Source organism: Hemitrygon akajei, chromosome 2, assembly GCF_048418815.1.
Source record: "Hemitrygon akajei chromosome 2, sHemAka1.3, whole genome shotgun sequence".
NCBI lineage: Eukaryota > Metazoa > Chordata > Chondrichthyes > Myliobatiformes > Dasyatidae > Hemitrygon > Hemitrygon akajei.
Genome location: NC_133125.1, coordinates 180,141,307 through 180,213,395, shown reverse-complemented (window position 1 = coordinate 180,213,395; position 72,089 = coordinate 180,141,307). Strand labels below are relative to the sequence as shown.

The window sequence follows — 72,089 nt, the reverse complement described above, 5'->3', positions numbered from 1 at the left end:
CTCCCCGGTCAGTGTGGACGGTCACCCGGATCCCAGCTGACGGCTGTCCGGTGTAGCACAGAGGGAAGTTAGTGCTGCCATGCTGTCCTTGAGAGGAAATGTCGGATGGTGAACCCTGCCCCCTCCCTCGTGTGGATCTCTGGGGTTTCACAGCCATTGGTTATCAGTTTCAATATTGATATTGTTTATGATTATGATTGTCACATCACAGGAAGCAGCATCTCCCCTATGGTCTCTTGTCGATACTCTCACTGTCTCAGTCAAACAGCCGGTATAATCAAAGACCCACCCAATCCGGACAGTCTCCCTTCTCCCCTCCCCATCAGGCAGAAAATACAAAAGCCTGAAAGCATGTACCACAGGCTCAGAGACAGCTTCTATCACACTGTTATAGACTATTGAACAGACCTCTTGTACAATAATATGGACTCTTGGTGCACAATCGACCTCGTTATGATCTTGCACTTTATTGTTGACCTGCACTGCACTTTCTGTGTAGCTGTTACACTTTATTCTGCATTGTTACTGTTTTACCGTGATCTACCTCAATGCACTGTGTCATGATCTGATCTGTATGAACACTCTGCAAGACAAGCTTTTCACTGTATCTCTGTACTTGTGACAATAATACACCAAAACCAGTAATAGATCAATACAAATCACGGGGAACTGAGGGGGAATTTCTTCACTCAGATGGTGGTGAGAGTGTGGAATGAGCTGCCAGTGGAAGTTTAGAGAAGTGTGTCATCTGGTCTGAGATGGGGAATATGTTTACTGCTCTCTGCCCTACCTGTACCCATGCTCGTCTGAACAAGCCTCCCTCCCTTTGACATCAAGGATCTCATACCACCTGGGCCATGGTATCTGCTCACAGCTACCACTGGGCAGGAGGTGCAGGAGACTGAAGTCCCAGATTGTGGTGCAATGGTAGAGTTGTCCCTGTACCATGCCTTACCTGAGAATTCTTGCTCTCATAGTTTGTCTGCTTGTCGCCTGAAGGTTACTTGAAGTGCTTGGACAAAAGTACAGCTGACCTGGTGGTTCTGTTCACCTCCTACATCGAGATGCTGTCCTCCTGCAAGACAGCAATGGTGCTGGTGGACAAGGACTGTCCAACTGGCTGTGCCGTCGCCATCGCCTCGGACCGCTGCTCTGTCCACCTGATGCTGAAGGTAAGCTGATCTCAACACCACCTCCCTGACACAGTTCATCCACAGATGTTGCCTGACCCCACTGAAAGTTCCTCCAGTATCTTGTAAAGAGGACCTGACAGGTTGCAGGGACGTCAACATTCCCGAACCTGGAGATGCTGCCCATCTCAATTCCCATTTTGGAGATAATATTCCACCGCCCAGGACATGGCATGGTTCTTGTTGGCCGTGTCTTTGTGGGTTCATGATATGGTTTTTGGAATGTCTGTTTTTACTCCGTTTCTTTGTCACCAGCACCACAAAGCTTCTCTCCTTGTTGTTACCAGTGTTGGATCAGGGGATGATATTGTCCAGATGGTTCAATGGAAGTCAGGAATGAATCACAAATCTTGTGGTTACATCCATTTTATTAGATATTCATAACAAAGAATTAAGTTGATTGGCTGGTTAAATAAGTTTGTTGCATTGGCCTTTGTTAGTTGGTGGATTGAGTTCAAGAGCCGCAAGGTAATATTGCAGCTCTATAAAACTGTGGTGAGACAATAGACAATAGGTGCAGGAGTAGGCCATTCAGCCCTTCTAGCCAGCACCACCATTCACTGTGATCATGGCTGATCATACACAATCAGTACCCCGTTCCTGCCCTCTCCCCATATCCCTTGACCCCGCTATCTATAAGAGCTCTATCTAACTCTCTCTTGAATGCATCCAGAGACTTGGCCTCCACTGCCTTCTGGGGCAGAGCATTCCACATATCCACCACTCTCTGGGTGAAAAAGTTTTTCTGCATCTCAGTTCTAAATGGCCTACCCCTTATTCTTAAACTGTGGCCTCTAGTCCTGGACTCACCCATCAGCGGGAACATGCTTCCTGCCTCCAGCGTTTCCAATCCCTTAATAATCTTATATGTCTCAATCAGATCCCCTCTCATCCTTCTAAATTCCAGTGTATACAAGCCCAGTCGCTCCAATCTTTCAACATATGACAGTCGCCATTCCGGGAATTAACCTTGTGAACCTACACTGCACTCCCTCAATAGCAAGAATGTCCTTCCTCAAATTTGGAGACCAAAACTGCACACAATACTCCAGGTGGGGTACAGGGTACAGGGCCCTGTACAGCTGCAGAAGGACCTCTTTACTCCTATACTCAATTCCTCTTGTTATAAAGGCCAGCATGCCATTAGCTTTCTTCACTGCCTGCTGTACCTGCATGCTTGCTTTCATTGACTGATGTACAAGAACACCTAGATCTCGTTGTGCTTCCCCTTTTCCTAACTTGACTCCATTTAGATAGTAATTTGCCTTCCTGTTCTTGCCACCAAAGTGGATAACCTCACATTTATCCACATTAAACTGCAACTGCCATACATTTGTCCACTCACCCAACCTGTCCAAGTCACCCTGCATTCTCATAACATCCTCCTGACATTTCACACTACCACCCAGCTTTGTGTCATCAGCAAATTTGCTAATGTTACTTTTAATCCCTTCATCTAAATCATTAACGTACATTGTAAACAGCTGCGGTCCCAGCACCGAACCTTGCGGTACCCCACTGGTCACAGCCTGCCATTCCGAAAGGGACCCGTTAATTGCTACTCTTTGTTTCCTGTCAGCCAGCCAATTTTCAACCCATGACAGTACTCTGCCCCCAATACCATGTGCCCTAATTTTGCCCACTAATCTCCTATGTGGGACTTTATCAAAAGCTTTCTGGAAGTCCAGGTACACTACATCCACTGGCTCTCCCTTGTCCATTTTCATAGTCACATCCTCAAAAAACTCCATAAGATTAGTCAAGCATGATTTTCCCTTCATAAATCCATGCTGACTTGGACTGATCCTTCTACTGCTATCCAAATGTGTCATAATTTCATCTTTTATAATTGACTCCAGCACCTTTCCCACCACTGACGTCAGGCTAACCGGTCTATAATTCCCTGTTTTCTCTCTCCCTCCTTTCTTGAAAAGTGGGACAACATTAGCCATCCTCCAGTCAGCAGGAACTGTTCCTGAATCTATAGAACATTGGAAAATGATTACCAATGTGTCCACGATTTCTAGAGCCACCTCTTTAAGTACCCTGGGATGCAGACCATCAGGTCCCGGGGACTTATCAGCCTTCAAACTCAACAGTCTATCCAACACCATTTCTTGCCTAATATAAATTTCCTTCAGTTCTTCCTTTACCCTAGTTCCTTTGACCACTATTACATCTGGGAGATTGTTTGTGTCTTCCCTGGTGAAGACAGATCCAAAGTACTTGTTCAACTCATCTGCCATTTCCTTGTTCCCCATAATAAATTAACCCGTTTCTGTCTTCAATGGTCCAACTTTGGTCTTAACTATTTTTTTTTTGCTATTCACATACCTAAAGAAGCTTTTACTATCCCCCTTTATATTCTTGGCTAGTTTACCTTTGTACCTCATTTTTTCTTGGTGTTTTGCCTTTTTTGTTATCTTCTGTTGCTCTTTAAAAGCTTCCCAGTCCTCTGGTTTCCCACTCATCTTTGCTATGTTATACTTCTTCTCTTTTATTTTTATACTGCCCTTTACTCCCCTTGTCAGCCACGGCCACCCTTTACTCCCCTTAGGATCTTTCTTCCTCTTTGGAATGAACCGATCCTGCACCTTCTGCATTATTCCCAGAAATACCTGCCATTGTTGTTCCACTGTCTTCCCTGCCAGGGTATTGTTCCATTGAACTTTGGCCAGCTCCTCCCTCATAGCTCCATAGTTCCCTTTGTTCAACTGTAATACTGAAACATCTGATTTTCCCTTCTCCTTCTCAAATTGTAGTTTAAAACATATCATATTATGGTCACTACCTCCTAATGGTTCCTTTACCTCGAGGTCCCTGATCAAATCCGGTTCATTGCACAACACTAAATCTAGAATTGCCTTCTCCCTGGTAGGCTCCAGTACAAGCTGTTCTAAGAATCCATCTCGGAGGCACTCCACAAACTCCCTTCCTTGGGGTCCAGTACCATTCTGATTCTCCCAGTCTACTTGCAAGTTGAAATCCCCCATGACAACTGTATCATTACCTTTGCGACATGCCAATTTTAACTCTTCATTCAACTTACACCCTACATCCAGACTGTTGTTTGGGGGCCTGTAGATAACTCCCATTAGGGTCTTTCTACCCTTAGAATTTCTCAGTTCTATCCATACTGACTCTACATCCCCTGATTCTATGTCCCCCCTCGCAAGGGACTGAATATCATTCCTCACCAACAGGGCCACCCCACCCCCTCTGCCAGTCAGTCTGTCCTTTAGATAAGATGTATATCCTTGAATATTCATTTCCCAGGCCCTGTCCGCTTGAAGCCATGTCTCAGTTATTCCCACAACATCGTACTTGCCAATTTCCAACTGAGCCTCAAGCTCATCTACTTTATTCCTTATACTTCGTGCATTCATATATAATACTTTTAATTTGTTACTCCCCTCACCTTTCATATCAATTCCCATTTCACTTGGCCATACTGTATGATCTCTTCTTGAGCTTTCTACTCCATTGATTCTGTTGTCCTTTTTAACTTTTCTTATTTTCACTTTCCCTTTAACTCCATCCTTATATTTCCAGTTCATCCCCTCCCCCTCCCCCTCCCCCCACTACTTAGTTTAAACACATCCGTGTTGCAGTAGCAAACCTGTCTGCCAGAATGCTGGTCCCCCGCCTATTAAGGTGCAACCCGTCCCTTTTGTACAATTCATCCCTACCCCAAAACAGATCCCAGTGGTCCAAGAATGTAAATCCTTGCTTCCTGCACCAGTTCCTCAGCCACACAATCAGATACATTATCTCTCTGTTCCTGCCCTCTCCAGCACGAGGAACTGGAAGCAAACTGGAGATAACCACCCTGGAAGTCCTGCTTTTCAGCCTTCTTCCGAGTTCTCTGAAGTCCCGCTGCAGAATGTCCTTCCTCTTCTTCCCGATGTCATTTGTGCCGACATGCACTACCACTTCTGGCTGTTCACCTTCATCCTTGAGGATTCCCTGCAATCGGTCCATGATGTCCTGGATCCTAGCACCAGGGAGGCAAGATACCATCCTTAAATCTTGCCTGTTGCCGCAGAAACCTCTTTCCGTACCTCTCACTATGGAGTCCCCTACTACCACGGCTCTTCCTGATGTCTGACTCCTCGGCTCTGCTTCTGCACCAATTTTCGGCTCGCAGACTTTTTCGCCTCTCAGCCTGGCAGTATCTTCTGTCCTGACAGCTTCCAAGAGGGTGAACCTGTTTACGAGAGGTACATCCCCTGGGGTCTCCTGTATTTCAAGCATCCTTTCCGTCCTCATCATCGCCCCCTTTTTCTCTTCCAGTATCCTCGGTGTAACAACCTCACTGTAGGTCATATCCAGAAAACTCTGGTTTTCGCGGATGAACCTGAGGTCATCCAGTTCTTTCTTCAGTGCTGCAACATGCTCCTTCAGAAGCTGAATCTGGACACATTTTCCACAGCTGTAGCAGCCGGGGGCACCATCAGTGTCCCTGACCTCCCACATCGTGCACGTAGCACACTGAATCAGCTTAGCGGTCATGTCTTCTCCCTCTGCAATTGTGCCTGACTTAGTCTCCTCCCTCAGCCTCCTCGCCGAAGACTCTCGAGCCAAAGAGTAGCACTTCTCACACCAGGCACTTCCCTCAACCAGGCCGCTGTCGGACCACTCTTAAAAAAAATATTGTGGTCATTTCTGGTCACCTGAATATAGGAAGAATGACAAAGATTTAGAGAGGGTGCAGAAGAGATTTATGGGAATGCTGCTAAGGTTAGAGAGTGTGTCTAATGAGGATGGATTAAGTGAGCTAGGGGCTTTGCTTTTATGAGTCGAGGTGGATGAGAGGATTCCTGCGGGTTAGATTGATACTAAAATAATTTTAAAAAATTGGATCGAAAGGGCAGGCAGATATACAGAGGCATTGGAGTGGCTCTGTTGATAAAAAAATGAAATTGAATACTTAGTGATGAAATAAGATCGAAAGATATACAATCATTGTGGGTAGATTTATGAAACTGCAAGGGAAGTTATATAGTGAGATATAAATTGAAATGGCAGATAGGAAAGGCATGTAAGAACAGGGCAATGTTATGATAGTCATGGGGGATTTCAATATGCAGGAAGGTTGGAAAAATCAGGTTGCTGATGGATGCCAAGAGAGGAATTTGCAGAATGCCTCTGAGATGGGTTTTTAGAGCAGCTTGAGGTTGAGAACAGTAGGGGTAAGACAATTCTGGATTGGGTGTTGTGTAATGAACCAGATTTGATTAGGGAGGTTAAAGTAAAGGAAACCTTGAGAGGCAGTGAACGTGATAGAATTCACCCAGCAGTTTGAAAGGGTTAAGTATGAGGAGTGTTTCATTGCTCTGGGCTTGTACTCATTGCAACTCAGAAGAATGAGGGGGGATCTCATTGAAACCTATCCAATATTGAAAAGGCCAGGATAGGGGGGATGAACTGAATGGCCTAATTCTGCTCCTATGTCTTATGGTATAAAATGTCAGCACCCTCACCCCAACCTCACACACCTCACCGGGTACAGGGTTCCTCTGTCCTCACCTACTATGATACCAGTCTCCACGTCCAGTACAGAAGTGCTCCGTAAATTCTGCCATCTCCAACAGGATCCCACCAGGTACATCTTTCCCTCTCCCCCACTTTCTGTTTTCCACAGGGATCACCCCATTCATGACTCACTTGTCCATTCGTCCCTCCCCACTGATATCCTTCCTGACAGTTATCCTTGCAACTGAACAACTGCTACACCTGTCCCTACACCGCCTCCCTCACTACCATTCAGGGCCCCACACAGTCCTTCCAGGTGAGGCGACACTTCATCTGAGTGTCTGTTGGGGTCATCTAACGTATCTGGTGCTTGTGGTGTGGCCTCCTGTGTATCATTGTGACCCGACATGGATTGAGAGACCACTTTGCTGAGCAGCGCTGCTCCATCCGCCAGAAAAAGCAGGATCTCCCAGTGGCCACCCATTTTAATTCCACTTCCCATTCCCATTCCGTCATGTCTGTCGATGATCTCCTCTACTGCTGCAATGAGGCCACACTCAATCTGAAGGAGCAACACCTTATATTCCACCTGGGTAGCCTCCAACCTGATGGCATGAAAACTGGTCTCTCAAACTTCCAGTAATGCCCTTCTCCCCCTACACCACACCTCTCCTTCACCATTCCTCATTCGTGTTTCCCTCTCTCACCTTATCTCATTATGTTCCTATCAGCTCCCTCTGGTGCTCCTCCCCTTCCCTTTCTTCCACGGCCTTCTATCCTCTCCGTTCAGATTCCCCCTTCTCCAGCCTTTATCTCTTTCACCAATTGACTTACCGGCTCTTTACTTCACCCCTCCCCCCTTCCCGTTTTCACCTATCACTACTTCCTTATTTCTCCCACCGCTCCCCCCACCTTCTCCCTCTGACCTCATCCTTTTCTCTCCAGTCCTGATGAAGGGTCTCGATTCGAAACGTCGACTGCTGACTCTTTTCCACAGATGCTGCCTGGCAAATTAAAATAATAATTCATATCAGCAGAACCAACTGAAAGCAATTCAGTTTATAGTATCACTTGGAAGCAGATTGAAAACACAAAACATGGATGTTTCTCCTTCCTTGCCCCAGAAGACACGTCATTGAACCACACAAAGTGCGAGATAGTTCCTCTAGGACAGGGGTTCCCAACCTGGGGTTTACAACCCCTCAGTTACTGGTAGGGATACGTGGCATAAACCTCTGCTCTAGCATTTTGTGAACATACACAAAGTAGTAGAGGAATTCAGCAGGTCAGTAGGTATCCATGGAGGTGCAGTTGTCAAAAGGAAAAATGTAAATAATACTGAAAGAGTACAGAAAAAATTACAAAGGATGTTGATGTTGTGTTTGGAGTGAGCAGTGGAGTGAGAGGTAGCAGAGTGATAGGGCTTTGGCTCAATGGGCTGAGGCGGTAACGGGACAAGGTGAGATAGGTTTACCTTTGTTAATTGCGGAAAGGAAGTCGTATGTGTGTGAGGCCTGATTTCTGTGCTCGGTGTCAGGTATGTGAGGTCCTGGAGTCTCCCAGCCTCCCGGATGGCTACATCTGCACCCGGTGTGTCGAGCTGCAGCTCCTAAGGGACCGTGTTAGGGAACTGGAGATGCAGCTCGATAACCTTCATCCGGTCAGGGAGAGCGAGGAGGTGATAGAGAAGAGTTATAGGCAGGTGGTCACACCGGGGCCATGGGAGACAGACAAGTGGGTCACTGTCAGGAGGGGGAAGGGGAAGAGGCAGGTACTAGAGAGTACCCCTGTGGCTGTACCCCTTGACAATAAGTACTCCTGTTTGAGTACTGTTGGGGGGGACAGCCTACCTGGGGGAAGCAACGGTGGCCGTGCTCTGGCACAGAGCCTGGCCTTGTGGCTCAGAAGGGTAGGGAAAGGAAGAGGAAGGCAGTAGTAATAGGGGACTCTACAGTTAGGAGTCAGATAGGCGATTCTGTGGACGCAGGAAAGAAACTTGGATGGAAGTTTGCCTCCCAGGTGCCAGAGTCCGGAATGATTCAGATCGCATCCAAGATATCCTGCGGTGGGAGGGAAAACAGCTAGAGGTTGTGGTACATGTTGGTACCAATGACATAGGCAGGAAAAGGGAAGAGGTCCTGAAAAAAGACTACAGGGAGTTAGGAAGGAAGTTGAGAAGCAGGACTGCAAAGGTAGTAATCTCGGAATTACCGCCTGTGGCACGCAACAGTGAGAATAGGAATAGAATGAGGTGGAGGATGAATGAGTGGCTGAGGGAATGGAGCAGGGGGCAGGGATTCAGATTTCTGGATAATTGGGACCTCTTTTTGGGCAGCTGTGACCTGTACAAAAAGGACGGGTTGCACTTGAATCCCAGGGGACCAATATCTTGGTAGGGAGATTTGCTAAGGCTACTGGGGAGAGTTTAAACTAGAATTGTTGGGGGGTGGAAACCAAACTGAAGTGATGGAGGAAGAGGCGGTTGGCTCACAAATAGAGAAGGCTTGGAGACAGTGTGTGAGGGAGGATAGGCCGGTGATAGAGAAGGGACGCGCTCAGACGGACGGTTTGAGATGCGTCTATTTTAACGCAAGGAATATTGTGAACGAAGTGGATGAGCTTAGAGCTTGGATCAGTACTTGGAGATATGATGTGGTGGCCATTACAGAGACTTGGATGGCTCAGGGACAGGATTGGTTACTTTAAATGCGGGGTTTTAGATGTTTCAGAAAGGACAGGGAGGGAGGCAAATGAGGTGGGGGTGTGGCTCTGTTGATCAGAGATAGTGTCACGGCTGCTGAAAAGGTGGACGCCATGGAGGGATTGTCTACTGAGTCTCTGTGAGTGGAGGTTAGGAACAGGAAGGGGTCAATAACTTTACTGGGTGTTTTTTTTTAATAGGCCTCCCAATAGTAGCAGGGATATTGAGGAGCAGATAGGGAAACAGATCCTGGAAAGGTGTAATAATAACAGAGTTGTCGTGATGGGAGATTTTATTTTCCCAAATATCGATTGGCATCAAACTAGAGCAAGGGGTTTAGATGGGGTGGAGTTTGTTCGGTTGTTCAGGAAGATTTGACACAATATGTAGATAATCCTACAAGAGGAGAGGCTGTACTTGAATTGGTATTGGGAAATGAACCTGGTCAGGTGTCAGATCTCTCAGTGGGAGAGCATTTTGGAGATAGTGATCATAATTCTATCTCCTTTACAATAGCATTGGAGAGAGATAAGAACAGACAAGTTAGAGAATCATTTAATTGTAGTAAAGGGAATTACGAGACTATGAGGCAGGAAACTGGAAGCTTAAATTGGGAGCAGATGTTTTCAGGGAAAAGTCGACTGTTGACTCTTTTCCACAGATGTTGCCCATCTCCCTGAATGACGGGTTTTAAGACGCCATTAACTCGCCTTTGCCCCTTCTCCAATCAGTAGAACCGGTTCCGCCAGGCATAGTACATAAGCCACATGTGAATGCCCGGATCTAGACTTGTTTGTCAGAGCTTATTGAAGATATAGACCATTGAGGGCATTTAATAGTTTGTGGGAGCTTAAACTCACCGCTCCCACCCCCCGGCTAAGACAAGCTGAAGGAACCGATAATCAGGTTTATTTTCTCTGTAATATATTATGTGAAGTGTGTTGTTTTGCAACAGGAGTACAATGCAAAGACATAAAATCACAATGAATTATAAAACAAATGGTGCAGTAAAAGGAATAATGAGGTAATCAACGGGAATCAGGGGAAACCCCTCCGGAGGCTGGAACAATCCCTGGCACAAAGAAAGTGATTGTGGTGTTTGGAAGCCAATCATCTCAGCCACAGAACATCTCTGCGGGAACTCCTCAGGGCAGTGTCCTAGACCCAAACATCCCCAGCTGCTTCATCAATGACCCTTTCATTCCCTATTCACGGGTAGGAAGTGACCAAGCAGAACATCAAGAAGTTCATTGTCCCCAAAGGGGCTTAGACAGCAAGGCAGGGTCAGAGACAACTGAGGAAACTGCGGTGTAACACCTCATGCGCCCAGCAGGCGGCGCTGCCACCTCCAAGAGCAATGTTGTCATCTGTCTGGGAGGGGATCCTCACTCTTCGTCACTAGGAGGAATCTCAATAGGATTTACGAGACACACCCGAGACTGATTGAGAGGTGATTAATGCTGGTGGCTGCTTCTGCCAGTTGCTCAGTCTTTATACTCTCTCTCTTTGTCAGAATCAACCGCTGGAGTTATTCGTTCTCTGTGGATTTACTGACCTGCGGCTGTACTGTGTAAAGTCTGGCCTGGGATCTCACCTGTGGAAACGCCCCAGTGTTCTGTGGAACGACGTCTGTTGTTCTCCTGAAGGCTTGGTCCTTGTGAGACAGCTTATCTCAAATCTTTTTGTTATATTCTATGGGAACTCTTAAACTGCCCGTCTGGTTGGACTCTGAACAAGTGAATGTGGGAAGACGGTTGTGCTGAGCGCCTCTGACTGTTGAAGTAACATTTGAAGACATTTGACCAACACTGTCGCTGTCTCTGTCTGCAATTGTACTGAGACCCTCCTACACCCGTTACAGAGTTGCAGCAACGACTGCAGTGAACGCGGTGGATTGAGGGAGGAGTACGAGGGGTGTAAAGGCGGCAACCCAGCACTTCATCACCGAATCCTCCGTGATCAGCTTCCATTCTCGGGTCCGCTCCATGGAACTGGATGAGACCTGCTCACATTTCTTAGAACAAATGTCTCCCGGGGGGATGGGGGGGGGGGGGAGTTCTGTGATTCACAGCCTTATGGAAGAGGAAATACTAGGTAGCATCCTCACAGACAGACCTACTGAGGATCTGTTGGTTCTTCTATAACGGTCTGTATGACCGAAAGGCCACAGAGTGTGCAGCCTCCCGAACGTATTATCATCTATCACGCAGGGGTTAGACAACAACAAGCGGGAGAGGCTGGACCAGCCACTGACACTGGAAAAGATCCATCCGGCTGAGTTGTGCTCGGCTCTGTTGGACTGGATGGGCCCAGACCTGCTGATGTGTACAATGCTATGCTGCTGGCTGGCAGAATGTTGGAATCCATAAGGAAAGGCATCATATCGTCATCTACAAGCAGAATGGGAAAGGGATGACATCAAGTATTGGATACATTTTGCTCTTTAATTTAGACTACAAAAACGTGCCCCATGACATCGCCAACAGAGTCAAGTCTGTTCCGGGACGGGTGATCCACCCAGACCAAACCTGTGCTGTACCCGGCAGGAAGATCTTTGACAGATTCGTGCTGCTGAGGGACACTATCACCTCCATCCAGGACTGGAGGATGGGGGGTGGTGATGGGGAAGGTGGAGGCCTACCTGGTCAGCTTGGAAGAGGGAAAGCCTTTGACAGGACATCACACACATACTTGATGGATGAAGTCTCCAAAATGGGATTTGGGGAGGGAGTCATCAATGGATCCAACTGCTCTACACAGATATCAGTAGTGCAGTCAATTCAATGGATGGGAGGCAGCTAGCTTTCCCATCAAGTCTGGAGTCAGGCAAGGTAGCTCACTCTCCCCTGTCTTGTCTGTGTGCTTCAGAGAACACTTTGCAGAATCCACCAGGAAGGAAAAGAGCACAAGAGGACTGACACTGCCGGGTAGTGGAGTGACCCAAATGAACCCCTCCCTGTGCATGAACCATCTTCTGCTCAGATCTGAGGTCAGTTCACAGATCGATCAGCATCCTCGCCTAGTTTGAGTTGGTATCGGGGCCTGGGTTAACTGCACGAAGAACGCGGCCCTGCTCTTCGGTAACTGGCTCAACCGATCCAGTGTCCTCTTCACCATCAGGTCCGATTATGTGAAGATGCTGGAGACCTGGTTTGGATGGGTCGAGGTTTGTAACAAGATTTGGCTGGAGCGGACTGAGATGATAAAACATAAACTGAGACTTTGAGGTTGGCGTTCTATGTGGATAACTGAAAACAACCTGGTCATCGGGTGTGAGGTGCTCTCAGGGCTGCTGTACCTGGTGCAGGTGTGACCCACGTCCCGCTCCTCCAGCTTGGGAATCACCCGAACCGTCTTCAGGTTAATCTGGTGATCCAAGATGGAGCGGGTCAGATGGAGTACAGCGCACAAGTTCCTGGACAACGGGAGCGAAAACGTCCCAATGTCGTCCTCACTCTGGTAATCACCTTTGTGCATGGCTGCACCAGGCTGTGTGTGGAAACTAAATACGTGCTCACCAAGTACCACTACTTATCGAGGTTCCGTTTGTCACCGATTTTCCGAAAAATGGGTCTGGCGCATTGCCGCACATTGCCCTGTCAGCTGGACAGTGCCACATACCTGTTCTCCATTGAAAAATTAGTCCACACCAACACCTTTGACCACAAGGCCATTAGGCAGTGGTCAGCACGGAACTTCCCACAGACACTGCAGGAGGAGGACTCAATGGACGTGTTGGGGTGATTTCCCTAACAGACTGTTCAAACCTTCTGGCAGAACTCCTCATCGCAGGCCTCACCAATCGGCCTAACCAACAGGGACCAAGAGGCTGAGAGGGTCAGATCATTTCTACCTGCCCAGAACATTATCATCACAACCCGCTGCCCGCGGGATGACTGTAGCGGGGAAGAGACAGTAACCCCACTCTCTGCGGACTGTGGGTTTGTAAAAAGGGTCTGGCGGAACATGAAAGGCCCCGTGTCGCTGCGTGACGAGGACTCTCTGATCTGCGGCTGTTCCCGGGGACACACACGGAGACAAACATCAAGCGCTGCTGACAGATCATCAGCTCGGCGGAAGACGCTCTTTGGTCATCCGGAAACTTGTTGGTATCCCAGCACATCGAGATTTCCGAGGAAGGATTCTGACAACAGGCACATTCCAGGCTGCGGGAGTACGTGCCGAGGGTCGCAGTGAAGCTCGGTGCGGCCATCGCGAGGGCTCGGTGGGGAAGGACCACGTTGTAGGGTTCTTCTCCTACTGGAGAGGGAGGGGTCGGGTTGGGGGAAGCCCCTCAATGATTGTAGTATTTAATATAAAACCGCAAAGTGTCACATGAATGGCAACAGTTCCAGAACAGTCTGGGAAGCATTGACCATGTCTGTACGGAATGGAAAGGCATGGAGTGGTTATCCTTGTAAATGATTTTATTACGAATAAATTATCTTCTGTTAATAACAAAAATAAGCGGGAGACCGGGCCCCACAACACTCAGCTCCCACCCATCATGGAAGGAGCCGATGCTGTAGAAGCCGCCTGTTGAACAGTGTGAGGCTGGGCGGCAATTGGGGAAGCCGGCTCTCTGGAGATGAAGGGGTTCACAGGACAGGCCGAGGGAAACGATTTCCACGCCTGGGCTTGAGTTCACGGCTGAAGTCAGGAAACTTTACATGAAGAGCAATAAAAATCAGGCCCTCAAGGATAAACTGAATGTTTTCCACCCTGTGATGTATAATGTCCAGTCCTGTGCTTTCTCCTGCAGCCACATCTCGGTCATCGCCCCCGGCATCTGTCTCCTCGCAACACAATATTCTCTCAACACCCCCAGTTTCATGGTTTATGTAATAGTTGCTGTAAGTTTATACTGAACCACTGTTTTACACCCTAGTCTGACTCTCCTTGGTCCTCCAGCAAAAAAGTAACAGGTGGGAATCAGCGGGTCGGGCGGGATCTCCGGAGGGAAATCAACAGCCAACGTTTCGTGTCGAGATCCTTCATCTGAAACTTTGATGGTCTATCTCGCTTTTCAGGAATTGTCCCTTTCAGTCCTGTCTTGCAACGAACCAGCATCTTCTCTCTGTTTCTTTTATATTCTGAACTGTTTACTGTGTTTCTGATCCCACCCTGATGTAAAACTGGCCGCGATTCTTTCACCTTGAACACTTGCAGCGATATGACGTTCGCTCAACACACACAGAATGCTGGAGGATCTCAGCAGCCCGGGGAGCATCTATGGGAAAGAGTACAGTGGACATTTCGGGCCGAAACCCTTCAGCAGGACCGTTCATCACTGAGACTCGGCGCCTCTAGCGGGCGGTCCCGGTACTGCAGGGATTCAGCAGCTCCCCGAAAGTGAAAGCATTCTGAGTCAGGAAGTACCGGGACTGAACATGGCTTCCCAACGGCAGGTCGAGAGTTTAACCGAGGAGGCAATTTGTCCCATCTGCCTGGATTTCTTCACCGAACCTGTCATTCTGGAGTGTGGACACAACTTCTGTCGCTCCTGTATCACACAGTGTTGGGAAAGGCAGGAGAGAAACTCCTGTCCGGAATGTAGAGAGGAGATTGCAGACCGCACCCTCAGGGTCAGTCGGGCCTTGGCAAATCTGTCTGAGAAAGCTCGAAAACTAAACCTGAATCCGAAAGAGAAGGAGAGTAAACTTTACTGCGAGGAACATGAGGAAGAGCTGAAGCTGTTTTGTGAGACGGACAAGACACTGATCTGCCTGATCTGTGCGACTGCGCGGGTACACAAGTCTCACAACTTCATGCCGGTTAAAGAAGCCGTTCAAGTCTACAAGGTAAAAACAAACCACTTTCGCTCGTCTGTTTCTGTTGTGCCATGTATTGTGTCCAATCTATTCACTCTTTAATTCCCAGGATCGGGTTAAATCTTCCTTCGACTCTCTCACAAAAAACAAAGCGGACTTCGAGGAAATCGAGCAGCAACAGAAGGAGAAGATTTCCGGAGTTCGGGTGAGGATTCCTGAGCTGAATTTCTGATATTGTTGTGTAGATTTGTTCCCTTTAGTGCAGGATAGCTGAGTATCGCAGATCCAGTGACTTGGGCTCAATCTGACATCTGGTGCTGTCTGTGTGGAGTTTGCATGTTCTCCCTGTGATCACGACAGTTTCAGATACATCTCACAGACATGTTCTTTGAATGGTTAATTGGTTCCTGTAATTAACCCTATTTACTACTTCAAACATGGCACCGGTAAACGGCAGCAACTTTCTGCGGACTCCTGACAGTACTTATAAATATATTTTTTCTAAGTGTACTCTCACTGCAAAATGTAGTCTGCAATTTCCTTTTAAGTAACATACTTTTCAAATGTTTTAATTAATTTGTAATTTTTCTATCTTCTGATGCACTCCGTGTCAAACATGCAGTTCTGGCATGTTTAAGTGGACGAAGGTTCATGGTCATGGCCAAAAGAGAGGGAGGAGGGGAGCATTTCAAGCCAGGCCGAAACACAGAGTCATAGAGGCTGAGAGTCATTGAGAAGTACAGCACAGGAACAGGTCATTTTGCCCATCTACTCCATGATGAGTCTATTTATGCTGTCTACTCCCATTGACCTGTACCTGGACCATAACCCTACATATCCCTACTATCTATGTATCTGTCCAAACTCTCTTAAACATTGAATCAAGCTCGCATGGAACCCTTGTGCTGGCAGCTCATTCCACACTCTCACAACCCTCTGACTGATTAAGTTCCCTTCATTATCCCCTTAAACTTCTCACCTTTCACCCTTAAACCATGACCTCTGGTTGTATTCCCACCCAACCTCAGTGAAAAAAGCCTCCTTGCATTTACCCTACCTATACCTCTCATAATTTAATTACTTCTATCAAATCCCCTCCGAATCTTCTCCATTCTGAAGAATACAGTCCTAACCTGTTCAATATTTCCTGAGAACTCAGGGTCTCCAGACCCTGCAGCATCCTTGTAAACTTTCTCTGTACTCTTTCAGCCTTGTTGACATCTTTCCTGTAGATAGGTGACCGAAACTACACACAATACTCCAAATTAGGCCTCAGCAATGTCTTGTACAACTTCAACATAACATCCCATCTCCAGTACTCGGATCATTGATTTATGAAGGTGAATGTGACAAAAGCTTTCGTTGGACCTTATCTACCTGGGACACCATTACAATTAATCATGGGGTTGTATTCCCAGATCCCTTTGTTCTACCACACTCCTCAGTGACCTACATTCACCATGTAGGACCTACCCTGGCTGGTCCAACTGAAGTGCAAAACCTTGTATTTGTCTGAATTAGATTCCATCTGCCATTTTTTCAACCCATTTCCCAGCTGACGCAGGTCCCTCTGCAAGCCATGATAGTTGTCCGCACTGTCCACTACACTCCCAGACTTGGGGTCATCTGCAAATTTGCTGATTCAGTTAACCACATTATCATCCAAATCATTGATATAAAAGACAAACAACCAAAGACCCAGCACCAATCCCTGTGGCACACCACAGGTCACAGGCCTCCAGTCAGAGAAGCAACACTCTACTACCACGCTCTGGCTTCTCTCACAAAGCCAATGTTTAATCCAATTTCATCGAGAATGCCGAGTGACTGAATCTTCTTGATTAACCTCCCATGCGTGACCTTGTCAAATGCCTTTGTAAAATCCATGTTGACAGCATACACTGCCTCACCTTCAACCATTTCCCTGGTCAGCTCCTAGAAAAACTCCATAAGTTTGGTTGGCCATGACCTACCACGCACAAAGCCATGCTGACTGTCCTTTATTAGTCCATGTCAATCCAAACACCTGTATCTGGTTCCATAGAAAAGTTCCAGTGGCTTTTCCACAACTGACGTCAGACTTACCAGCCTATAATTTCCTGGTTTCTGTCAGAGCCATTTATAAATAGTGGGACAACATTGCCTATCCCCTAATCATTAGGTACCTCTGCAATCGCTAAGTATGTTTTAATAGGCTCTCTGCTAGGGCCCTGGTAATTCCTGCACTTGCCTCCTGTCAGGCCCTCGGGATTTATCCACCTTGATTTGCCTCAGGGTAGCAAACAACTACTCCTCAGTAATCTGTACAGGGTCCATGAAGTTGATGCTGCTTTGCCTCACTTGTATAGACTCTGTATCCATCTCCCGAGGAAATACAGACACGAGGAATGCATCTAAGATCTCTCCCATCCATTTTGACTCCACGCGTGGATTACCATTCTGGTCTTCCAGAGGATCAATTTTGTCCCAGGCAATCCTTATGCTCTTAACATATCTGTAGAATCCCTTGGGGTTCTCCTTCACCTTGGTCTGCTAGAGCAATTTCATCCCTGCTTTTTACCTTCCTGATTTATATTATAAAATGTTCTCTTGCTTTTCTTGCATCCATCAGCACCTCAGTTGTCCCTACGTACTTATAGCTGCTATGCACCTTCTTTTTTCTCTTCTCCAGGGCCTCAATATCCTTCATAAACCCAAGTTCCCTACACTTGTCATCTTTGTGTTTCATTCTGACAGGTGCATACTCTCAAAATTTCCCTTTTGAAGGCCTCCCACTTTCCAAGTACAGCTTTGCTGGAATACAGAGTGCTCCAGTCCACACTTGCTGATCATTCTGATACCATCAAAATTGGCCTTTCTCCAATTCTGAATCTGAACCTGTGGACCAGACGTATCTCTTTGCATATTTACTTTGGAACTATTGGCCTTGTGATCAAATGATCCAAAGTGTTCCCCTACACAAACTTGTTTCACCTTCCCTGTCTGATTCCCTAAAAGCAGATCCAGAATCACACGTTCTCTTGTCAGGACTTCTGCATACTAATGAAAGAAACTTACCTGAACTCATTTGACAAACTCTGTCCCATCTAGTCCTTTTACAGTATGGCATTTCTAGTCAATATGTGGAAAGTTAAAATCATTAACCTTGTGTTTCTTGCAACAAATCTCTTTACAAATTTGTTCCTCTTAATCCCTTCCTCAGACTTTTGGGTAGTCTTTAATATTATCCCTATTGACATGGTCATACCTTTCTAATATCTCAGTTCAACCCCTAAAACCTCACTGGTCACGTTCCCCAGTCTATCCTGATGGAGTACTGCCGTGACGTATTCGCTGACTAGTAACACCACCCCTCCTTTAATCGCTCTTGCTCTCTCATGTCTAAAACAATGGAACTCCGGAATACCGAACTGCCAGTCCTGTTCCTCCTGCAACCGTCTCACTGATGGTGACAAAGTCATAATTCCTGGTGTTGATCCATGCCCTGAGCTCACCTGCCTTTCCTGCGATACTTCTTGCATCAAAATATACACAACTCAAAACACTCCCCCTGCAACTCTAGTTTAAACCCCATCATGCAGCATGAAAAAACCTTCCTGCTAATATATTAGTCTCTCTCCAGTTCAGGTGCAAACGACCCCTTCTGTACAGGTCCTACCTTCCCTGGAAGAAAGCCCAAAGTCTAAAAATCTTCGGCCCTCCCTCCTACACCAACTTCTTAGCCATGTGTTATACTGTATAATCTTCCTATTTCTGGCCTCACTAGCACGTGGCATAGGGTAGCAATCCTGAGGTCACAGCCCTGGAGGTCCCACCCTTTAACTTAGCACCTAAGGACTGCATTTTGAAAAATCTGATCACTTGGCCTCCTCCGACCTGCATCCAGGCAGAGGGTAAAGAGCAAGACTCCGGAGATAAGGACAACACTGAGGTAGCTGCGGGATGATTGCTAAAGTCGGTAGATTGGGCCGTGCTCAAAGACTCAACAGACAATCTGAATGAATAAATCACGGCTATCGCAGACTTATAAAAACGGTTCTATAGGAGTTGTCCACGTAAAATAATTCAGAATTTTCCCTACCCAGGAAGCTGGATGAATCAGATCAGTAACATTCTGGTCTGGCAAGTTACAAGCTTCAGTGACTGAGATGGGAGAGATTGCACATACAACAACTGTTGCCCGGGTGCGTCACCAGTCACAGCTTTATGGGAGAGGGGCAAAGTAAAAGCCACTGTGGGGAAAAAAACTCACATGAAATCTCCCCTTGAGTTTGCCAGAAGTCATGTGGGAGACTCTGCAGTCAGCTGGAAGAAAGTTCTATGGTCTGATGAAATGAAAATTGAGCTTTTTGGCCATCAGACTATACGCAATGTTTAGTGTAAACCGAATAATGCGCATGATCAAAAACACACCATCGCTACTGTGAAACATGGTGATGGCTGCATTATGCTGTGAGGATGCTTCACGGCAGCAGGCCCTGGAAGGCTTGTGAAGGTAGAGGGTAAAATAAATGCGGCACAATGCAAGTTAATCTAGGCGAAAATCCTGATGCAGTCTGCAAAGAGAACTGCCACTTGGGAGAAGGTTTGCTTTGCAGTGAGCGAATGGCCCCAAGCATAAAGCCAAAGCTACACAGGAATGCCTTAAAAACAACAATGTTAGTGTCCAGGATTGGCCAAGTCAGAGTCCAGACCTCAATCCAATTGAGAATTTATGACTGAACTTGAACAGGGCTGTTCACTCAGGATCTTCATGCAATCTGACAGAGCTTGAATACTTTTGTAAAGAAGAATGGGGAACAATTGCAGTGTCCAGATGTGCAAGGCTGATAGAGACCTATCCACACAGACTCAAGGCTGCAGTTGCTGCCAAAGGTACATCTACTAAATACTGACTTGATGGGGCTGAATACTTATGCAATCAATGATTTTGTGTTCTATACTGATAATTAATTTAGATCACTTTGTACGGATCTGTTTTCACTTTCACATGAAGGAGTCTTTTTCTGTTGCATAGTGTCAAAAAAAGCCAAGGTAAATCCACTGTGATTCAATGTTGTAAAACAATAAACCATGGGAACTTTCAAGGGGGATGAATACCTTTTATCAGCACTGTACATCAGGATGCTCTTCACTGCCTACAGCTTGGCCCCTCAAAACTAATCAATAAAATTCATGTCCTGGGTCTCAATACCTCCTTGTGAAACTGGATCCTCAATTTTCAGACCCCAGTCAATTCAAATTGGTAAAAACATCTCCACCATTTCCCTCAGCTCAGGAACACCACAACGTTATGTGTTAGCCCCCTGCTCTACTCACATTATGACTGGGAGGCGAAGTGCAACTCCAATGCCATAGTTAAGTTTGCTGATAACACCACAGTCATTGGCCAAATGAAGGGTGCTGACAAATCAGGATATTGGAGGGACATGGAAAATATTGCTGAGTGGTGTCATAACAACAACCTCTCACTCAATGTCAGCAAGACCAAGGAGAAGATTATTGAATTCAGCAGGAAGAAACTGGAGGTCCACAAGCCAGTCGTCATTGGCATCTCAGAGGAGGAGAGGGTCAGCAACATTAAATTCCTACGTGTTATCATTTTACAGAGGATCTGTTCTGGGTCCAGCATGTAAATGCCATTACAGAGAAAGTACGGCAGCACCTCAACTTTCTTAGAAGTTTTTGAATATTCTGCATGACTTCTAGAACTGTGACAAATTTCTATAGATATGTGGTAGAAACTATATTGAAGGTTGCATCCTGGCCTGGTATGTAAATACCAGTGTCCTTTTGTGGTAAAACCTACTAAAAAACTAGTGGACATGACTCTGTCTATCCCGGGATGGGTGAATCTCTCCCCGCCATTGAGCATATCAACTTGAAGCTTTGTTGCAGGAAAACAGCATCCTTCATCATGGATCCAAACCAGCCAGGCCATGCTCTCTTCTCACAGCTGCCATCAGGAACAAGGTACAGGAACTTCAGAACCAGCACGACCAGCTTCAGGAACAGTTATTATCACTGAACCATCAGGCTCCTAAACTAGTGGCGATAACTTCACTCAACCCATCACTGAACTGTTCCCACTGAACTGGACTCAAGATCAAAGACTCTTCATCTTATGTTCTCTGTATTTATTTAATATTGTTTGTTTGTTTATTTATTATTATGGATTTTTTTCTTTCTTCTTGTATTTGGACATTTGATGCTTTTTCTTTGCACATTGATATTGTCCGCCCCGTTGGGAACAGTCCTTCATTGAGTCAATTGTGTTTCTTGTATTTAACGTGACTACCTGCAAGAAAAGGAATCTCAGGGTTGTACATGGTGACACGTCTGTACTTTGATAATAATTTTGCATTGAACTTTGAGCTTAAGATGGGGTATGTGACTCAGGTCAGAGTTAATGAGGGAGAAATGGGTTCAGGACAACATGAGGAAATGGGATTGATGGGATTGTTCTGAGAACCAATATATATTTGATGATTTGAACACACATCTTCCATGTCAGAAGGAAATACATCAAAGGAAAATAGTAAATTAATCTTCACCTTTCACTTGACAGAAACAGTCACACACCCTTCAGTCCCATGTCACATCGCAGTTTGCTGAACTGCACCAGATTCTCACCGAGAAAGAGCAGCGTATACTCAGAGATCTCACGGAAGAAGAGGAGAGGATTCTAAATCCAATGGAGAAAAATCTTCAAGAGATTCAAAAGAATTTAAATTCTATTCAGGAGGAGATCTCAAGGTTACAGGAACAGATGGATCAAAAAGAGAGTGTGATATTTCTCAAGGTGAGAGATTATATTTCTTTTTGCTTTTTGTAAAGATAGACAAAATTGGGATCAATATATTTGAAGTAACTGTGACATTTACAAATGGTTGTAAACTGATTTAAGACAGAAAGGTGTTTCAGAAGTTCAGGACTGTTGTTGTCCCAAAACTGGACTTCCATAATATCGGTATGTCACAGGACCATCTGCAATCTTCTTGTGAATGAGTTACTCTGAACATGACACTGAACTGGTGATTGTTTCCTCATTTCCCATATCAAATATCCCTGAAACTCACATTAATATCCAGTCCCAGTCACATGCTGTGAGTGTGTCTGGTACCGTGGGTGAGACGGTCTCTCTGTCAATCAGTGAGAACAAAGGATCAATTCCAGAATGTGACCCACACATCAGATTTATCATCAATAGGTAAATGTGCTTTCCATTAGATTAGAGAATTAAGGGAAACCTACACTGTTTCTTTACATTTTCAGAAATATTCCTTGTCATTTACCAAGTCGTTCTGTGTTGTCCATACATGCGTGTGACTGTAGGAATGTGAATTTACAACATCTTGTAATGATTTGGATGAAATTCAGGATGAGGACTGTAAGTCTCAGTCTGTTCAGATTTGTGTTTTATTTATTTCAGGAGGAAGCTTGTCAGAAGAGGAGGTAAGATATGCTCTTTAATGAATCTCTGTATAGGTTTGTAAAATAATTCAACACTGAAGTTTATAACCAAGAATTTTATATTTGCAGAACTAGTGATGACTTTCAGCAATTGTCAGTGACAGATGGTGATCTTCCGGTTGAAAAATTCGATCATCTCTATTTATTGAACTCAGCGTTGAGAGAAACACTTTATACCATTAATCGAGGTAAAACTTACACTGATTCATTTGTCCATGTTTATGAGACACAATTCATTAGAATTAGAAGCAAAGATTGTCTGTAACAATGGACTGAAGGGGATCTGTAGTTTTATTCCAGTTTCAATCCCACCTGCTGGGAAATGTCACTGTCACATGGTCAGCTGGAGATGTCAGACCCCTGAACACACCGACACAGGGTCACAATACAACCAGTACACGGGACTGTTAGATTAAACACTGCATCCTGGTCCCATCCAGACTGTACAAACACGACAGGACACGAGTGTGAATCCTACCACATAATCTGGGGAATTAATGTTTATTTAATGGTATTATAGGGAATAAAGGGCAGACACTGTAACGTCGCAGTTAGTGCAAAGTTATTCCAGCTCTGGGTGTCAGATTTCGAGTTCAATTCCAGCGCTGTCTATACGGGTTTGTATGTTGTCCCCGTGACCACATGGGTTTCCTCCAGGTGCTCCGGTTTCCTCCCACAGTCTGACGATGTAGCAGTTGGTAAGTTAGTTGGGCATTGAAAGTTGTCCTGTGATTAGTGTCAAATAGGTGGGTTGCTGCTCAGTGTGGCTCGTTGGGCTGGAAGGGCTTGTTCCGTACTGTATCTCTAAATAAAATAAATTAAAGCTTGGATCGGAGTGGTGTCCAGTATTGTCAGAAAGATGCACACGAGACCCTCGTTAGCCACTGACCCTGTCTGACCTGTCTGTGTCTGCAGACTCAAGTCTGCCCCCTGCTGGACTCGCGAGTCTCACTGTTGTTATCAAACCACCACATTGAATCATTATCAGACTGAGCCCGGACACACTAACCAGCATTGACCTCGGTCAAGATTTCACCAGCACCTCCTATTTTGCAATGAGATATGTTCCAAAACGTCATTTCCCAAACTTATTTTCCTGAATTCCTTGGATTCTGTGAACTTCTCCCTGGGAAGTATAGATGAGAAATATTCATTTAAAACCACTTCCCTCCACAGTGGCTCCAGATTGTTCCATAAAGAAGCCAATTCTTTCCTGAGTTACTCTTTCATTTAATATACACATGGAACCCCTTAAAACTGTCCTTTACCTCAATTGTGGGGTGATCACGTGTTCACTTTCTGCCCTTGAGTTTCCCGCTTCCGTACACTCCTCTGTCTCTGAAACTCCTCGGGTCAGAGAGCTGTGACCAGGTGTTTCTCAGAGTTCAATCCTCCCTTGTTTACTCTTTGTGACCGGAGTCTTCACGATGTATTTTCTCAGTTCCCTCAGTAACCTGGTCTGTGCTGACCATGAGACCAAATTAAACTAATTCCACCTGCCTGCCCATGTTCTACATCCCTCCATTCCCTGTCTGTTCATCTCTCTGTCCACCCACGTTCTACATCCCTCCATTCCCTATCTGTTCATCTCTCTGTCTGCCCACATTCTCCATCCCTCCATTCCCTATCTGTTCATCTCTCTGCCTGCCCATGTTCTACATCCCTCCATTCCCTGTCTGTTCATCTCTCTGTCTGCCCACGTTCTACATCCCTCCATTCCCTGTCTGTTCATCTCTCTGCCTGCCCATGTTCTACATCCCTCCATTCCCTGTCTGTTCATCTCTCTGTCTGCCCACATTCTCCATCCCTCCATTCCCTATCTGTTCATCTCTCTGCCTGCCCATGTTCTACATCCCTCCATTCCCTGTCTGTTCATCTCTCTGTCTGCCCACATTCTACATCCCTCCATTCCCTATCTGTTCATCTGGGATCCCACTACCAAACACATTTTTCCCTCCCCCCCCTTCTGCTTTTCACAGGGATTGCTCCCTACACGACTCCCTTGTCCACTCGTTCCCCCCCCCCCCCCCCAATCCCTTCCCACCGATCTCCCTCCTGGCACTTATCCTTGCAAGCGGAACAAGTGCTACACCTGCCCTTACACTTCCTCCCTCACCACCATTCAGGGCCCCAGACAGTCCTTCCAGGTGAGGCGACACTTCACCTGTGAGTCGGCTGGTGTGGTATACTGCGTAGTGGGATCCCGTTGGAGGTGGCGGAAGTTACGGAGAATTATACGTTGGACCTGGAGGCTGGTGGGGTGGTAGGTAAGGACAAGAGGAACCCTATCTCAAGTAGGGTGGCGGGTGGATGGGGTGAGGGCAGATGTGCGGGAAATGGGAGAGATGCGTTTGATGGTGGACGAAGGGAAGCCCCTTTGTTTAAAAAAGGAAGACATCTCCTTCATCCTGGAATGAAAAGCCTCATCCTGAGAGCAGATGCGGTGGAGACGGAGGAATTGTGAGAAGGGGATAGCATTTTTGCAAGAGACAGGGTGGGAAGAGGAAGAGGAAGAGGTAGCTGTGAGAGTCTGTAGGCTTATAGTAGATATCAGTAGATAGGCCGTCTCCAGAGATGGAGACAGAAAGATCAAGAAAGGGGAGGGAGGTGTCGGAAATGGACCAGGTAAATTTGAGGGCAGGGTGAAAGTTGGAGGCAAAGTTAATGAAGTCGACGAGCTCAGCAAGCGTGCAGGAGGCAGCGCCAATGCAGTCGTCGATGTAGCGAAGGAAAAGAGGGGGATGGATACCTGTATAGACTTGGAACATGGACTGTTCCACAAAGCCAACAAAAAGGCAGGCATAACTGGGACCCATACGGGTGCCCATGGCTACACCCTTGGTTTGGAGGAAGTGGGAGGAGCCAAAGAAGAAATTATTGAGAGTAAGAACTAATTCCGCTACACGGAGGAGAGTGGTGGTAGAGGGGAATTGGTTAGGTCTGGAATCTAAAAAAAAGCGAAGAGCTTCGCGACCATCTCGGTGGGGGATGGAGGTATATAGGGACTAGACGACCATGGTGAAAATAAGACGGTGGGGGTGGGGGCCAGGGAACTTAAAATCATTGAAAAAATTCAAAGCATGAGAAGTGTCACGAACATAAGTGGAAAGAGATTGAACAAGGGGGGGATAAGACAGTGTCAAGGTATGCAGAAATGAGTTCAGTGGGCAGGAGCAAGCTGAGACAATAGGTCTACCTGGACAGGCAGGTTTGTGGATCTTGGGTAGGAGATAGAAACGGGAAGTACGGGGTGTGGGAACTATGAGGTTGGTGGCAGTGGATGGAAGATCCCCAGAGCTGATAAGGTTGGTGATGGTATAGGAGACAATGGTATAGGTGCTCCTTAGTGGGGTCATGATCAAGGGGTAAATAAGAGGAGGTATCAGAGAGTTGTCGCTGTGCCTCAGCCAGGTAGAGGTCAGTACGCCAGACAACAACAGCTCCCCCCTTATCAGCAGGTTTTGTAGTGAGGTTGGGATTGACACGGAGGGAGCGGAGAGCAGAGCGTTCGGAAGGAGTGAGGTTGGAATTGGAAAAGGGTGTGGTGAAGTCGAGACGGTTGATGTCCCGTTGGCAATTAGCAATAAAGAGATCCAGAGCAGGCAGAAGACCAGAGCAGGGTGTCCATGAAGAGGAGGAGGGTTGAAGACGGGAGAAGGGGTCATCGGTGGGGGTAGGAGAGTCCTTGTCAAAGAAGTAAGCTCGGAGACGGAGACGGCGGAAGAAGAGTTCAGCGTCGTGGCGTACGCGGAACTCACTGAGGTGTGGGCGAAGGGGGACAAAGCTGAGGCCCTTACTGAGGACAGAGCACTCTGCCTCAGAGAGTTGAAGGTCGGAGGGAATGGTAAAGACCCGGCAGATCTTCTGCTTCAATCTGCATTAACAGTTCATCCACACACTTCTCACCATGGCCCATCCGGTTCTGGTTCATTCTGCCATTCATCTCTTTCCTAATGGTTCCCATTATCACCTCCTTCACTGACAAGATTCCTTCACACTCTCTGCTTGCTTCATCTCCCTATCATTTTATCCTCTGTGTATGTCTCCCAACTCCAGCCCACACCCCACCCCTCCCCTACCTGGAACAACCTGCCTGTCATCCCTCCTCAGTCCACAGTCACCTCAGACTCCTGTCTCATCACTCCCCTTCTCCTCTGTGTACCGGCCATCTCCCCTCTCCACTCTCAGTCCTGATGTAGGGGTTTGATCTGAAACGTCGACAGTCCCTTTTCTCCCACAGATACTGCTCGACCCACTGAGTTCCTCCAGCAGATACTGCCTGATAACTGGATATATTCAAGGTGGAGCCAGAGCAACTTTTGAAAGATTGAGAGATTGAGGTTTTGGGGATCTGGTACAGAAGAGGAATTGATGCCGGTATCGATCAGTCACGGTCACATTGAATGAAGGGCCCGTTCCTGTGTCGTACTGTTCTATGTTCCCTGTTCAGACGAATGAGAGGAGATCTCAGGGAAACGCAAAATTCTTCCCGGGTTCAACCAGCGGGATGCAAGGAGGGTGTTTCCCTTGTGAGGAGTTGAGGGTCAGGGGTCACTATCAGAGGATGGAGTAGCTTTGGGATTCTCTGCACCAGAGATTGTGGGGTCTCAGTCATTCAGTTTATTTAAAGTCACAGAGTCATCATCTTACAGCACAGAAACAGGCCTTTCCACCCATCAACTCTGTGCTAACCTATTCACTCATTCCATTGGCTAGCCAATGACTGGTCAGTCTCCTTCTGTGCCTTGTCTATTGAAGTGCCTGTCTGAGTGTCTCCGAAACACAGTGATTGTATCTGATTCCATCACCTCCTCTGGCAGCAAGTTCCAACATCACCCACTCACTGTTCAAATGAACTCACCTTTAAACTCCTTCCTCCCACCTCAGGCACGTGACCTCTTGTATTTGATCCCCCTCCTGTGGGAAAAAGATTTCAACCATCTGCTCAATTTATATCCCTCATAACCTCATATATTTCTGACAGGTCACCCCTCGGCCTATTTACCTGCATTTGGCCCGTATCCTCCTAAACCTTCCCTGTCATCATTTCCCTGTCCCAGACCTCAACTCCTCTTCTGTGCCAGTTCCACTGGTGTATAATTTCTTGGGCTATCTCTACTCCCTTTCTTGAATAAGGGAACAACATCTGCAACCCTCCAATCCTCGGGAACCTCTCCCGTCCCCATCGATGATGCAAAGATCATTGCCAGAGGCTCAGTAAACTCCTCCCTCACGTTCCACATTAGCCTGGGGTACATCTCGTGTGGTCCCAGTGATTTATCCAACTTGATGCTTTTCTAAAAGCTCCAGTACATCCTCTTTCTTAACATCTATATGCTCAAGCTTTTCAGTCTGCTGTAAGTCATCCCTACAATCACCAAGATTCTTTTCCGTAGTGAATACTGAAGTAAAGTATTCATCAAGTACCTCTGCTATCTTCTCCGGTTCCATTCACACATTTCCACTGTCACACTTGATAGGTCCTATTCTCTCACATCTTATCCTCTTGCTCTTCACATACCAGTAGAATGCCTTGGGGTTTTCCTTAATTCTGTCTGCCAAGGCCTTCTCATGGCCCCTTCTGACTCTCTTAATTTCATTCTTTAGCTCCTTCCTGCTAGCCTTATAATCTTCTAGATCTCTATCATTACCTAGGTTTTTGAACCTTTTGTAAGCTCTTCTTCTTGACTAGATTTACAACAGCCCTTGTACACCACGGTTCCTGTATCCTACCATCCTTTTTTTGTCTTATTGGAACGTACCTACTCAGAATATTACGCAAATATCCCCTGAACATTTGCCACATTTCTGCTGTACATTTCCCTGAAAACATCTGTTCCCAATTTATGCTTCCAAGTTCCTGCCTGCTAGCCTCATGTTTCCCCTTACTCCGAATAAATGCTTTTCTAACTTGTCTGTTCCTACCCCTCTCCAATGCTATGGTAGCAATTATAGGCCTGTCAGTTTGACGTCAGTGGTTGGTAAATAAATGGAAAGTATTCTTAGAGATGGTATATATAATTATCTGGATAGACAGGGTCTGATTAGGAACAGTCAGCATGGATTTGTGCGTGGAAGGTCATGTTTGACAAATCTTACTGAATTTTTTGAAGAGGTTACGAGGAAAGTTGATGAGGGTAAAGCAGTGGATGTTGTCTATATGGATTTCAGTAAGGCCTTTGACAAGGTTCCACACAGAAGGTTAGTTAGGAAGGTTGAATCGTTAGGTATTAATATTGAAGTAGTAAAATGGATTCAACAGTGGCTGGATGGGAGATGCCAGAGAGTAGTGGTGGATAACTGTTTGTCAGGTTGGAGGCCGGTGGCTAGTGGTGTGCCTCAGGGATCTGTAATGGGTCCAATGTTGTTTGTCATATACATTAATGATCTGGATGATGGGGTGATAAATTCGATTAGTAAGTATGCAGATGATACTGTTACGAACCCCGTAACTGGGTCACTTACCAGCAAAGATAGAGAGGTCCGTTGAAGTCTGATGGTTCTATTTTTAACAGTATTTATTAGTAAATATACACAAAAATAATATCAATGCAAATATACAGATAATATACGTCGTCAATACTAAATCTAAAAGTGTGGGTATAATAATAATCAATAAGAAATAAGCTCTATCATTGTCTAGGGGATAATGTATTGTCCGATGGAAATATAAAAGTCACTCAGTTCATGCAGGCTGCAGCCTTTGGGAACCGCTGTGTGGCAATGGTTGGAGAGAGAGAGAGATTTTGAGAAACTTGCCGGCTTTCCTTTTATGATTTCGATCCGTCAGAGTCTCGTTGGTGTGGCCGTTCAATTGTGGCCTCTCCTTTAGCTAAGCCGTTCTTCCGTGGCGAGCCCGCCAATCCCAGGCAAGGGAAGGACGCACATGAGCCCCCCACTGGCTGTCGCTATTAAACGCTGTCACGGGATTTCTAGCGTTTCTCCTGGTGCGTCTAAAGGGGTTGTTCCCCAGACCCTCTTTTATCCTTACTCACGGGGTCTCAGATGTCAATCAGGTTGGAATGATGCAATCCCTCAACCAGCCCACTCTGGTCATCCCCTGAGGGGTTTCAATGAATAGTACAGTACTCAATATACAATTCCGTCTCCAAGAGACAATAGCCGTTATCACGGGTTTTGTTTCGCTGAGGCAGGACACATCCCAAACCTTGTGGATTCTCTCTCATTTCCTGGGTCCCAGACCCGAATTAATAGCGATCTTGCGATTCTCAAAAAGGAGGGGGCGACTCTGTACCCTTCGGCCCCTCAGAGTTGCTGCACATTCGTAACAATACTAAGTTAGGTGGCGTTGTGGATAATGAAGTAGGTTTTCAAAGCTTGCAGAGAGATTTAGGCCAGTTAGAAGATGGGCTGAACGATGGCAGATGGAGTTTAATGCTGATAAGTGTGAGGTGCTACATTTTGGTAGGAATAATCCAAGTAGGACATATATGGTAAATGGTAGGACATTGAGGAATGCAGTAGAACAGAGTGATCTAGGAATAATGGTGCATAGTTCCCTGAAGGTGGAATCTCATGTGGATAGGGTGGTGAAGAAAGCTTTTGGTATGCTGGCCTTTATAAATCAGAGCATTGAGTATAGGAGTTGGGATGTAATGTTAAAATTGTACAAGGCATTGGTAAGGCCAAAATTGGAGTATTGTGTACAGTTCTGGTCACTGAATTATAGGAAAGATATCAACAAAATAGAGAGAGTACAGAGAAGATTTACTAGAACATTACCTGGGTTTCAGCACCTTAGTTACAGGGAAACGTTGAACAAGTTAGGTCTTTATCCTTTGGAGTGTAGAAGGTTGAGGGGGGGGGACTTGATAGAGGTATTTAAAATTATGAGCGGGATAGATAGAGTTGATGTGGATAGGCTTTTTCCATTGAGAGTAGGGGAGATTCAAACAAGAAGACATGAGTTGAGGGTTAGGGGGCAAAAGTTTAAGGGTAACATGAGAGGGAATTTCTTTACTCAGAGAGTGGTAGCTGTGTGGAACAAGCTTCCAGTAGAAGTGGTAGAGGCAGGTTCAGTATTGTCATTTAAAGTAAAATTGGATAGGTATATGGGCAGGAAAGGAATGGAGGGTTATGGGCTGAGTGCGGGCCAGTGGGACTAGGTGTGAGTAAGCGTTCGGCGCGGACTAGAATGGCCAAGGTGGACTCTTTCCGTGCAGTAGTTGTTATATGGTTGTAAAGGAGATAGAATTGTGATCACTGTCTCCAAAATGCTCTCCACTGAGAGATCTAACTTTTGATCAGGCTCATTTCCCAATACCAGATCAAGTACAGCCTCTCCTCTTGTAGACTTATCTACACATTGTATCAAGAAACCTTCCTGAACACAGCTCACAAACTCCACGCCATTTTAACCCCTTGCTCTAGGGAGATGCCAATCAATATTTGGGAAATTAAAATCTCCCACCACAACAATCCTGTTGATTCAAGATGGCGACGCGATGCAGCTTGCAGCGGCCACTCCAGAACTGATTATCTGTTATTTGTGAAGTGGGGTGCCGTGCGTAATCATAATCGATTGAAAATGGATGTGGGACCACGGAGGAACATCGCGAAATCTCCAGGAAGATCTTCGTTGCTACTGCTGCTGTGAGGTCCGTGACTCTGCTGGGAAGAACAGGGCCCCAGTCCTCAGGGTTGCGTTGCCAATGGCCATTGGCGGGGCCTTCTTAATACGCTGGGCAGAGGATGGTGTTCGGAGAAGCTGTGCCGGAGGGGATGGTCGTCGGCTCGGAGGTTCGACGGACTCGAATTCCGATGCGGTCAGGTTGCTTTCGGTGTATGCTGCGTCTGCGAGGCTGAGTCGGGCAGCGCCATGAAAGTCCATAGTGGGGGTATTCCCTTCTGCCGCCGGCGTGGGATGGCGAGTCTGTCGGGATCCTGGGGTCTTGTGGAAACTGTGTGGTGATTTCTTTTGAACTTATAGTCCTTTAACATCTTTGGACTATTTTTACTGTGCCCATGATCTGTTTTTTATCAATTATGCTATTGTTTGCACCGTTGTAAATACATGTTGTAACTATGTGGTCTTGTGCAGGTCTTGTAGTTTTAGTTTTTTGTCTTGTTTTGTCTGGTGGATTTGGAGCTCCTTTCCGGGGAACGCACTAAGACGGTAGCGCAATATTAATACGGAGCAGCCTCTCCGGACTCTGGATTGGGGATTGCCAAACGTTATGTGGATTTTCTGGTGTAGTCTGTTTTGTCATATGCTTTTGTGATATCATTCTGGAGGAACGTTGTCTCATTTTTTAACTGCATTGCATTTGTGGTTTCTAAATGACAATAAACTGAATCTGAATCTGATTGCCTATATGATCTATATAATTTATATAAATTTACAACCCTATGTGATTTATAGGGAGGCAGCTCGTTCGGCACTCAGAATCTGTAGTGGAGCATTCCAGACCACACCATGAGATGCATTTGGGGTTGATCTAGGAGAGATGCCTCTTGACCAGCAGAGTGAAAATTTTGAGCCATGCATAGGGGACTTTCGTAGTAAGGTGTGGGACGTCCCATTTGATGAATTTGGTTTTAATGGATTGCTGAGAATATACTAACAGAGATGGTGAATATTTTGGGTGGACAAGTAGGGAATACGTGCGGGAGTATGGTCTTGACAGTTTGCAGATTAGCCCATCAGTGGCGTGGCCAGGAGTACAAATTTGGAAATTTCCAGACGTGGAAATAGATTTGTCGTTACTGGGAGATAGACAGGGTCTTGTGGGTGGTGAGATTAATGTTGAGAAGGGAAAAGGCTGACAGGTGGATTATCTGTCAATACGGCAAAAGTTATGGCTATTATCATTAGTTTGCAATGGGTAGAACAAGTTAAACTAAGAAGAGTTGTGATCTGCTCAGACGCTGCCTCGGAACTGCAGAGTTTAGAAAAGAAGCATTCAAGGAGACCTGATCTGTTGATGGAAGTGTACTACGATTTGTATGTTCTGGAGAGTGTGGGAATAGTAGTGAAGTTTTGTTGCGTCCCAGCACATCTGGGTGTATCGGGTAATGATGTTAGAGCAAAACCAGCACTTACTAAGTCAGAGGTAGATATTATAGTCAATATAGGAAAGTATGAAGCCAAATCTTGTATGAGGTTGACTGGGATGAGTAAAGGTAGAATTTGTGGGATAGCAGTGGGACTGGGAGGTGACATTATAATTTGGTTCTATCAGTCCAGGGAGGTTCCTGAAGTTGTCAGGGCTGGGGGTGGTAGTGGGGATAATCTCCCGTTACTTATAAAGTTCTCCAAATGGCTTGCGCCTCTAACAGCCTCTGACAACCAAGTCCAACTCTTGGCCTTAACGTGTGGCTTAGCTACTAGGCCCAGCGGAACTATCTCCAATGCCAAAGGAAGGGGCAAATGTGGACCTCTGGCTCCTCAAACCCATTTGCTTCAGGCAGGTGGGGCCCATCAGCATTGGACGGCCAGGAGAAGGAAAACTCTGATTTTTAACCTCCGCTGCCTTGTGGCCAAACCCACCCAATGGGGAGGCTTCGGGAGTAAACCCCGAGGAAGAAATCCAGAACTGGGTCCCTAAGGCAGTTTGATGTTATTTACAACCTCACTTTGGCAACCTCTGTGACGACACTGGTGCCAAGCTGTATCGGTGCTTGCCCTTCCCTTGGGCTACATCAGTGACATGGAGAGGGGGATCCCACTGCATGGGCAACAGCCGGTTCTCAGATCTTCCCACCCAGGCTTGCACCCTGGAGAGGACACAGTCCACCAGAGGCACAAACCCATGATCCCCTGGGATTGACAGCTGTGGATGAGTTCGGGGAGGCGCCAGTTGGGAAGGAATATTAGGGAAGTTGCGTGATTGGCGACATTCACTCGGATTTGCACTCCACCCACTATGGCACTTGTCGGTAAGTATGGGAGTGAGTTGTGTAATTTTTTTAAGGTTTCAGAGACAGTGGAACATGTGATCGTGTTGTGCCACAGATATTCAGCATAATGTAGGAAGCTGTTTAGACAATTATTGGGTAGATCTGTGGTGCCTAGGTCGCAGGATATTCTGGCACCTGAAGCAGGGATGGATAAGTCATGTAAGATCCTGGTGAAGTTTTTAATTAAAACAGGTTTGGGAAGAAGGACCTGATCCCCGTGACAACTCCTACCATACTCCAGTCCAATAGGTGGCGGTAATGCACCTTCCTGATAGGTGCGAGCTGCCATTAGCACAAAAGTCAGTGGAAGAAGAAGGTTCGGTGCTCAGTTGTCAGCTGGACTCTGGATTCTGGTCTCAGTCTCATATCGTGTATCGATTCTACTCTCGGACACTCCAGCACTCGGGTCCTTACTGTCCTCACCTCGGACTCTCGTCCCGATGTGTGTATCAACAATAGGAACGGGTGAGGGGCCAGAAGACCGGAGGGTGGTTATTGTTGAGCATTTCTTTAAGATAGACTGTCGGGGAAAGCCTGGGATGTACAGACTGGTGAGCGTAACATCAGTGGTGGGTACATTAATTGAGGGGATTCTGAGAGACAGGATCTACATTCATTTGAAAAGGCAAGGACTACTCAGGGATACCTGACATGGGTTTCTGCATGGTTGAGAAAATGGATGATGGAAATGCAGTAGAGAAAATCTGTGTGGAGTTTAGCGAGATATTTGACAAGGTACTTTATGGGAGAATTTTCCACAGTGTTAGATCACATGGGATACAGTACGATCTGGCCAATTAGTTACAGAATTGCCTGGGTTCTGGCCTGTGTGCAGTGGTGTTCTGCAGGGATCGGTGCTGGGTCCACTGTTTTACATGATTCTTATTAATGATTTGGAAGTGGGAGTAGGTGACATGTTTTGTATGTTTGTGGAGGACACTATAAAATTGTTGGCCATTGAGGACTGGAGGGCTTGGGTTATAAGGAGAGGCTGGATAGGCTGGGAATTTCCCTGGAGCTTAGGCGGCTGCCAGAGGAAGTGTCGAGGTGGGTGCTGTTAAATACTTTTAAAGAGAATTGAACTGGTACGTGGATAGGAAAGGGTTAAAGGGATAATGGGCAAATGGGACTAGCTCACTGAAACAAGTAGCTCAGCACGAGTGAATTCGGCCGAAAAGCCTGCCTTACCTCCTCTTTAAATGCCTCCAGTGTTCACTCACCCCCTCCTCATCTGGATCCAGTGTTGCTCCACCCCTTCCTCACACCAGTTTCCACTGGCTATCCCCCGTCTTTCTTTCTTTATGTCCTCCTTAGTGAAGACAGAACCAAAGTAGTTATTCAATTGGTCTGCCATGTCCTTGTTCCCCATGATCAATTCACCTGTTTCTGACTGTAAGGGACCTACATTTGTCTTAACCAATCTTTTTCTTTTCACATATCTATAAAAGCTTTTACAGTCAGTTTTTATGTTCCCTGCCAGTTTTCTCTCATAATCTTTTTTCCCTTTCCTAATTAAGCCCTTTGTACTCCTCTGCTGGACTCTGAATATCTCCCAGTCCTCAGGTGTGCCGCTTTTTCTGGCTAATTTGTATGTTTCTTCTTTGGAGTTGATACTATCCCTAATTTCCCTTGTCAGCCACGGGTGCACTACCTTCCCTGGTTTATTCTTTTGCCAAACTGGGATGGACAATTGTTGTAGTTCATCCATGCGATCTTTAAATGCTTGCCATTGCATATCCACCGTCAACCCTTTGAGTGTCATTTGCCAGTCTATCTTAGCTAATTCACGTCTCATACCTTCAAACTTACCCTTCTTTAAGTTCAGAACCTTTGTTTCTGAATTAACTATGTCACTCTCCATCTTAATGAAGAATTCCACCATATTATGGTCACTCTTACCCAAGAGGCCTCGCACGACAAGATTGCTAACTAACCCTTCCTCATTGCACAATAGCCAGTCTAGAATGGCCTGCTCTCTAGTTGGTTCTTCAACATGTTGATTCAGAAAACCATCCCGCGTGCATTCCAAGAAATCCTCTTCCTCAGCACCCTTACCAATTTGGTTCACCCAATCTATATGTAGATTGAAGTCACCCATGATAACAGCTGTTCCTTTATTGCACGCATTTCTAATTTCCTGTTTAATGCCATCCCCAACCTCACTACTACTGTTAGGTGGCCTGTACACAACTCCCACCAGTGTTTTATGCCCCTTAGTGTTATGCAGCTCTACCCATATCGATTCCATATCCTCCAGGCTAATGTCCTTCCATTCTATTGTGTTAATCTCCTCTCTTACCAGCAACGCTACCCCACCTCCTTTTCTTTCCTGTCTATCCCTCCTGAATATTGAATATCCCTGTATGTTGAGCTCCCATCCTTGGTCACCCTGGAGCCATGTCTCTGTGATCCCAACTATATCATATTCATTAATAACTATCTGCACATTCAGTTCATCCACCTTGTTACGAATGCTCCTCGCATTGACACACGAAGCCTTCAGGCTTGTTTTTACAACACTCTTAGTTTATACGATTATGTTGAAAAGTGGCCCTTTTAGATTTTTGCCCTGGATTTGCCTGCCTGCCACTTTTACTTTTCACCTTACCACATTTTGCTTCTACCCTCATTTTACACCCCTCTGTCTCTCTGCACTTGTTCCCATCCCCCTGCCACATTAGTTTAAATCCTCCTGAACAGCAGTAGCAAACGCTCCCCCTAGGATATTGGTTCCAGTCCAGCCCAGGTGCAGACCATCCTGTTTGTACCGGTCCCACCCGATTCCCCCCCCCCTCCCCAGAACTGGATCCAATGCCCCAAAAATTTGAATCCCTCCCGCTTGCACCATTTTTCAAGCCACGTATTCATCTGAAATATCCTCCTATTTCTGCTCTGACTAGCAAGTGGCACTGGTAGTAATCCCGAGTTTATTACCTTTGTGGTCCTACTTTTTAGTTTATCTCCTAACTCCCTAAATCCCTAAATTCACCTTGTAGGACCTCATCCTGTTTTTTACCTATTTCGTTGGTACCTATGTGCACCACGACCACTGGCTGTACACCCTCCCATTCCAGAATGTCCTACAGCCGCTCAGAGACATCCTTGACCCTTGCACCAGGGAGGCAACATACCATCCTGGAGTCTCGTTTGTGGCCGCAGAAACACCTATCTATTCCCCTTACAATCGAATCCCCTATCACTATAGCTCTCCCACTCCTTTTCCTTCCCTCCTGTGCCGCAGAGCCACCCATGGTGTAATGAACTCGGCTGCTGCTGCCTTCCCCTGATGAGACATCTCCCCCAACAGTATCCAAAACAGTATATCTGTTTAGGAGGGAGATGACCTCAGGAGACTCCTGCACTACCTGCCTACTGCTACGCTGTCTAGTGGCCACCCCTTCCCTTTCTGCCTGTGTAGCCTTTACCTGCGGTGTGGCCAACTCACTGAACATGCTATTCACGACTTTCTCAGCATTGCGGATGCTCCAGTATGAATCCAATCGCAGCTCCAGATGCTCAATGCGGTCTGCCAGAAGCTGCAGTTGGACACACTTCCTGCACACATAGTCGTCAGGGACACTGGAGGTATCCCTGATTTCCCACATGCTGCAGGATGAACAAAACACGGGGCCAATCTCAGCCGTCATGACCTACTCAATATGCTGCCTCAGCTTTTGAAACGTTCTCCTTTTAAAGGAACTTACCCAGCCTCACCTCACTTGGAGTGAAGCTCCTCCTCAGCCTCTGCTCGCCGAAGCCTCTGGAGACAAAGCCTTCCTACTCTGTCTCCCTCTATTACATCGCCCGCTCCTTCTAACTTCTCTCTTCCTGTGTTAAAAGCACACCCTCCACTGGTGAGTGAGTCTTGCCTCGCCCGCTGAACCAAAGCCCTTTAAGCCTTCACTCTGCTCCCGGCTCACTCCGCTGCCCGCTGTTTAACGCTGTGTACCTTTTTAAATCCTTCCCGCTTCACTGCATGATGTCACAATGTCCCGCCTCTCAACTCTGATGAGTAGAAGGAAAAGAAACAAAATGGCTCCCGCTGCACCCCCGTTCTGCTCCTCCGACTTCCTTCTCCAAATGACATTACATTATGACCATGATGTAATTGAGTATCTGGTGAGCATGATGTAATGGTCTTGTGACGGTGGGGTGATGTAATTTCCCACCAGTTTGAGGTCATGCGATGACCTGTTTCAACAGGTATAAAAGGGGAAAGCCTTGCTGTGACGCAGGTCAGTTCAGTTTTTAATTTGTCAGTGACTCCGTTATGCTGCGTATTTGATTTCATGACGCAGTTTCGTTTTAAAGTGGGGTTTTAATTTCTACTGTAAGAATCATTGTGCCGGCAGTTCTGAAAATCGCTACCAGTTATGTTGATTTATCTTTGAGTTAATTTTAAAGTCTAAGTATTGGAGAGTGAAGATTTTACCGTGTTATGGATCCAGCAACAATGAATATATAATTGAGACGGGTTTTTTTATAACAAATAAAACATTTATTAATCACTGCTAAAAAAACCCAAAGAAATGGGCATTAGGTAGATTAAACTTAGCAGAGAGTTGTTTAAAGGATGCGAAACGATTGTCAATGAAAAGATCTTCAAAATACCTAATGCCCTTTCTATACCAATCATAAAATGTTGAATCGCGCATAGAAGGTAAAAAATGATGATTATGTAAAATAGGACTAGAAAGGGAAAAACCATGGAAACCATTAAATTTCCTAAACTGGGCCCATATTCGCAGAGTGTGTCTAACAAGAGGGTTAACAATTAGTCTGGGCAAACTACTAGGGAGTGCAGATCCGAGAAGCACAGAAATAGGGAGATCCTTAGTGGAATTCAGCTCCATTGCCACCCATTTAGGGCGGTCAGACTGGCTATGAAAAAAAGACCAGAAGGTAGGACAACGAATGTTAGCTGCCCAATAATATAAACGAAAATTAGGTAAGGCCATGCCGCCTTCTTTTTTAGATTTTTGAAGGTAAGCTTTATTAATTCTCGAACCCATTTCTTTCGGTATCTCCAAATTAGACACTTGATTAATCCTTTATTACCCAACTTTCCTGAGATGCCTGAGGAAAATGCTATGGACTTGTTTCTTTCTATTAATCCATTGGGTAAAGGTTTAATATCTTTTATTCGTGATAAATTAGTACCCTTACGCCCCTTTGGTTAAAATCAGAATGGCTTGGGAACATGACTTAAATATTCCCTTATCTGATGTAGTTTGGGTCTCAATTCTCAAGTCAGTCAGCTCAACTTCTCTCTGTGCTCACCACTGACTTTTACAGTTTAAGATTGTTCATAGGCCTCATATGTCCAAATCTAAACTGTCCCAATTTTACCCTAATATTAGTCCTATTTGTGACAAATGCAGAAGTGGTGAGGCTTCTCTCATTCATATGTATTGGACCTGCCCTAGTCTAGAGAAACTTTGGAGAGATGTTTTCTTAACTTTATCTCATATTCTGAATTGCCACTTAGAACCTAACCCTTTAATTGCTCTTTTTGGTTCCTTGGGTGAGACAGATATACATTTGAGCTCAACTAAACATCAAACGTTACCTTTTGCTTCTCTTCTGGCTAGGCGTCTAATTCTTCTTAGATGGAGAGATGTTGCCCCACCCACGCATGCTCAATGGCTCAATGATATTATGTCCTGTTTAGACCTTGAAAAAATTCATTACTCAATTCTTAATTCGGACATAAAGTTTCATAAGGTCTGGGGACCTTTTCTTGAATATTTTCATAACTTCTCTTTTGATTAAGTTTTTTTTCAGTCCCTTACTTTCAGCTTTTTTTTTTCTCTTGGTAGTAGGCATTATTATCTTCCGTTTTTATTTGTACTTACTGTTTTGGGGGTTTGTTTGTTTTGATTTATATTTCCTACATTTTGCTGTGATTGGTCTGGAGGGTTTTTTTCTGTGGGGGTGGGGGGTGGATACTAACTTTACACGACTTTAATATGAATGCTTTTTCAATTATTATCTTGAATTATGTTATCATTGTATGTTTATCTTGCACTGTATTAATTTCCTATTTTATTCTTGGGTTTTTTGTTGTTGTAGTGTTGTAGAAAATGCATTAAAAAATCAATAAAAAAACCCAAAATTAAACAAACGACTAACTTAACCAGAAGTCGGCTGCTGTGCGGCAGCTTAAACAGTTCTTAAAGCGGTAATACAAAAACAGTTCTTAAAGTGGTAATACAAAAACAGTTATTAAAGCGGTAATGCAAAAACAGTTATTAAAGTGGTAATACAAAAACAGTTCTTAAAGCGATAATGCAAAAACAGTTCTTAAAGCGGTAATACAAAAACAGTTCTTAAAGCGATAATGCAATAACAGTTCTTAAAGCGGTAATGCAAAAACAGTTTTAACATTAGAAGTAGTAATGTGAAAGTATAAAGTTTTACCCAGTCGCTTAGGAGAGTCTTTCCTTGAAATAATTCAGGTTCTCTTTTGTGGCGTTACTACTGACCCCTGTCGAAGTATGCTTTGATCAAAGGATTTACGATGAAGAAAATGGAACGGCATAAAGGCACTGACCTTTCCTTGGCGAAACTCTGCATCCAACTATTTCTGCCCCTTTTAGCAGGAGTTATCGCGGCTTGCAGGTTACTAATTCCTTGTACGAAGATTAAATAAGGTCGGACTGGTTTCACCGTCACCACCAACTTTTCCAATCTTTCAGCTTCCTGAACTTCGATGAATCTTCATTCTCCACTGACTGGACTGGCAATATTGTAGCAAAATTGCCGGCAATAACCTTTGAGACTTAAGGCAGAAAGTAAAACTCCACTTTTAAATGAAACTGCATCATAATAGCGAATACGCAGTGAAACGGGAGTCTCTGGTGAATTCTACCATGAACTGCCCCCTCACAGGGAGAGGTCCTCCTTTTATACCCTTTTGAAAAAACCTATCACATGACCTCTCACTGGCGGGGAAATGATGTCACTCCACCATCACAAGACCATTACCTCATATCCAGCATAGCCTCAATTACACCACGGTCACGTGACAAGTACAGGATACCCACGGGTACCTAACAACCAAAGTTTGGGCAGCCGACGGATCGAGTAAAGTTGGTGTCATCGGCAGTAATACAGGATCGACCTTATGGGATCTTCGTTCAGAAATAGTAACCTGCACCCAAGATAGTCCCTGCTGTAAGAGCAGAAAGGATTGGGGCAGCGTTATTTGTCAAGGAAAAGGTCAGTCCCTTTAATCTGTTTTTAATTCCTTTCTCGTAAATCCTTCAGGCAAGGCATATTTCGGCTGGGATCAGTAGTAACGTCACGTCGTTGAGGAATTTGTTACTTCAGGAAAGTCTCTCCTAACTGACTGTGTAAATCATTTGGACTTTCGCATTCACCACTTTTAAGAACTGTGTTCGCATTTATTGCTTTAACAACTGTGTTCACATTCATCACTTTAAGACCTGTTCGAGTTGTCATATAGCAGTTAACTTCCGGTTAAGTTAGTCATTTGTTTATGTTTCATTTGTTATTGAGCTGCTTTTAAATACACGTTTCTTTGTTTATAAAAACCCTGTGTCAATTCTATATTCATTTTTGCCATTACCATACCAGCCTTCATTGCTAGAGGGATTGAATTCGAGAGCAGGGAGGTCATGCTGCAACTATACAGGGCCGCACTTGGAGTACTGTGTGCAGTTCTGGTCTCCATACTTGAGGAAGGATATACTGGCTTTGGAGGCAGTGCAGAGGGGGTTCACCAGGTTGATTCCAGAGATGAAGGGGTTAACCTATGAGGAGCGATTGAGTTGACTGGGACAGTACTCTCTGGAATTCAGAAGAATGAGAAGGAATGTTATAGAAACATACAAATTTTTGAAAGTGATAGATAAGATAGACGTAGGAAAGTTGTTTCCATTGGTAGGTGAGACTAGAACTAGGGGACATTGCCTCAAGATTCAGGGGAGAAGATTTAGGACGGAAATGAGGAGAAACTGTTTCCCCGAGAGTGGTGAATCTGTGGAATTCTCTGCCCAGGGAAGCAGTTGAGGCTTCTTCACTAAATATATTTAAGATACAGTTAAGATAGATTTTAACATAGTAGGGGAATTAAGGGTTATGGGGAAAAGGCAGGTAGATGGAGACAGATATGGACAGATCAGCCATGATCTTATTGAATGGCGGGGCAGGCTCGATGGACCGGATGGCCTACTCCTGCTCCCATTTAATATGTTCTTATGTGAAACATCCACAGTCCATCTCATTTCACATGTGCTGCTTAAACCACTGAGTTTCTTCAGATTCTGTGTGTTTTGATTGCGAAAACTCTGCTCTCCATCCCAAAGGAAAAACCTCGGGAATGTTTTAGTTGTCCATCCGCCGTAAAACCCGGGAAATGTTCCTGTCGGCCACCCGACTGTGCCTGATGCCCAGCGGCCTCCCCGCCCTGGGGCCGCGCTGCCCGAGTCTCCCCCCGATCCCCGGGGCCGCGCTGCCCGAGTCTCCCCCCGATCCCGGAGCTGCGCTGCCCGAGACTACCTCAGATCCCCGGGGCCGCGCTGCCCGAGTCTCCCCCCAATCCCCGGGGACGCGCTGCCCGAGTCTCCCCCCCACCCCGATCCCCGGGGCCGCGCTGCCCGAGACTACCTCAGATCCCCGGGGCCGCGCTGCCCGAGTCTCCCCCCAATCCCCGGGGACGCGCTGCCCGAGTCTCCCCCCCACCCCGATCCCCGGGGCCGCGCTGCCCGAGTCTCCCCCCCGATCCCCGGGGCCGCGCTGCCCGAGTCTCCCCCCAATCCCCGGGGCCGCGCTGCCCGAGTCTCCCCCGATCCCCGGGGCCGCGCTGACCGAGTCTCCCCCCCCCCCCCCCCCGGTCCCGGGGCCGCGCTGCCCGAGTCTCCCCCCCCCCCCCCCCCCGATCCCCGGGGCCGCGCTGCCCGAGTCTCCCTCCGATCCCGGGGCCGCTCTGCCCGAGTCTCCCCCCGGTCCCCGGGGACTCTCTAATTCTGTGCTTCTCCCCCCAGACTCTGTCACCCTGGATGTGGAAACGGCGAATCCGGAGCTCGAGGTGTCTGAGGATCGGAAGAGTGTGAGATGTACCGGGACCCGGAGGAATCTCCCTGACACCGGGAAGAGGTTCACAGACCGGGCTTGTGTGCTGGGATCGGAGGGATTCACATCGGGGAGACATTACTGGGAGGTGGAGGTGACGGGGAATCGGTGGTGGTTTCTGGGAGTCGCCGCAGAGTCTGTGGAGAGGAAGGGAGAGGTCACACGGAGTCCGGAGACCGGATTCTGGAGAATCGCGCGGAAAGATGACGGGATGTGGGTTGTCACCTCCCCTGGGTCCCGTCTCCCTGCCGGTCCCATCCCCGAGAGGGTGGGAGTTTATCTCAGTTATGAGTCTGGGACAGTTTCATTTTACAACGCGGAGACCAAGTCCCATCTCCACACCTTCACTGGGAATAAATTCACGGGGAAACTTTATCCTTTCTTCGGGTTTGGATATGAAAACGAGTGGCTGAGAATCTGTTCCGGTTCCGCTCCGGGTCTGTAAACGGGTCGGGTCCGGGACCGGCGTCAGGAGTCAGTCAGTGTAAATATAAATGTGCGGAGAGTGAAATAAACACGATGTGAGAATTATCGATCCATTAATTTTAACTCGTTCACCGCATCCGTTAACGGAACAGAAACACTGCGGATTCAGCAGCAGTCGCGGGCGGCGGGTCCTGAGCTCCCCGGCTCCCCCGGGTGCTAAAGTCCACCGGGACTGACAGGGTAACTGGGGCAAATGGTGGTGGTGCTGACTGGAAGAGGGAGTCAGAGTGAATCTTGGAAAGACGGGACATGTAGTGGTGATAACACACAAAACGCCGGAGACTCCCAGCACGTCAGGTAACATCTCAACAACAGTTCTATCACTTTGGATACTGTTGTGGGGGATGGCCTGGCAGAGGAAAGTCACCGCGTAGGGTCTCTGGCACTGAGTCTGCCTCTGAGACTCTGCAGGGAAACCGGGAGAAGAGCTGTGCTGTGTGATAGGGGGTTCATCAGTTAGGGGAACATAAAGGAGGTTCTGTGGGCGAGAACAAGATCCCCGGATGATATGTTGCCTCCCCGGTGCCAGGGTCCAGGACATCTCACATCGAATTGTCAGTGTATTGTTGTCAGATGTCGTGGTCCACGTAGGTACCAATGATATGGGTATGACGACTGACAGGTCCTGCATAGGGAACTCTGGGAGTTCGGTGCCAATTTAAAGGGCAGGACCTTCAGGTCTGTGATCTCAGGATTGCTACCTGTCACATGCTAGTGAGGCCAGAACGAGGAAGATTATAACACGTAACTAAGGCATTTGTGTTTGGGGTGGCATTAAATTTTTAGATAATTGGCCTCTCTTCCAGGGGAGGTGGGACCTGTACAGCAGGGACTGTTTGCACCTGAACTGGAAGAGGATTCATATGCTTGTGGGAAAGTTTGTTAATGCTGCATGGTGGGGTTTAAACTAGAGTTGTGGGGGGATGGGAACCAGAGTGCCAGAACAGTTAGTGGAGAAGTTGTTGAGATAGAGGTTGGTAAGACCTCAGACCGAGTCAGGAATCAGAAGGTTGAGCATGGTGTAACTGGTATCTGAGCTGTGTAAATATCAATAAATGACGTGCCGTAGGAAAGGGGGATGAGCTCAGGGCATGGATCAACACCTGGAATTATGATATTGTAGCGTACTGGGAGGGGTGTGGTCGACTGCTGCTGTGAAATAAGAAAGGTCTTACCACATTAATGGGACTATATTACAGACCAGCCAACCATCCTGGGGATTTAGAGGAACAAATTTTTTAAGAGATCACAGACTGTAGCAACAAACATAAGATTGTTATATTAAGTGGTTTTAACTTTCTACATATTGACTGGGAATCCCACATATTGACTGGGTACCAGAGGATTGGAGGTTATCCAATGTTGTTCCATTGTATAAAAACGCTCCAAACAAAAACCAGGAAATTATTGACCTCAGTTGTGGGATGGTTATTGGAAGGTATTCTAAGGGATCAGATATATAAATTTGGACAGACATGACTGATTAAGGATAGTCAGCATATCTTTGTGCATTGGTAGATCATGTCTAACCGATCTTATAAAGTTTTTCAATGTTGTTACCAGGAAAGTGGATGAAGGCAAGGCAGTGGATGTTGACTACATGGACTTTAACAAGGCTTTTGACAAGGTCCTTCATGAGAGGTTGGTCAAGAAGGTTCAGTCGCTCGGCGTTTAAGATGAGGTAGTAAACTGGATTAGTCATTGGCTTTGTGGGAGAAGCCTGAGAGTGGTAGTAGATGGTTGCCTGTCTGACTGGAGACCAGTGTCTTGTGGTGTGCCACAGGGATTGGTCCCTTGATATTCATCATCTATATCAATGATCTGGATGATAACATGGTCACTGGATCAACAAATTTGTGGATGTTGCCAGGTCTGCCAGCACGTGGGGGTCCATGGGACCCGATTTCAACATTTGAGAGAAATTTGGATGGTAGGTGAAAGGTGGCTCTGGTCCTTCTGCAGGTCGATTGGAGTCGGCAGTTTAAATGCTTTTTGCATGGACTAGATGGGCTGAAGGGCCTGTTTCTGTGCTGGACTTCTCTGTGACTATCTGTGGAGGGAGATGGACAGTTCACGTCTCAGCTCGAGGCCCTTCACCTGGACTGAAAGGAAGAGGGGAGACAGTCAGCATAGAAAGTTGAAGGAAGGGTGGAGTAAACACTGGCAGCTGATCCAGAGAGGGAGGGGTGGAGGTGGGAGAGACAAAAATGATGACATCTGGGAGGAGAGGGAGATGGAGCCTGGAATAAAGGGAGGGAGGTGGGGAGGAGTGTGAAGGTGATGGGCAGATGGAGAGGGTGAGGGAGGAGGAGAGATCGGATGATGGTGGCTGGTGCATCCTCACCACCCAGGCAGTGCCCTGTTGTGGCTGTTGCCATCAGGGAGAAGGTCCACATGCCTCAGGACTCGCACCACCAGGTTCAAGAACAGTTACTACCCCTTAAGCTCTTCCTCTAACTTACGAAACAAGTCGAGCCGGGATCACAACCAGTTTTCACATGGAATCAGTTTTTCTATTTTGGATACGTTTTATCCCCTGGAAATGCAGGGAAAATTACAGCCGATCCACAGGGAGAGAAACGGAGTTTGCGTTCCAGATCGATGACATCTTGTGGAATTCATTCAAACGCTGCCTGACCCTCTGTGGTTTTCAAGTATTTCCTGTTCATTTTTAGTTTATCGACCCTCTGATTCAAACAAACTAAAAAATAATCATTTGTTACAGGAAAGCTACGGGCATTCATAGAGGAATGGCTGAGTCAGGAGGGAGTAAGTGGGAATGAAGGGGCTTTTTCTGGTTGGCTGCCAGTGTCTAGCGGTGTTCCCCAGGGACCGCTACTTTTCACATTGTTTGTCAATGATTTAGATCATGGAAGTGTGGCAAAGTTTGCAGATGACAGAAAGATAGGTGGAACGGTAAGTAGTGCTGAGGAAACAATGCGATTGCAGCAGGACTTAGACACATTGGAAGAATGGGCAAGAAAGTGGCAGATGGAATACAGTGTTGGGAAATACACGATAATGCATTTACGTAAAAGGAAAACTGGCCTGGACTATTATCTAAATGAAGAGATGGTTCAGATATCAGAGGTGCAGAGAGGTTTAAGAGTCCCGTGCAAGACTCCCAGAAGGATAATTCGGTGGCTGAGTCTATGGTAAAGAAGGCAAATGCAATGATGGCATTTATTTAAAAGGAAATAGAATATACAAGTAAGGAGATAATGCTAAGCCTTTAAAAGACACTAGTCAAGCCACACTTAGGGTATTGTCAACCATGTTGGGCCCCATAACTCAAAAAGGACGTGTTGTCATTGGAGAGTCGAGAGGAGGTTCACAAAGATGATTCTGGGAATGAAGGGGTTAACATGTGAGGAGCGTTTAGCAGCTTTGGGCCTGTTCTCACTGGAATTTAAAAGAGTGCGGGAGGATCTCATTGAAACCGACTGAATGTTGAAAGGTCCAGATGGGGTGAATGTAGAGAGGATGTTTACTCTGGTGGGGGTACAGTAACCAGAACTAGAGGGCACAGCCTCAAAATTGAGGAACGAGCTTTGAGAACAAAGATAAGGAGGATTTCTTTTTTAGCCAGAGAGTAGTGAATCTAGAATCTTCTGCTGCAGAATATGTGGAGGCCCAATCTGTGGGTAAATTTACGGCGGAAGTTGATAGTTTCCTGATCCGTCAGGGCATGAAAGGATATGGCGAGAAGGCAGGTGTATGGGGTGGAGTGGGGTCCAGAATCAGCCATGGCAGAATGGCAGAGCATCTCGATGGGCTGAATGGCCTATTTCTACTCCTCTGTCTTATGGTCTATCTGACACAAGAGATTCTGCGGATGCTGGAAATCCCGAGCAACACAAGCAAAGTGCCGGAGGAACTCAGCGGGTCAGGCAGCACTAATGGAGGGGAATAAGCAGTTGATGTTTCGCGTTGAGAACCTTCATCAGGACAAGAAGGAAAGCAGCAGAAGCCAGAATTAGACGGGGAGGATAAGGAGTACAAAGGGTTTGTGATCGGTGAGGCCAGGTGAGTGGGTGGGGGAGGGAGCATGAAGGAAGAAGCTGGGAGGTGACAGGTGGAAAAGGTAAAGAGGTTCAGGGAATCTGATGTTGAGGGGTTGGACCCCAGAATAAAGGGGAGGATGAGGGTTCCAGAGGGAGGTGATAGGTGGGGAGAGGAGAAGGGGTGGCAGTGGAACCTAAATGGGGAATGATAAAAGAGAGGGGGAAGGGGGATAAATTACTGGACATTGGAAAAATGGATTTTCATTCGGTCAGGTAGTAGCTACCCAGACAGTGTGTTACGTGTTTCTCCTCCGACCTGAGTGTGTCCTCATCGTTGCAGTAGGGGAAGCCATGGAGTGACATATCGGAATGGGAATGGGAAGTGGAATTGAAATGGATGGCCACTGGAATCCCAGCTTTTGTGGCGGGTGGAGAGAAGGCGCCCGATGATATGGTCTCCCATTCTATGCCGGATCTCACCGATGGATCAGAGAGTGGCAAAGAGAGCGATCCCAGTGATATTAGAGATACTGGAGGAAGTCTTTTACTCAGAGAGTGGTTGGTGTGTGGAATGCACTGCCTGAGTCAGTGGTGGAGGCAGATACACTAGTGAAGTTTAAGAGACTACTAGACAGGTATATGGAGGAATTTAAGGTGGGGTGTTATATGGAGGCAGGGTTTGAGGGTCGGCACAACATTGTGGGCCAAAGGGCCTGTAATGTGCTGTACTATTCTGTTCTATTCCAGTGGAAAGCTGAGGAAAAGATTCCTACAGAAAGTTGGAAAATTAGTCAGCTACATCATGGGTACTAGCTTCCGTAGTATCCAAGACATCTTCAAGCAGCGGTGCCTCAGAAATGCGGCCTCCATTATCAAAAGTAACCATCAGCCAGGACACACCCTCTTCTCGGTTTTACAAGCCTGAATGCTCACACTCAGCGATTCAGCGACAGCTTTTTCCCATCTGCCATACTTCCTCTAATTCATTGATTTATTTTTTTCTTTTCTTTTCAAATCTTTCTGTTATTATTCAAAAATAATACAGGTACATCAAAGTAACAACACTTACAATGCCTCAAAAAAAAAGAAATTATCTTAAAGATTGAAAATTTTTGTGTATATAAATTAACCCTACTAAGCAAGAAAGGTGAGAAAAAAAACCCATTTGGGGTACAACCCCGGAGCCATGCATCATACAGAAAGCTTCTAAAAATAAACAATAAAAATAAAAATAAACCGCCAACAAGAAAAAAAGATATATCAAAAAAAATTTACACTTAGATCGTGGAGGAAATCTAATCAGTTAACTGAAATAATAATAGTGAGCAAATGAGCCCCATCTCAAAATCAAATAAAGGTTCAAAGGTTCGGCTTCTAATTTTCTCCAAACTAAGACACTGCATCACTTGAGAGAACCATTGTGACAAAGTAAGAGCTGATATATCCTTCCATTTCAACAAAATGGCCCTCCTAGCTATCAATGTAACAAATTCAATAACATGTTGGTCAGACACAGAAATACCATGGATATTTTGAGGAATTATTCCAAAAAGCACAGTCAATTTATTAGACTGTAAGTCGAGTGCTCTAGAAATTGTCAAAAAGACTGACTTCCAAAACTGTTCTAATATAGAACATGACCAGAACATATGTGTCAGTGTAGCTATCTCAGTTTTACATCTATCACAATACTTGTCAACAGTGGGAAATATTTTAGAAAGTCTCTCCTTCATCAAATGGTAACAATGTACAATTTTAAATTGAATCAGTGAATGACTAGCACAGATCGAAGAAGAGTTAACCAGCTTCAGAATCTGCGTCCAATCCTCCCATATAAAAGTCAAATTGACTTCCTTCTCCCAATCCTGTTTAATCTTAAGTAAAGGACGCTTATCCCATTGTAACAATAAATTATAAATTCTTTCACTAGAACCTTTCACCGAAGGGTTCATATTCATAATAGTATCTAACAAGTCCGTTTCCAATATGTAAAGAAAATTACTTAAATATTTCTGTAAAAAATGTCTAACTTGAAGATATTGTAAAAAGTGTGAATATGAGAGAGATTATTTATTGACCAATTGTTCAAAGTACATCAATCTGCCTTCTTTAAATAAATCCAAAAAAGAATTAATACCTTTATTTTTCCAAAGTAAAAAACTTGGATTGCTCAGGGAAGGTTTAAAGAAGTAATTACGATAAATGATACTATAAAGTTTAAATTTTTTCAGATTAAAAAAAATTGCGGAACTGGAGCCAAATTTGTAAAGAGTGCTTAACCACAGGATACAGGTTTAAATCAGCAACTTTAGCTAATTGCATAGGTAGAGCAACTCCTAATAACTAAGTTAAATAAAACTCACAGCTCTCAGTTCCAGGTCTATCCAAATTGGCTGGTCATTCCTATCACCCCAATATAACCAAAAGGACGTATATCGCAAATTAACAACCCAATAATACATGCTTAGATTAGACAAAGCGAGACCTCCATCCTTTTTCAACTTTTGTAAATGACATTTACTAATTCTTGGTCTTTTATTATCCCAAATAAAAGATAGAATAATATAATCAATCCGATCAAAAACCTCTTAGTCAAAAAAAAGGAATATTCTGAAATAAATATAGAAATTTTGGTAAAATCATCATTTTAACTACATGAATATGACCAACAAGTGAAAATGTAGGTGGGCTCCATCTACTAAATGAGTACCGTACTTCATAGAGTCCACTAAAGAAGGAAAATTGGCTTTATAAAGATCCTTATATTTTTTATTAATTATGACATCTAAATATCTAAAAGAATCCATAACTTTGAAAGGAATATTATCATATATAGAGACAGATTCATTTAAAGGAAGCAATTCACTTTTACTAATTCAGAAGTAATTCATTTTTGGCTTCATGAAGAGCAATAGCAAGCAGTTCTTTTATTAAATTAAATAACAAAGGACTTAATGGGTAACCTTGTCTTGTCCCCCGTGATAGATGAAAAAAAGACCTACAGTTATCAGTGACAACAGTAGCAACAGGAACTTTATATATCATTTTAATCCAATTGTTAAAATTAATAACAAAACCAAATTTTTCTAAAACATTAAATAATTATTTCCATTTGACTCAATCAAATGCTTTTTCAGCATCCAAAGATACAATGCATTGTGGAGTTTTAGAATAGGGCGAATATATAATGTTTAAAATAGTCTAAGAACATTTGAAAAAGAGTAACAACCCTTTATAAAGCCTGTTTGATCTTTAAAAATGATTTTACCCAAAATACTCTCACCCGATTGGCAATTTTCTTTGAGAGAATCTTTGCATCAACATTCAATAATGAAATAGGTCTGTATGAGGCACAATCAGTGGGATCTTTATCCTTTTTGAGAATTAAACAAATAGAAGCCTCATAAAAAGTAGAGGGTAAATCACTTTTCACAAAAGAATCTTTAAACATCTCCAAAATATATGAAGAAAGCAGTTTTCCAAATTTTTTATAAAATTCTACAGGATAACCATCGCGTCCCGGGGCCTTACCAAATTGCATTGAAAAAATAGCTTTATGAATTTCGGATTCAGTAATTTGGGAATCAAGAGTTTTTTGATCCTCAGCAGAAATTTTAGGAAAAGCAATCTTTCGTAAAAAAGCATTCATTTCAGAAGAATCTACTGAAGATTGAGATTTATAAAGTTCAGTATAAAAATCTTGAAAAATCTTATTGATTTCTTCATATTCCCGAGTCAAGGTACCATCCTTTCTACGAATTTTCAAAGTTTGCCTTTTGGCTCCAGCCGATTTTAATTCAAATGCTAGTAGTTTATTATTTTTATCTTCAAACATATAAATTTGGCTCTTTAGCTTAAGTAGATAACCTTCAATTGGATGAGTTAATAATAGGTTATATTGTGATTGAAATTCCACCCTTTTTAAAAATAAGTCAATATTAGGGGAAGTTGAATAAATATTTATCTAAATCTTTAATTTGTTTTGAAATTTTGTCTAATTCTGCTTTCGTCTGTTTTTAAAAATTTAGTTGAATAAGAAATAATCTGACCACGTAAAAATGCTTTGAATGTATCCCATATAATTAATTTGGACATACCTCCTATATCATTAAAAAGAAAAAAATCTTTTATCTGGCTTTCAATAAAACTGATAAAATCAGAGTTTTGCAATAAAGTCTGAGACATGCAAAAAAGTGGTGGACGGGCAAAAAAGACCATCAAACTCAAAGGCGCATGATCAGATACAGCAATAGCGTCAGATTCACAGTTTTTAACATTAGGCGAAAGGCGGGGATCAAGTATAATATAATCAATCCTCGAATATTTTTATAGACATGCGAAAAAAAGGAATATTCTCTGTTATCAGGGTGTAAATGCCTCCATAATTCGATATGCAGAACGATTTGGAAGTCGCTGTAATGCACCGTCAATAACTCTCGGAGACGTGAGGCGAGGTAAAGGCTTTTATTGGCTGAAAGAAAGAACAAACAACAAATTGCCACCACACAACATCCTGGAGACTGAGGCGGGGGCTGTGCCTCCAATCGCCTTTATACCGGGGTCTGTGGGAGGAGCCACAGGAGCAGTCAGCAGGGGGGCGTGTCCAGACAGGTATATGTAGTTCACCACACGCTGATTAGTTGAGCTCTTGTCAATCATAGGATTTCAACAACAGTTAAAATCTCCACCCATTATCAACATATATTCATTTAAATCCAGCAATAAAGCAAATACTTTTTTTTAAAAAAAAGGATCATCTAAATTAGGACCATACAAATTGACCTTTCTGTTACAAATCACTCCTTTAACAATTAAAACCCTACCGTTAGAATCTGATTCAATATCCTCTTGAGTAAATATATTAGATTTAATAAAGATAGATACGCCTTTAGTTTTACTCTGAGAAGTAGCATGGAGCTGTAATGCATTCCACTATCCAAAAAACCTATTTTGATCTCCCGCCCTGATATGCATCTCCTGAGCAAAAATTAGATCAGGTTGGAATCGATTAATAATTTTAAGTCTTTTTTTCATTTAATAGGATGATTCCAACCAAGTACATTCCAACTTATTACATTAATCCGTTTAACTTCCATACTATAATTTTATTCTAAATTACGTTATACATGCGCAGAACGCATACCAATATGGGATTATCACAGATGGCGGTGATGAAGAGTTACAACCATATAAAAAACACACACGCTCCGGTCCACCCAATGGGAAAACATTCCTAACTCTAGACACACCCACCCTCCCAAAAGCCCGAAAAAAGACAAGCGAACTAAGATAGAATACAAAGCCACATCGGCACGACATTGTGGGCCGAAGGGCCTGTAACTTCACCAAGACCAAGGAGATGGTGGTGGACTTTAGGAGATCTAGGCCTCATATGGAGCCAGTGATCATTAATGGAGAATGTGTGGAGCAGGTTAAGACCTACAAGTATCTGGGAGTACAGTTAGATGAGAAGCTAGACTGGACTGCCAACACAGATGCCTTGTGCAGGAAGGCACAGAGTCGACTGTACTTCCTAAGAAGGTTGGCGTCATTCAATGTCTGTAGTGAGATGCTGAAGATGTTCTATAGGTCAGTTGTGGAGAGCGCCCTCTTCTTTGTGGTGGCGTGTTGGGGAGGAAGCATTAAGAAGAGGGACGCCTCACGTCTTAATAAGCTGGTAAGGAAGGCGGGCTCTGTCGTGGGCAAAGTACTGGAGGGTTTAACATCGGTAGCTGAGCGAAGGGCACTGAGTAGGCTACGGTCAATTATGGATAACTCTGAACATCCTCTACATAGCACCATCCAGAGACAGAGAAGCAGTTTCAGCGACAGGTTACTATCGATGCAATGCTCCTCAGACAGGATGAAGAGGTCAATACTCCCCAATGCCATTAGGCTTTACAATTCTACCGCCAGGACTTAAGAACTTTTTAAAAGCTATTATTAATGCTTTTTGAGATGGTGATTTAGATGCATATCATATTTTTTTTTACTGAGTTAAGTATTGTATGTAATTAGTTTTGCTACAACAAGTGTATGGGACATTGGAAAAAAAGTTGAATTTCCCCATGGGGATGAATAAAGTATCTATCTATCTATCTATCTATCTATCTATCTATCTATCTATCTATCTATTCTATTCTATTCCAGTGGAAAGCTGAGGAAAAGATTCCTACAGAAAGTTGGAAAATTAGTCAGCTCCATCCTGGGTATTAGCCTCCGTAGTATCCAAGACATCTTCAAGCAGCGCTGCCTCAGAAATGTGGCCTCCATTATTTAAAATAATCAATAATAATAATAATAATAATAATAATAATATTATAATTATTATAATAAAAACAATCAGCCAGGACACACCTTCTCAGTTTTACACGCCTGAATACCCACACTCAGCGATTCAGGAACAGCCTTTTCCCCTCTGCCATACTTCCTCTGATTCGTTTTTTTCTATATTTATCATGTATTGCATTGTCCTGCTGCCGCTAATTTCACGACCTGTTCCGGTGATGTTAAACCTGATCATGTTCCCGGTATTTTCGGCTCTTCCTGCAGTACCGGTTACCAGCAGCAGGTGGGGATCTTCTCCGTGAAGTTGACCTTCGGGCCGCTCGCTATCCCCATCGTCTGGTTGAAAGCGGTACTGCCATGAACTGAACTTCCAAACATTTATCAGTTGGACTGGCCGAGTCCTGAATTAAGAGCATTAACAACGGATGACCGAGGTGGAGGGTCACCCTTTCCCCTCACACCCCTCCTCCGTGTGATCCGCAAACTCAGTGCTTTCCACTCGCTCACTCACTCTCCAGTCCTGTGAACCTCACTGGGACCCAAAATGCCCCCCAGCAAGGAATGAGGTGTCAAAGGTCTTCACACACTGTTCCACATTGTGGATTTCTCTGTCCATCCTTCACTTAGTGTTAGACCATAAGATACAGGAGCAGAAGCAGTCTATTCGGCCCATTGACTCTGCTCCGCCATTCAATCATGGGCTGATCCAATTTTTCCAGTCACCTCCACTCCCCGGCCTTCATCCCATACCCTTTGATGCCTTGCCTAATCGAGAATCTATCTATCTCTGCCTTAAATACGCCCAGTGACTTGGCCTCCACAGCCGCTCGTGGCAACAAATTCCACAGATTTACCACCCTCTGACTAAAGTAATTTCTCCGCATCTCAGTTCTAAAAGGATGTCCTTCAATCCTGAAGTCATGTCCGCTTCTCCTAGCATATTATTTCCTACCATGGGAAATAACTTTGCCACATCTAATCTGTTCAGGTCTTTTAACATTTGGAATGTTTCTTTGAGATCCCCCCTGATTCTCCCGAACTCCAGGGAACACAGCCCAAGAGCTGCCAGACGTTCTTCATGTGGGAACACTTTCATTCCTGGATTCATTCTCGTGAATCTTCTCTGAACCCTCTCCAATGTCAGTATATCCTTTCTAAAATAAAGAGCCCAAAACTGCACACAACACTCCAAGTGTGATCTCACGAGTGCCGTATGGAGCCTAAACATCACATCCCCACCCTTATATTCGATACCTCTGGAAATGAATGCCAAATTCTTCACAACCGACTTAACCTGGAGGTTAACCATTAGGGTATCTTCCACAAGGACTCCCAAGTCTCTCTGCATCTCTGCATGTTGAATTCTCTCCCTATCTAAATAACAGTCTGCCCATTTATTTCTTCCACCAAAGTACATGACCCTACACTTTCCAACATTGTATGTCATTTGCCATTTCTTCGCCCATTTCCCTAAACTATCTAAGTCTCTCTACAGGCTTAAGTCAGTGCTCCCCAAATTCCATCAGTATGTGGACTTTGCAACAAGGGGGGAGAACGCATTGGACCTGGTTTACACAAACATCCCCGACACGTACCGGGCAGAGCCCCGCCCCCACCTCGGTTACTCAGACCACATCTCTGTTATGCTAATCCCAGCATACAGACCACTCGTCAGGCGCTCCAGACCAGTTCAGAAGCAGGTGAAAACCTGGCCAGCAGGAGCCATCTCTGCTCTTCAAGACTGCTTTGAGCACACTGACTGGCACATGTTCAGGGAGGCTGCAACCGATGGCGAATCTACCAACTTAGAGGAGTACACAGCATCAGTGACCAGCTACATCAGCAAGTGCACTGATGATGTTACTCTGTCCAAGACCATCACTCTACGTGCCAACCAGAAGCCATGGATGACCGCAGAGGCGTGTGCGCTGCTGAGGACCCGCGACTCCACCTTCAGAGTTACTCTTCAGAAAATGACGCGGCTGCGAGGAAATCCACCCCTCCTACAAATGACCAGGTGCTGTGTCTCTCTGTGGCCGACGTGAGAAGAACCCTGTGCAGGGTCAACCCACGGAAGGCTGCTGGACCAGACAACATTCCTGGTAGAGTGCTCAGAGGATGTGCAGACCAGCTAGCAGATATTCTCACTGACATCTTCAACATCTCCCTGAGCAGCACCACCATTCCAACGTGCTTCAAGGCCGCCACCATCGTCCCCGTGCCGAAGAAGTCTTCAGTGTCCTGCCTAAATGACTACCGTCCCGTTGCACTTACATCCATCATCATGAAGTGTTTCGAGAGGCTCGTCATGAGGCATATCAAGACCCTGCTGCCCCCCTCACTGGACCCCCTGCAGTTTGTGTACCGTCCCAACCGCTCAACAGATGACGCCATTGCCACCACCCTCCACCTGGCCCTAACCCACCTGGACAAAAAAGACACATACGTTCGGATGCTGTTCATAGACTTTAGTTCAGCATTCAACACAATCATCCCTCAGAAACTGATTGGAAAGCTGAGCCTACTGGGCCTGAACACCTCCCTCTGCAACTGGATCCTAGACTTCCTGACTGGGAGATCTCAGTCAGTCCGGATCGGGAGCAGCATCTCCAACACCATCACACTGAGCACGGGGGCCCCCCAGGGCTGCGTGCTCAGTCCACTGCTGTTCACTCTGCTAACCCACGACTGTGCTGCAACACACAGCTCGAACCATATCATCAAGTTCGCCGATGACACGACCGTGGTGGATCTCATCAGCAAGAACGACGAGTCAGCTTACAGAGAGAAGGTGCAGCAGCTAACAGACTGGAGCAGAGCCAACAACCTGTCTCTTAATGTGAACAAAACAAAAGAGATGGTTGTTGACTTCAGGAGGGCACGGAGCGACCACTCCCCGCTGAACATCGACGGCTTCGCGGTAGAGATCGTAAAGGCACCAGATTTCTTGGTGTTCACCTGACGGAGAATCTCACCTGGTCCCTCAACACCAGCTCCATAGCAAAGAAAGCCCAGCAGTGTCTCTACTTTCTGTGAAGGCTGAGGAAAGTCCATCTCCCACTCCCCATCCTCAACACATTCTACAAGGGTTGTATTGAGAGCATCCTGAGCAGCTGCATCATTGCCTGGTTCGGAAATTGCACCATCTCAGATCGCAAGACCCTGCAGCGGATAGTGAGGTCAGCTGAGAAGATCATCGGGGTCTCTCTTCCTGCCATCACGGACATTTACACCACACGCTGCATCCGCAAAGGAAACAGCATTATGAAGGACCCCATGCAGCCCTCATACAATCTCTTCTCCCTCCTGCTGCCTGGGAAAAGGCTCCGAAGCATTCGGGCTCTCACGACCAGACTATGTAACAGTTTCTTCCCCCAAGCTATCAGACTCCTCAATACCCGAAGCCTGGACTGACACCTTGCCCTACTGTCCTGTTTATTATTTATTGTAATGCCTACACTGTTTTGTGCACTTTATGCAATCCAGTGTAGGTCTGTAGTCTAGTATAGCTTTTCTCTGTTTTTTTTTATTATATAGTTCAATCTAGTTTTTTGTACTGTGTCATGTAAACCATGGTCCTGAAAAACGTTGTCTCATTTTTACTATGTACTGTACCAGCAGTTATGGTCGAAACAACAATAAAAGTTGACTTGACTTGACTTGAGGCTCTCTTGTTTCCTTAACACTACCTACTCCTCCACCTATCTTTGTATCACCTGCAAATTTAGCCACAAATCCATTAATACTGCTGTCGAAATAATTGACATATATCCTAAAAAGCAGCAGTCCCAACACTGACCCCTATGGAACTCCACTGGTTCCTTTATTCCCACTCTCTGTTTTCTGCCGACCAGCCAATGCTCCATCCACACTAGTACCTTCCCTGTAATTCCATCAGCTCTTATCTTGTTAAGCAGCCTCATGTGCCGCACCTTGTCAAAGGCCTTCTGAAAATCGAAATACACAACATCCACTGCATCTCCCTTGTCTAGCCTACTTGTAATTTCCTCAAAGAATTGCAGTAGGTTAGTCAGGCAGGATTTTCCTTTCAGGATTTTCCTTTGGCCTATCTTGTCATGTGCCTCCAGGTATTCCTTAATTTCATCCCTAACAATCGATTCCACCAACTTCCCAACCACTGATGTCAGGCTAACAGGTCTATAGTTTCCTTTCTGCTGCCTCCCACCCTTCTTAAATAGCGGAGTAACAGTTGCAATTTTCCAGTCATCCGGTACAATGCCAGAATCTATCGATTCTTGAAAGATCATTGTTAATGGCTCCGCAATCTGTCCAGCAACTTCCTTCAGAATCCAAGGGTACATTTCATCAGGTCCAGGAGATTTATCCACCCACAGGCTATTAAGCTTCCTGAGCACCTTCTCAGTCGTAATTTTCACTGCCTGACACTCTTGAATGTCCGGTATACTGCAGACATCTTCCACTGTGAAGACTGATGCAAAATAAGCATTCAGTTCCTCTGCCATCTCTCATTACAATATCTACAGCATCATTTTGTATTGGTCCTATAACTACCCTCAGCTCTCTTTTACACTTTATGTACTTAAAAAAGCTTTTAGTATCTTCTTTGATATGAGTCACCAGCTTCCATTCATAATTCATCTTTTTATTCTGAATTACCTTGTCAGTTTTCTTCTGCAAGTTTTTAAAAGTTTCCCAAACCTCTATCTTCCCACTAGCTCTGGCTTCCTTGTGTACCCTCTCTTTTGCTTTTACTTTGGCTCTGACTTCATGTCAGCCACGGTAGTGTTCTTCTTCCATTTGAAAATGTCTTCTTATTTGGAATATATCTGTCTTGCACTTCCCTCATTTTTCACAGAAACTCCAGCCATTGCTTCTCTGCTGTCCTTCCTGCTAGTGTCCCTTTCCAGTCAACCTTGGCCAGTTTCCCTTTCATGCCATTGTAATATCCTTTATTCCACTGAAATACCGACACATTGGAATTTAGTTTCTCCTTCTCAACAGTGAACTGGAAAATATTGTGATCACTGTTCCCTAATGGTTCCTTAACCGTAAGCTTTCTTATCATCTCCAGATCATTGCACAACACCCAATCCAGCACAGCCGATCCCCTAGTGGGCTCAACGACAAGCTGTTCTGAAAAGCCACCCCTTAGACATTCTACAAATTTTCTCTCCTGAGGTCCAGTACTGGCCTGGTTTTCCCAATCCACTTTCTGTTAAAATCCCCAACGATTATCATGACATTGCCCTTCTGACAAGCCTTTTCTATCTCCTGCTGTAATTTGTAATCCACATCCCGAATGCTGTTCAGAGGCCGGTATACAACTGTCATTAGGGTCCTTTTACCCTTGCCATTTCTTAACTCAACCCATAGAGACTCTACGCCTTCCAATCCTATGTCATCTCTTTCCAATGATTTAATATTATTTCTTATACATGGAGCCACATCACCCCCTCTGTCTACTAACTTATCTTTCTGATACACTATATCCTTGGATGTTCAGCTCCCAATGCCAGCCATCCTTTAGCCAAGTTTCAGAGATGGTCACAACAGCATATTTGCCAATCTGCAGCTGAATTTCAAGATTGTCCATTTAATTCCTTATGCTGCGTGCATTCAAATACAACACTTTCAGTCCAGTATTGATTGCTTTCTGTTTTAACTGCACCATGCCTCTATTGCCCTGTACCTCATGCCACTGGCTGTGACTAAGCTTCATCTCCTGCCTGTTCTTTCTAGAATCTCTGTTGCACGCTATCTTTGATTAATTTCTGTTTTCCCCATCCTCAGCCCTATCATTCCGGTTCCCATCCCTCCTGCCAAATTAGTTTAAACCCTCCCTAAAAGCTCTAGTAAATTTACCCACTAGGATTTTGAACCCCTTTGGGTTCAGGTATAACATGTCTTTTTTGTACAGGTCATATCTCCCCCAGAAGAAGCCCCAATGATCCAGTAATCTGAAGCCCTGCCCCCTACACCAGTCTCTCATCCACACATTCATATGTCTGATCATGCACTCGCTAGCAAGTGGCACAGGCAGCAGACCTGAGATTACTATCCTAGAGGTCCTGCTTTTCAGCTTCTGACCTTACTCCCTGAATTCTCTCTTCAGGACCTCCTCCCTTTTTCTACCTATGACATTGGTACCAACGTGTACCAAGACTTCTGGCCATTCACCCCCCCCCCCTCAGAATACCCTGCACCTGATCCGAGACATCCCGTATCCTGGCACCTGGGAGGCAACACAACATGCGGGTATCTCTATCAGGTTGACAGAACCTCCTGTCTGTTCCCCTCACTGTGGAGTCCCCTAGGAATACCGTATTCCTCATCTTCCTCTTTCCCTTCTCGTTCCAGTGCCTCGTTCGGTCCAACCATCACTCAGCCTCACTCACATGATCATCGGGGACATGTGTCACCTGAGCAGGGATTGAGTGAGACACTTGGGTGGGGAGGAGAGGACAATGCAGGGTCACAGGAAGCTACCACGTAGTGAACAGGGTGCAGCAAACGGAGCAGTGGGCAAGTGTTGGAGGCTTGAGATCTGAGAAAGGGTGCACACAGGGTGAGGGGCAGGGGAAATCCTGGAGACGACGAGATTGATTTTTATTTTATTTATTTATTAATGTGGAATAGGCTCTTCTGGCTCTTCACACCTCGCTGCTCAGTTACCCCGGTCGAATCAGGGAAAAATTTGCAGTGACCTATCAACTTGCCAACTAGTATGTCTTTGGATTGTGGGAGGAATCCTGCGGTCTTATCGGGGAGAAGGCAGGAGATTGGAGGAAAATGGATCAGCCATGATGAAACCCCAAAGCAGACTCGATGGGCCGAATGGCCTAATTCTGCTCCTATATCTTTATGGTCTTGTGGTCACTCGGAGGAAACGGACACAGTCGTGGGGAGAACCTACAAACTCGTTACAGGCAGCAGCAGGAATTGAAACTGGGTCGCTGGTAGTGTAAAGTGTTGTGCTAGCCACTAGACTACCGTGCCACCCTGGACCAAGGCTGAGGGAGGATCAGGTGAGTCTGGGTGTAAATGAAGAGAAGGCTTGGATAAAGATAAATGTCTGAGCTTGTGTGTGTGTGTAACAGGCCGTACGTAGCTGGCATATGGCCAGCTACATCATGGCCGATGCTCAGCTGGAAGGCTGAAGAAGCGCTATAAGGATCAGATGAAGAATGCTTTAAGGAAGTGCAAGATCAGACCCGAGGACCTGGAGGATGTTGCTGCTGACCGTAACACTTGGCGACAGCTGTGTAGGGACAGGGTTCATATTCTGGAGATGGAAAGAACAACCAGATGACAGCAGTAGAGAGCCAGGAGAAATTCAGCCATGGTTGCCATCACTACCACCACTACCACATATACATGTCCTACCTGCAATAGAACTTGTGGGTCCAGGATAGTCATCAAAGATCTCACCGTTAAAGGAATGGATGTCGTCATCAGATTCTGATAGACAACCGAAGATGTGTGTGTGTGTGTGTGTGTGTGTGTGTGTGTGTGTGTGTGTGTGTGTGTGTGTGTGTGTGTGTGTGTCCCTAGCTTAGAAATTACTAGGGTTACCCATGGCCCTCTTGTTCTAAGCTCCATGCACCTATTCAAAAGTCTCTTAAACGACCGTATCGTATTCACCTCCACCACCGCTACCGGCAGCCCATTCCACGCACTCACCACTCTCAGCATAATAAAACTTACCCCTGACATCTCCTCTGTACCTACTCCCCAGCACCTTAAACCTGTGCCCTCTTGTGGCAGAATGTCTGAGACCTCGACTTTCCAGGTAAATGCAGATTCAGCACTGGTCCATTTTTTCATAAATATTTTAAAACTGATTGAAAGATGCTCACTGGGGCAAAGTACTTCCCCACTGACATGTTAACCCTTTCCCAGCCACACTTGCTATGAGGTGTCAAGTATGCTCTAGTCAACCTACAAACACTTGGTATTTAAGTCAAGTCAAGTCAAGTCAAGTCACTTTTATTGCCATTTCGACCATAACTGCTGGTACAGTGCACAGTAAAAATGAGACAACGTTTTTCAGGACCATGGTGTTACATGACACAGTACAAAAACTAGACTGAACTACGTCAAAAAAAAAACAAACGACAACACAGAGAAAGCTACACTAGACTACAGACCTACACTGGACTGCATAAAGTGCACAAAAACAGCATTACAATAAATAATAAACAGGACAGTAGGGCAAGGTGTCAGTCCAGGCTTCGGGTCTTGAGGAGTCTGATAGCTTGGTGGAAGAAACTGTTATATAGTCTGGTCATGAGAGCCTGAATGCTTCAGAGCCTTTTCCCAGCCGGCAGGAGGGAGAAGAGATTGTATGAGGGGTGCATGGGGTCCTTCATAATGCTGTTTCCTTTGTGGATGCAGCGTGTTGTGTAAATGTCAGTGATGGCAGGAAGAGAGACCCCGATGATCTTCTCAGCTGACCTCACTATCCGCTGTAGGGTTTTGTGATCCGAGATGGTGCAACTTCTGAACCAGGCAGTGATGCAGCTGCTCAGGAACTCTTGATACAACCCCCTGTAGAATGTGATGAGGATGGGGGAGGGAGATGGACTTTCCTCAGCCTTCGCAGAAAGTAGAGACACTGCTGGGCTTTCTTTGCTATGGAGCTGGTGTTGAAGGACCAGGTGAGATTCTCCATCAGGTGAACATCAAGAAATTTGGTGCTCTTTATGATCTCTACCACGGAGCCATCGATGTTCAGCAGGGAGTGGTCACTCCGTGCCCTCCTGAAGTCAACAACCATCTCTTTTGTTTTGTTCACATTAAGATACAGGTTGTTGGCTCTGCACCAGTCCGTTAGCTGCTGCACCTCCTTTCTGTATACTGACTCATCATTCTTGCTGATGAGACCCACCACGGTCATGTCATCGGTGAACTTGATGATATGGTTCGAGCTGTGTGTTGCAGCACAGTCGTGGGTCAGCAGAGTGAACAGCAGTGGACTGAGCACACAACCCTGGGGGCCCCCCGTGCTCAGTGTGATGGTGTTGGAGATGCTGCTCCCGATCCGGACTGACTGAGGTCTCCCAATCAGGAAGTCTAGGATCCAGTTGCAGAGGGAGGTGTTCAGGCCCAGTCGGCTCAGCTTTCCAATCAGTTTCTGAGGGATGATTGTGTTGAATACTGAACTGAAGTTTATGAACAGCATCCGAACGTATGTGTCTTTTTTTTTCCAGGTGGGTTAGGGCCAGGTGGAAGGTGGTGGCAATGGTGTCATCTGTTGAGCGGTTGGGATGGTACGCAAACTGCAGGGGGTCCAGTGAGGGGGGCAGCAGGGTCTTGATATGCCTCATGACAAGCCTCTCGAAACACTTCATGATATATTTACATATATCTTGATAAAACAATCAAGAACACATTTTACAAATTATGCCCTGACAAATCCATCAGCACGATGACTATCCCAGTCATATTAAGGATGTTGAAATTGCCTTTTATTGCAATTTTAATATTCCAATAAGTATTTAATATTCCCATTCCAACAGGGACGTGAACCAGGATGAAGGAGTTGAGGATGAGCCTGCAGGTTTACAAGTGGACGATGGGTGTAACATTAGTGTAAGGAAGGACAAGAGAATGATTGGGTACAAATGCAGACAGAGCAAAGAGTTAAATTGTACCACAGAGGCAAAATTCAAAAGGGCAAAGAAAGCAGGAGTGATGGTGGGGTATTAAAATGCACGTGGCACTCAGAATATGGTGGACAATCTCGTGGCGCAACTAGAGATTGTTCGGTATGACATTGTGGGCATCACTGAGTCCTGCTGTGGCTGAAAGAAGGCCATACTTGGGAGCTAAACACCAAAGCATATACTTTGTATGGAAAGGACAGGCTGGAAGGCAGAGGCTGTGGTGTGGCTCTGTTGGTAAGAGATGGAATTATATCTTCAGAAAGAGGCGACATAGGGTCAGAGAATGTCGAATCTTTGTGGGTGGTGTGAAGAAACTAAAAGAGTGAAAAAAAACATTGTGTGAATCGTATATAGGCCTCCAAGATGTAGGGTTAAGATTGCAGAGAGAACTGGAAAAGGAATGCAATAAGGAAAATTGTAATTACCCAATTGTAATGGGGGAATTCAATGTGCAAAGAGATTGGGAAGATTAAGTTGTTGACTGATCTCAATAGAGGGAATTTGTTGATTGCCTATCAGATGGCTTTTTAGAGCAGCTTGTGCTTGAACCTATTTGGGAAAAGGCTATCTTAGATCGGGTGTTGTGTAATAACCCAGATCTTATTAGGGAGCTTAACCTCAAGGAACCCTCAAGAGGGAATGATCACAATATGACTGAATTCATACTGCAATTTGGGAAGGAGAACCACAACTCACATGTATCACCATCACAGTGGAATAGAGGGAATTACAGAGGCATCAGAGAGGAGCTTGCCCAGGTGGATTGGAGGAGGATACTGTTGGGGATGATAGTAGAGCAGAGAAAGCTGAAGTTTTTGGGAATAGTTCACAAGGCACAGAATTGAATCTTTTAAAATTCAACAAGAAGCAACCAAATAAGCCATGGGAAGGGAAAGATGAAATATGTTAGACAAGCCAATAACATAAAGCAGGGTACCAAAAGTTTTGTCAGTTATAGAAAGAGTAAAAGGGAGGTGAGAATTGATATTGGACCACTGGAAAATGATGCTGGTGAGGTTCGAATGGGGGACAAAGAAATGACAGATGAACTCAATTAGTACTTTACATCAGTCTTCACTGTGGAAGACACTAGCAGGGTTCCAGAGCTCTGTGAGTGCCAGGGAGCTGGAATGAGAGCCATTGCTATTACAATGGAGAAAGTGCAAGGCAAACTCAAAGCTCTTAATGTGGAGAGGTTACCTGGGACAGATGGACGACATTCCAGAATGCCAAGTGAGGCTGGGGTGAGGTTAAGTATTTGGTAGGGTTCTCTCCTGATCGATTGTATTAAGGAAATGGAGCTGCAGCTCGATGACCTTCAACATATGGGAGAATGAGGAGATGATAGATAGGAGGTACAGAGAGGTAATTACCCCTAGAAGAGTAGAGAGGTGAAGAGGACCGCAGTATTGAGAGGAGATTCCATAGCTAGAGGAACAGAGATGAGATACTGTGCGTGCGATAGAGACACCTAGATGTTATATTGCTTCCCAAGTGCTAGGATCAGGGATGTCTCAGATCGGGTCCATGGCATTTTCAAGGCTGAGGGTGAGCAGTCAGAAGTCCTGGTAAATATTGGTAAGAATGAGAGGGGTAGGTAAGCTGAGGAGGTCCTCAAGAGAGATTTTAGGGAGGTAGGTAGAAAGCGGAAAACAGGTCCTCCAGGATTGTGATTTCTGGATTGCTGCCTGTGCCACGTGCCAGTGGGGGTAAGAATAAGATGATGTGACAGGCAGGTAATCTAATTTGGTAGATGAATGACAGTGCTGAGGATGAGGTTGCTAATTTACAAACAGAGGTTATCTGTAGTGAGACTCCTAGCAAGAAGTGGCAGATGATAGGGCAAAATTGTTGTCAACAGGAAAAGTTGTGATGTGAAAGGCAGATAAAATTAAAAAGAGTGAATACAGTACAGGAGATGTTATATTTGAATGTGCGGTATATGGAATAAGGCAGATGAATGTGTAGCCCAGTTATAGATTGGCATGTATGATGTTATAGGCATCACTGAATCCTGGCTGAAAGAAGATTAGAGCTGGGAGCTCAATGTCCAAGGATGCACATTGTATCAAAAGGACAGGCAGGAAGGCAGAGGACGTGGCATTGCTCTCTGGTAAAAAATGAAATCAAATCAGTAGAAAGAGGTGATATATGGTCAGAAGGTATTGAATTATTCTGGATAGAGTGAAGGAACTGCAAGGGTAAAAAGACCCTGATGGGAACTCTAGAGCCAAAAAAAATATTCACCCCTCCACCCGGGATATTTCATGTTTTATTGTTTTTCAACATTGAATCACAATAGATTTAACTTAGCTTTTTTTGACACTGATTGACTGAAAAAAGACTATTTTGTGTCAAAGTGAAAACAGGTGTCCACAGAGTGATCTAAATTAATTACAAATATTAAACACAAAGCAATTGATTGCATAAGTATTCACCCCCTTCAAGTCAGTATTTAGTGGATGTACCTTTGGCAGCAATTACAGCCTTGAGTCTGTGTGGATAGGTCTCTATCAACTTTGCACATCTGGAAACTTCAATTTTTCCCCATTCTTCTTTACAAAACTGCTTAATCTCTGTCAGGTTGCACGGGGATCATGAGTGAACAGCCCTTTTCACATTGACCCACAGCTTTTCAATTGGATTGAGGTCTGGGCTCTGACTTGGCCACTCTAGGACATTAACATTCTTGTTTTGAAGCCATTCCTGTGTCGGTTTGTCTTTTTGCTTGGGTCATTGCTTGCTGGCAAGCAAATCTTCTCCCAAGTTGCAGTTCTCTTGCAGACTGCATCAGGTTTTCCACCAATATTTCTCTGTATTCTGCTGCATTCATTTTACCCTCTAACTCCATAAGTCTTCCAGGGCCTGCTGCAGTGAAGCATCCCAACAGCATGATGCAGCCATCACAACGTTTCATGGTGGGGATGGTATGTTTATGATGACCTGTGGTATTTGGCTTATGCCAAACAGCAAATAGTCTGACGAATTTTGGTTTCATCAAACCACAGAAACTTCTTCCAGCTGGCTTCAGAGTCTTCCACATGCCTTCTGGCAAACTCTACCCAAGATTTCATGTGAGTATTTTTCAACGTTGGCATTATCTTTGCCACTCTCCCATAAAGCTGTGACATGTGGAGAGCCTATGAAGCAGGTGTATACACTGTTCCTCCCATCTCAGCCGCTGAAGCTTGTAACTCCTCCAGAGTCATCATCAGTCTCTTGGTGACCTCTCTCACTAGTCCCCTTCTACACAGTCACTCAGTTTTTGAGGACTGCCTGGTCTTGGCAGATTTACAGCTGTATCATATTCTTTCCATTTCTTAATGATGGACTTAACTGTGCTCCAAATGATATTCAGTAACTTGGATATTTTCTTGTATCCATCTCCTGACTTGTGTTTTTTCAATAATCTTTTTGTGGAGTTGTTAGAGTGTTCTTTTCTCTTCATGATGTAGTTTTTGTTAGGACATTGAATTACCAGAGTTGGTCCTTCCAGATACAGGTGCATTTTTACAACAATCAATTGAACCACCTTGACTGCACACAGGTGACCTCCATTTAACTAATATTGTGACTTCCAAGATAAATTGGTGATGATTTTGTCTGTCATATTAAAGGGAGTGAATACTTATGCAATCAATTACTTTGTGTTTTATATTTGTAATTAATTTAGTTCACTCTGGAGAGGTTTGTTTTCATTCTGACATGACAGTCTTTTTCTGTTGATCATTGTAAAAAGAGCCACTGTGATTGAATGATGTAAAACAATATAACATGGAATCTCAAAAGGTTGGTGAATACTTTTTACAGGCACAAAATAAACAGACCCCCAAACAGTATTTAGAATGTGGTCTACAACTTATGATGGGAAATAGAAAATGCATGCCAAAAGAACAATGTTACAATGGTCATGGTGGATTTCAATGTACAGGTAGATTGGGGTTGGTGCTGAATAACAAGAGGGGCAATATCTATAATGCCCATGAATGCTTTTTAGAGTAACGCATGGTTGAGCCCACTAGGGGATCATTTATTCTGGATTGGGTGCTGTGCAATGAACAGGAATGGATTAGAGAGTTAAGGTAAAGGAACCCTTAGGAGAAATGATCATAGTATGATTGAATTCAGACTGAAATTACAGAAGCAGAAGATGAAGTCAAATGCATCAGTATTACAGTGGAGTAAAGGGAATAACAAAGGTATGAGAGATGAGTTGGCCAAAATTGATTGGAAAAGAACATTTGCAGGGACGATGGCAGAGCAGCAATGGTTGCAATTTCTGGAAGCAATTTGGAATGCACGGGATATATACGTCCCAAAGAGGAAGAAGCACTCTAAAGGCAATATACCACAACCGTTGTGAACAAGAGAAGTCAAAGCCAACATCAAAGCCAAAGAGAGGGCATATAGGAGTCCAAAGATTAATGGGAAGTTAGAGGATCAGGAAGCTTTTAAAAACCAACAGAAAACAACTAGAAAGACATTAAGAAGGAAAAGGTGGAACACAAAAGTAAGTGGGACAATAATATTAAAGAGGATACCAAAAGTTTGTTCAGATACATAATGTGTAAAAGAGGGGCGCTGGAACCCAATGCTGGACAGGTAGGAATGGGGCACAAGGAAGATGAACTGAATAAGTATTTTTGCATCAGTCTTCACAGTGGAAGACACAGCCTGTATGCTTGAAGTTCAAGAGTGTCTGGGGGCAGAAGTTTGTGAAGTTGCCAATACTAGTGAGAATGTTCTTGGGGAAACTGAAAGGTTAGAAGGTAGATAAGTGTACACACCACGGTTCTAAAAGAGGTGGCTGAAGAGTTTGTAGAGACATTAGTAATGATCCTTCAGAATCACTGGAATCTGGAATGGTTTCAAAACAATGTAAAATTGCAAATGTCAGTTTGCTCTTCGAGAAGGGGGAGAGGCAGAAGAAAGACAATTATAGGCCAGTCAGTCTGACCTCAATGGTTGGGTAGATTGAATCAATTGTTCAGGATGTGGTTTCGGGGTACTTGGCGTCACATGAGTTTCCTCAAAGGGAAGTCTTGCCTGACAAATCTGATGCAATTCTTTGAAGAATAACAAGCAAGATAATCAAAGGAGAATCTTTGGATGTTGGGTACTTCTATTTTCGGAAGGTCTTTTCCAAGTTTAGGCTGGACTATGAGTGGTCCACTCATCCTCCAAGTTAAAGGTAAACTCAGGGCTAAAGACCCTGACTAGTCCAAAAACAATTGTTATAGAAACAGCAATAAAAAATCCTCCTATCATGGAGGACCTTCGTTGCTGCTCTCAACGCCAGGGGTGTAACGGACAGTGATAAAAACAAATTGAGAAGGTGACACACACGAGGCTGCTTCACATGCTCAGAGCCCAGTGTATTACAGGAAAGATACTGGCATGGGTGAAGTGGGGACTGATTGGCAGGAGGCAAAGAGTGGGAATAAAGGGAGGCTTTTCTATTTGACTGCCGATGACTAGTGATGTTCCTAAGTGACCTGTGTTGAGAGCCCTTCTTTTTACCGTGTCTGTCAACGACTTGGATGACGAAATGAATGGCTTTATTGCAAAGTTTTTTGCGAATGATAGGTGGAGGTGCAGGTAGGTTTGAGGAAGTAGAGCCACTACAGAAGGACTTAGCCATGTTAGGAGAATGACAAAGAAATGGCATTTGGAATAGAGTGTAGGGAACTGTGTATCATGCACTTTGGTAGAAGAAATAAAAAGAAAGAAAGAAATCTATTTTCAAAATGGAAAGAAAATTCAAAAATCTGAGATGCAAAGGGACTTGGTGTCTCTGGGTTTCTACTCATTGGAATTCAAAACAATGAGGAGTGACCTCATTGAAACCTACTGAAAGTTGAAAGGCCTCGATAAAGTGGACGTGGAGAGGATGTTGCAGGCCGCAGCTCCAGCTGTATGCTCCAGTCCAGATCCATGTCTGATCTACTCTCCGATCCCTTGTTCCAGCTGCACACTGCAGTCTGGGATCCAGGCTATGGCTGTACACTTCAGACCAGGCCTTAGCAACAGCTGTACACTCCATTCAGGGTCCAGGCTCCAGTCTGGGATCCGGGGTACTCTGGGTCCCAGCTCCAGCTACACTCTACTCCAGATCTAGGCTCCGTGCCCCTGCTCCAGCTGCATGCGACAGCTCCATTCGGTCAAGGCTCCATTTTTAGCTGCATGCTCTGGCCCTCCACCTTCTGATCTCCTTCATGCCTTTCGTCACCGAGGAGTTGTACCAAAGTTTGTCCAGGTGACTTGTTCAGGACCCGTCGAGTATCAGCGTGACCTCGTATCCCCAGTGTGATGAGGTTTGTGTGTGTCTGTGTGTATGTTTGCTCACTGTAGAACTCACAAGTAACCGGTAATCAGAATCAGGTTTATTACCACTGACGTCTGTCGTGAAATGTGTTGTTTTGTGGCAGCAATACAGAGCAAGACATAAAAATTAGTATAAGTTACAAAAACAAACATATAAAAATAAATAATTCATGCAAAAAGCAAACAAAACAGAGCACATGAACACAAGCGATTCTGCAGATGCTGGAAATCTTGAGCAGCACACACAAAATGCTGGAGGAACTCAGCAGGTCAGTCAGCATCCATGGAGAGGAATAAAGAGTCCATGTTTCAGCTGAGACCCTTCATCAGAATCTTTTTCCCTCCACAGATGCTGCCTGACTTACTGAGTTCTCCAGCATTTTGTGCTTGTTGCTCAAAAGTGAGATATGGTTCATGTGTACATTGTTGGTTCGGAAATCTGATACGACCATAAGACATAGGAGCAGAAAGACGGAGGGGAAGAAGCTGTTCCTAAAATGTTGAGTGTGCGTCTTCAGACTTCTGTGCCTCCTTCCTGTTGGTAGTAATGAGAAGAGGTTTATTTTTGTCACACGAACAGAGAGGCGGTTTTAGGATGAGGGAGGGGAAGTGTAAGTTCAAGTTCAAGTTTTTTGTCATTCCAATTGTACACGTATACATCCGAATGAAACAACCGACCAGGGTGCACAACACAGTACGTATAACTCACACACAACACATAAAGTAATATTACCACAAATCAACTGACAAATTATGAAGTGTATTTGCATTACAAGTTCAAAAAGTAAACAGTATAACACTACTGGTGCTTTCTTGAGCTGCCGGAGGTGGTGATAGATTGTTCTTAGACTGTTTTCAATGTCTGTGAATGTAACTCGTGCTGCCGTGCCTCAGCTTTCCTCCTCTTCCTCTCTTCCCGCAGAACAACTGGATGGACGAGAGAGCTGACCACAACATGGAGTTTGTCCATCATCCACACCGTCTGGTCCTTGCGAGCTGATTACAACTTCACCAAGACCAGTGCGGACTGTGAGTCTGCATTTCCACACCGCTGCCCCGTACCGTTCACTTGAATTTCCCAGGCTGCACTGTGGTTTTTGGAATAGAACCATAGAACATTACAGCACAGAAACAGGCCTGTTGGCCCTTCTTGGCTGTGCAGAACCATTTTTCTGCCTAGTCCCACTGACCTGCACCTGGGCCATATCCCTTCAAACCCCTCTCATCCATATACCTGTCCAAGTTTTTCTTAAATGTCAAAAGTGAGCCCGCATTCACCACTTCATCTGGCAGCTCATTCCACACTCCCACCACTCACTGCGTGAAGAAGCACCCCCCCCCCATGTTCCCTTTAAACTTTTCCCCCTTCACTCTTAACCCATGATCTCTGGGCTTTTTCTCCCCTAGCCTCAGTGGAAAAAGCCTGCTTGCATTCACTCTATCTATACCCATCATAATTTTATACACCTCTATCAAATCACCCCCTCATTCTTCTACGCTCCAGGGAATAAAGTCCTAACCTATTCAGCCTTTCTCTGTAACTCAGTTTTTCAAGTCCCAGCAACATCCTTGTAAACCTTCTCTGCACTCTTTCAACCTTATTAATATCCTTCCTGTAATTAGGTGACCAAAACTGCACACAGTACTCCAAATTCGGTCTCACCAATGTCTTATACAACCTCACCATTACATTCCAACTCTTATACTCAATACTTTAATTTATGAAGGCCAATGTACCAAAAGCTCTCTTGATGACCCTATCCACCTGTGACAACACTTTTAGGGAATTATGTATCTGTACTCCCAGATCCCTCTGTTCTACTGCACTCCTCAGTGCCCTACCATTTACCTTGTATGTTCTACCTTGGTTTGACCTTCTGAAGTGCAATACCTCACACTTGTCCGCATTAAACTCCATCTGCCATTTTCAGCCCATTCCTCCAGCTGGTCCCAATCCCTCTGCAAGCTTTGAAAACCTTCCTCACCATCCACTACACCTCCAATCTTTGTATCATCAGCAAATTTGCTGATCCAATTTGCCACATTATTATCCAGATCATTGATATAGATGACAAATAACAATGGATCCAGCACTGATCCCTGTGGCACACCACTAGTCACAGGCCTCCACTCAGAGTAGCAATCCTCTACTACCACTCTCTGGCTTCTTCCATTGAGCCAATGTCTAATCCAATTTACTACCTCTCCATGTATACCTAGCGACTGAATCTTCCTAACTAACCTTCCATGTGGGACCTTGTCAAAGGCCTTACTGAAGTCCATGTATACAACATCCACTGCATTCCCTTCATCTACTTTCCTGGTAACTTCCTCGAAAAACTCTAATAGATTGGTTAAACATGACCTACCATGCACAAAGCCATGCTGACTTTTTCTAATAAGTCCCTGTCTATCCAAATACTTGTAGATCCTATCTCTTAGTATTCCCTCCAATAATTTACCAACTACTGATGTCAAACTTACCGGCCTGTAATTTCCCGGCTTACTTTTTGAGCCTTTTTTAAACAATGGAACTACATGAGCTATCCTCCAATCCTCCGGCACCTGACCCGTGGATATCGACATTTTAAATATTTCTGCCAGGGCCCCTGCAATTTCAACACTAGTCTCCCTCAAGGTCCGAGGGAATACCCTGTCAGGTCCTGGGGATTTATCTACTCTGATTTGCCTCAAGACAGCAAGCACCTCCTCCT

At 45.1% G+C, this 72,089-nt stretch overlaps 1 protein-coding gene across 4 annotated transcripts; it reads left to right on the top strand.

Annotated features, from left to right (window-relative positions):
• The first annotated feature begins 14,742 nt into the window (after positions 1-14,742).
• Positions 14,743-70,662, top strand: LOC140718917 (zinc-binding protein A33-like). 4 transcript variants are annotated; one of them, XM_073033222.1, is made up of 7 exons: positions 14,743-15,167; positions 15,247-15,342; positions 21,706-21,939; positions 22,570-22,592; positions 22,680-22,798; positions 42,539-42,650; positions 70,298-70,662. In XM_073033222.1, exons 1-7 carry the CDS (start codon positions 14,757-14,759, stop codon positions 70,446-70,448), a joined length of 1,146 nt encoding a protein of 381 aa, XP_072889323.1. In that variant the 5' UTR covers positions 14,743-14,756; the 3' UTR covers positions 70,449-70,662. The 4 variants fall into 4 exon arrangements, with proteins under 4 accessions (XP_072889323.1, XP_072889322.1, XP_072889334.1 ...); XM_073033221.1 differs by lacking the exon at positions 70,298-70,662 and having other exon boundaries at positions 42,539-43,154; XM_073033233.1 differs by lacking the exons at positions 42,539-42,650; positions 70,298-70,662 and adding an exon at positions 40,800-41,606.
• Positions 70,663-72,089: the final 1,427 nt, after the last annotated feature.

Bases quoted from the DNA above. Each gene is read 5' to 3' on its own strand.
- LOC140718917 (XM_073033221.1), top strand. From the start codon at position 14,757: ATGGCTTCCCAACGGCAGGTCGAGAGTTTAACCGAGGAGGCAATTTGT. The intron at 15,343-21,705 runs GTGAGGATTCCT...TTCACTTGACAG, and splicing joins AGAAGATTTCCGGAGTTCGG to AAACAGTCACACACCCTTCA. The intron at 21,940-22,569 runs GTGAGAGATTAT...TATTTATTTCAG, and splicing joins AGAGTGTGATATTTCTCAAG to GAGGAAGCTTGTCAGAAGAG.